Source organism: Ictidomys tridecemlineatus, chromosome 14 (genome assembly GCF_052094955.1).
Source record: "Ictidomys tridecemlineatus isolate mIctTri1 chromosome 14, mIctTri1.hap1, whole genome shotgun sequence".
Classification (NCBI taxonomy): Eukaryota; Metazoa; Chordata; class Mammalia; order Rodentia; family Sciuridae; genus Ictidomys; species Ictidomys tridecemlineatus.
The window spans coordinates 17,131-89,219 of NC_135490.1; the positions used below are offsets into that span (position 1 = coordinate 17,131).

At 36.2% G+C, this 72,089-nt stretch overlaps 2 long non-coding RNA genes across 2 annotated transcripts; both read right to left on the reverse strand.

Moving 5' to 3' along the window:
• Nucleotides 1-6,936: 6,936 nt before the first annotated feature.
• Nucleotides 6,937-37,187, reverse strand: LOC144370557 (uncharacterized). Its single transcript, XR_013430475.1, has 3 exons — nt 36,347-37,187; nt 31,202-31,325; nt 6,937-7,307 (listed from the first exon to the last, which is right to left on the reverse strand). It is a non-coding gene; the product is annotated as an uncharacterized LOC144370557 (long non-coding RNA).
• A 6,160-nt stretch (nt 37,188-43,347) lies between these two features.
• On the reverse strand, nt 43,348-55,234 carry LOC144370558 (uncharacterized). The gene is made up of 3 exons (XR_013430476.1): nt 52,769-55,234; nt 51,038-51,240; nt 43,348-44,207 (listed from the first exon to the last, which is right to left on the reverse strand). It is a non-coding gene; the product is annotated as an uncharacterized LOC144370558 (long non-coding RNA).
• Between the last annotated feature and the right edge of the window lie 16,855 nt (nt 55,235-72,089).

Below are 72,089 nucleotides of genomic sequence, written 5' to 3' on the forward strand. Positions count from 1 at the left end.
TTAAAAAATAAAGGCATGTGTGTCCATCTACACCTAAAAAAATAAATATTTAAAAAAATTTAATAAAATAAAGATGGTACATTAGTATAAAAGTCAAAAGGCATATATCAGTTTTGTATGCTACTATATGGTATCACATTATTATTAAATGTCACAAGCCACTTATTATATCCGTTTTAGAAACTATAATATGACTATTATATCAAAATGAAAGACCACAGAGCAGCTATTATATTGTATTTCAGATGCTGGAATTAAAAGCCAAGGATATTTTGTAATTTCCAATGTTAACATTAAAGACCACAGGGTAGTTAATATATTAGTATCAGAAGCTACACTATCCTAAAGGCCAAAGTGCACCAATTATTATTTAGTTTTATATACTCTAGTAGGATGTCACAGTAATAGTAAAGAAAACACAGTAGCTATTAAATTAATTTTAGATAGCATACAATGAATATCATATTTATATTACTTGCCAGAGAGCAAGTAATATTGATTGTAGGGCAAATAGTTAATTGATGATGCCACGGTATTGATATTACATGAGTACTCAAGGCCTCAGTGCAGCTATGTATTAATTTTAGATACTATATTGTGTGTATTATGCAAGCAAGAAATGAATTTATTACATTATTTCAAAAGGCAACACTATGGCTACTATATTAATGTTAAATGACATAGAATAGGAATTAAATTACTTTTTGAGGTCACAGTATAGGTACTATATTAATAAAAAAGGAAACAGGTCAGTTATTAAATTAATTAGTTCCTATAGTATCTATATCATATTAATATTAGAGGCCATGGGGCAACTATCATATGAGCATTAAATGCTATATTAAAGATGTTAGGTTAATATTAAAAGCTACAGAACATTAATATATCAGTTTCAATGCTGTTGTATTGATATCATGTTAGTACTAATGGTCACAGGTCAGTCATTATATGAATTTTAGATGCTATAGTATGGATATTAAAAGTAAAGTCAAAGAGCACCTGTTACATTAGTTTTAAAATGTATAATACCTATATTGTATAAATTATAATTGCCACTGGAAAGCTATATACTTTAGTATGGATATTATATTAATATAAAAAGCCACATTGTTGCAATTATATTAGTTTTAGATTGTACAGAATAGATATCATATTAGTACAAAGTTCCACAGGTCAGCAATTGTATTACTTTTGGAATCCATAATACATGTAATATATTTATTATAATCACTATGGGCCAGCTATTTTGTTAGTTTTGAATACTATGTTATAGATATCATATTTGTCCTAGAGGTCACAGGACAGCCATTATATTATAAAATAGGCCACAGTATATGTATTATATTAATATTAGAGACCACAGGGCAGCTAATATCTTAGTTTTAGAGGCCAAATTATGCATATTATGTTAATATTAAAGACCACAGGGCAGTTATTATTTCAGTCTTGTGACCAAAGTATGGATATTATATTAATATTAAAAGCCAAAGGATGTTTATCACATTGGCTTTAGAGGCTGTAATATGTATATTATATAAGCATTAAGGGCCACAAGGAAGATAATATATTAGCTTTAGAAGCTATAGTGTGGATATCATAATAGTCTTTAAGGCTACAGGGAAGCTATTTTATTAGCTTTAGATGCCACATGTGGATAACATGCTACTAATAAGGACAAATGAACAGCTAGTATGCTAGTGTTATATGTTACACTATGGATATCATATTAGTATAAAAGACCACAGAACAGCTCTTACATCCATTTTTGATGCTACAATATGAATATGATGTTAGTATTAAATGCCACAGGGAAGCTACTATATTGATTTTAAATGATATATATCACATTAAATTAAAAGCCAGAGGATAGTAATGATATCGGTTTTCAATGCAAGAGTATGATTATCACATTAATATGAAAGACCATAGAGCAATTATAATATCAGTTCTGATGCTATAGTATGAATAAAATATTATTAAAAGACAGGACAGCTCCTAAATTTGTTGCAGATGCACTAGTATGAATGTTATATTAATACCAAAGGCAACTGGACAACTGTTACATCAGTTTTAGATGCTACACAGGGCAGTTTTAGATGCAATAGTATGGATATTATACTAATACTGAAGTTTCAGGGTAGCTATTTTTCAAGTTTTGATGTAGGAAATATGTTACATTAATACTAAAGGACATAGGGCTGCTATTACATCAGTTTTAGAAGCCAGATTATGGATATAGTAGTAAAGGCAACAGGATGGCTCTCATAGTAGTTTAAGATACTATAGTATACATATTATGTTAGTATTGAAGGCCAAAAGTCAACTTTTTTTTAAACTTTTGATGCTGTAGCATGGATATCATATTAATATTAATGGCCATAGTGCAACTAATATATCAGATGTCAGATGCTACACTGTGGATATTAGTAATAAGGACTCAGAGAATATATTACATTTGTTTCAGAGACTGAAAAAAAAAATATATATATATATATATATTTCACATTAAAAGGTTAATGTTATATTAACCTTTAATTAATATATAAAATATATTAACATATTAATAAATACATCAATATATTACTATATTATTATATGTTAATATATACATATATATTTCACAAAAAGTTCATCTATCTTATTAGCCTTAGATTCTGTAATATGGATATTACATTAATATTAAAGGCCACAGAGCAGCTGTTTGAACACTTTGACATGCTAAAGTGTACATGTTTTTACAAGTATTAAAGGCCAGAGACTCTCCATTATATTAGTTTAAGAGACTTTAGTATGGACAGCATGGCTATTGCATAATTATTCAACATCACAGGGCATATATTATATCAGCTTTAGTTGCTACAGTATGAATATATAACTATTAAAATCACAGTACACTTAATGTATAATATTAGATTCTATAATATGGGATACCATATTGGTGTTAAAGTACACAGGACAGCAAGTAGTTTTAGGTGCTACAGTTTGCACGTTGTTTTAATCTTAAATTCTTCAGAGCAGCAATTATATTAATTTTAGATACTATAGTATGGATATCATATTAGTTATAAAGGCCACAAAGCAGCTATTATTTCTTATATCAATTTTAGGTACTACAGTATGGATTCTGTGTTTGTATTAAAAGAACAAAGGACAGCTATTATTTTAGTTTCATAAGCCAAGTATGGATGTTATATCAATATTAAAGGCCATGGTGCAGCTGTTATCAATTTTAGATGCTAATATCCTCACATCATATTATTATGAAAGGCTGAAGGGTAGCCATTATTTTATTGGGTATAGCATGAATATTGTATTAGTATTCAAGGCACAAGGCAGTGGTTATGTCGGTTTTGGATGATATGATGTGAATATCATGTTAGTATTGGAAAACACTAAGCAGCTATTACATTACCTTTAAATGATATAGTGTGAATATCATATTAATACTAAAGGCACAGGGTAGTCATTATATCAGTTTCAGATACTCTGATATGTACATTATATTAGTATTAAAGGCCATAGGGAAACTATTATGTATGTTTCCAAAGCTATATTTTGGATTTTATGTAAGTATTAGAGGTCATAAATATTAGTATATACACACCCACCCAGTCACATTTAATACCAATAGAATAGCTGAACTGTGGCCTTCAATATTAATATAACATACATAATGTGATCTTTAATACCAATGGAAATACAGTATTAGTATTAAAGGTATATTAGTTCTAGATGTTCTTTTATGGATATACTATTAATATTAAATGCCAAAGGGCAACAATTATGTAAGCTTCAAATGATATAATTTGGATATCATCTTAAAGACCACAAAGCAGCTATGATATTAGTTTTATATGCTATAGTACAGTTTATATATTAATATTGAAGATCACAGGGCAGCTAGTATATTTTTTTTTGAGTTCATAATATGGATATTATATTAATATTCAAGGCTACCTATCATATTAGTACTAGAAGCCACAGGATACTTCTTTTATAAATATTAATGGCCACAACAAGCTATTAGTTTAAGGAGTTATAGAATGGAGTTTGAGTTAATAATAAAAGCCACTTTGCAGCTATTACATTGCAGTTATACACTATTTTATAGATATTATATTAGTAGTAATTAGATATTATTATATATTATATTAGTAATAAAGGCCACAAGACAATTATTATATCAGATTTAGATGCTAAAAGACGAGTATTATATTAGTAATAAAGGAGGCAGTGCAGCTATTCATTTCACATACTATAATATGAATATCTTATTATTAAAAGCTTCATGGCATCCATTATCTTAGGTTTTGATCCAATAATATGCATATCATATTAGAATTAAAAAACACAGGCAGTTACTATATTCAATTTTGATGCTATAATATGAATATCATATCAGTATTTAAGGCCACAGGACACCTATAATGTTAATTTTAGGTTCTATTGTATAGATATCTTATTAGTATTAAAGATCACAAGGCAGATATTGCATTAGATTTAGATTCTATATAATTAATATTATATTAGTACTAAAATCCACAGGAAACCTATTAAATTAGTTTTAGATGCCATAGTAAGGATAAAATATTAACACTAAATCCACAGGCAGGTGATATATCAATTTTCAAAGCTATCATATGGATAAAGTTAGTAGTAAAGGTCACAGGACAGCTGTTGTATCAGTTTTACATGCCATTATGTGGCTAACATGTTTGTGTTAAAGATTCACAGTGCAGCTATTTTGTCAGTATTCTCTAATAATATAAATCAGATAGTATGTAAGGCCATAAGATAGTAGCTATTCTATTTGTTTTAGATGCTGTAGTACTATATTACATTATTATTAAAGACTCCAGGGAAGCTATTTTGTTATATTTAGATGGTAGAGTATGGATATCATGTTGGTATACTATTAAAAGCTGCAAGAAAACTATTATGCCACTTTTAATAGCTATAGTATGGATGTTTTATTAGTATTAAAGGCCATAGAAGAGCTATTCAGTTTTAGATACTATAGGAAGGATGTTATATTGATATAATAAATAATAATAATATAATGATAATATAATGATTATATTAATATAATACACAGGGAATTTACAATATTATTTTTATGGGTTATATTATTATTAAAAGTTATGGATGTTATATTATTATTAAAAGTCACAGGGTAGTTGGTCTGGGGTTGTGGCTCATTTGTAGAGAGCCTGCCTAGCACATGTGAGGCACTGAGTTCAATCCTCAGCACCACATTAAGAAACATAAATAAAGTAAACGTATTGTGTCCATCAACAACTAAAACAATATTTTTAAAAATTCACAGGATAGCTATTATATTAGTTTTTTATGTCACAGTATGAATATTATATTAATATTTAAGGCCATAGGCAAGTTCATGTATTGCTTTTGATGGTATATGTGAATATCATATTAGTATTAAAGGTCACAGGCAAATATTTTATTAGTTTTAGATGCTAGTTTATCAATATCATATTAATATTAACGGTCCTTGGCAAATGTTATAATTTGGATATCATATTAGTTCTAAAAGCTACAGGGCAGCTATTATATTAGTTTTAGACGCTATAATATGGATATTGTATTAATATGAAAGACCACAGAAAAGGTATGTGATTAGTTTTAGGTCCACAGTATGGATATAATATTAACACTAAATTACACATTTCAGCTACTATGTCAATTTTTGATGCCTTAATATGGATACCATATTAGTTATAAAGTTCACAGGGGAGCTATTATATCCATTACAATTTCATAGTATGGATGACATGTTTGTATTAAAAGGTCACAGGCAGCTCTTCAGTTTTAAAACTAATATTATATCCACATTATAGCATGTAAAACTGATATAACAGCTTTCCTTTGGCCTTAATGCTTCCCTTTGGCCCACAAGGGTTCTGTGTTTGGGACTGGGGTCTCTGATGGCTTCATAAATGTGGCATGCTTGGTGGCTAGGAAGTTTCTGTGCCAAGTCGAGAAATGCCTGGATGCTAGGAAAACTTCTGTGCAAAGACACGGGATGCCTACCTGCTATAGCAATGTCCTGCATTAGAAGGGTTTGTGCTGGAGTCTTATCAGCTTTGGCCTTGATCTCAGGCACACAGCTCCTGGGAATAAAGAAACACTCTTGTTATACAATAAAAATGTTTCACCAAGCTTCCATGCTCCTGGACCTGTCCACCTAACAGTAATTGTAAACAACAAACTTTATTGATAGCTACACAAAGCTTCTAACATTGCATATTGTAACTGTAGAAGGTAACTGAGGAATAAGCTGCATAACGATGCTAACTCCATAACCTTCCAAATGACACAATAAACAATAGTATATTACTGATGCCAATGACCTAATGCAACCTATTGATATAAATAAAGCTGGCAGCTTGACCATTCTGCCATTCTGTCATTCTGACTCTACATCTTCTATGTCTCTTTTTTTTCCTTACATTTAATATTAATATCCATACAGTGATCTATAAAAGTAATATAATAACTACCCTGTGACCACATTATTCATATTACATTAATGTCAGAGGACACAGAGAAGCTATAATATTAGTTTTACTTGCAATATTATGGATATCATAGTAGTATTAAAGGTCACTGCAGGTATTATCTTAGTTTTGGATGCTATATGATTAAATGCCACAGGGTAACTATTAATTTTAGATGCTATATTACTGACAGAAGAGGACAAAGGGCCACTATTATATTATTTATAGATAGTACAGTATTGTTTTAGTAAGATTTTTTGCCATTGTGTCTAAAATTCCTGACAAGAACAATTTTTAGAGATTAAAATTTTATTTGACACTTATATTTTCCAGGTCTCAGTCCATAGAAGACCAACTCCACAGCTCTTGCCCAAATGGTATAGAGGTAGGAAGAAAATCAGAACATGGCAAAGAGGAAGCAGATAGAGAGTTCTGCTCAACAGAGACAAATATATACTCCAAAGAAATGCCCCCAGTGGCCCACCTTCTCCAGCTACACACTACCTTCCTACAGTTACCAACCAGTTAAACACTATCAGTGGATTAATGCACTCACTAGGTTAAGGCTCTCATAACTAAATAATTTCACCTTTAAATCTTTCTTACCTTTTCTCACACATGAGTTTTAGAGTAATACTTCATATCTAAACCATAATATTCTGCCCTTGGCACCCAAAAGTTCATGTCCATCTCAGGATGCAAAATACATTGAGTTCATATCCAGGAGTCCACATGTTCTTAACAGTTCCAGTATTCCCCAAAAGTCTAAGTCCAAAACCTCTTCTGAAACTTAAGGAAAAATGAGCATGAGACCCCATAACAATCAAAGCAAGCTATATAATCCAATATATAATGTCATGGATTAGACATTTCCATTCTACAAGTGATAAATAGGGGCATAGAAAGAAGAGATGGGACCAAAAAAAGACCAAAATCCAGCTGGGCAAACAAGATCTGTAGTTCCACATCAAGCATATTTTGGGCAAATAGCATTGTAATGTTCTCTCCAAAAAACTTGTGCATCTCCATTCCTATGGCTTTGTTACTAGCAGTCCACATGGCCTAGCTTGACTTGTGTTTGTTCAATTCCTATGGAATTCAATTCCTTGGAAAATGATCCATATTACTAGCATCTCTTAATCTCAGGAGTAGCCACTATAGTTTTCTTCATCCTCTCAGGGGCTGCCTGCTGGTATTGCAACTCTAATACATTTTTCCTGACCTTTCAGGTTTGCCTTTGAAATCCCAGTGGGAGCCTCCATGAACCCCTACTGCCAATATCTTGCAAACCTAAAAAAACAGCACCATGTAGTTGATACCAAGATCTGCCACCATCTCGAGCAGTAGACATACCTCCTAAGACCATGGCTACAGCAACTGCTGAGTGCCTGGGCAGCTAAGCATGGTGAAATAACCTCTTAGGCCCCTCTCTTCATTCATGGTGCCTCACTGGTCTCTTCTCAAAGGAATTTTTATTTTTAAAACTTTGAGCAGGGCAAGATGGTGCCTGAATGTAATCCCAGCAGCTTAGGAGGCTGAGGCAAGAGGATTGCAAGTTCAAAGTCAGCCTCAGCAATTTAGCAAGGCCCTGAGCAACTCAGTGAGATCCTGTCTCTAAAGAAAATATTTTAAAAGGCTGAGGATGTGACTCAGTGGTTAAGTACCTCTGGGTTCAATTTCTGGTACAAAAAAGAAAGAAAAATTAAATCTATAAGCCTGAAACTGGGGTGGTTTTGCCAATTCCTGAGATGCACTCAAGTCTTCTTTCCTATTGTCTCTGGGCAAAGTATTTAGCAACTCTTTAGTGGTCATGATGTTTTAACAATCACACCTTCCTAAGCTCCAGTTTGACTCACACATTTAATTTGACTCTGAACAAATTAAAAGATGTTCTTTTTTTAAGATGGACACAATATCTTTTTTTTATTTTATTATCTTATGTGGTGCTGAGAATCAAACCCAGTGCCTCACATGTGCAAGGCAAATGCTCTACCACTGAGGTATAAATCCAGCTCCTACAGATATCATATTACTATTAAAGGCCATGTGGCAGCTACTACATTTGTAATAGATGCAAAATATGGTTATCACATTAGTATTAAAGGCTATAGGACATATATTATATTAATATGGTATAGTATGAGTAGTTCATTTATATTAAAGACCACAGGGCATCTATCATATGAGTTTTAGAATCTATAATATAGACAGTATATAAAGGACAAAATAGCTATTAAATTTGTTTTACATGCTATAGTATGGATATCACATTATTATTAATTTTAATATTTTAAGGTTTTGATGCACAGTAATATTAAAGGCCATAGTATAGCTATTATATTAGCTGTAGATGCTATAGTGTGGGTATTATAATAGTATTAAAGACCACAGGGCAGCAATTGCTTTAGCTTTAGATTATATAATGTGAATAATATATTAATTTTAATCAACAATGGACTGCCAGTGTATTAGTTTTGAATGCCACAGTATGATATCATATTAGCATCAAAGGCCACAGAATAGATATTACTTTCAGATCAATAGTATGAATATCATAGAAGTATTAAAAGTGACAGTGCAGCTATTAAATCAATTTCAGAAGGCATACTATGAATATAATAATAGTATTAGAGGCTATAAGGCACGTATTGTTTTAGTAAGGATTCTACACTAGGGATATCATATTAGCATAAAACACCACTGTGTAGTTTTTAAATTATTTTTAAATATTCAGATGCTACAATATGGGTATTATATTAGTATTAAAGGCAATAAGACAGCTCTTGTATCAGTTTTAGATGCCACATGTATATCACGATAGAATTAAAAGACACAGGGCTGCTATTATATCAGTTTTCAATACAATGCTATGGTTACATTAATACAAAAGGCCACAGAGAAACTGTAATATTCATTTTCAATACTATAGTACAGATATAATAATAGTATTAAATACCATTATGCAGCTATTATATTTAATTAATTAATTAATTAATTAATTTACTTATTTATTTATTTGTCAGGCATTGAAGTCAGGGGCACTTGACCTCTGAGCAACATCATCAGCCCTATTTTTCAGTTTCTTTAGAAACAGGGTCTCACTGAGTTGCTTAAAGACTCACAGTGGCTGAGGCTGGCTTTGAACTCACAATTCTCCTGTCTCAGCCTCCCAAACCACTGGGATTACAGGCATATGCCACTGCGCCTGGCTTATAATGTTTATAAATGCTTTAGTAAGAATGTCATATTAGCTATGAAATGCGCATTGCAGATATTATATCAGCTTTGGGCACTATATTATGGATATCATATTAATATTAAAGGCAGCTATCAATTTTAGATGCTGTAATAAGAATGTCGTATTACTAATAAAGCCACAGGGAAGCTACTCTATCAGTTTTTAATGATCTAACATGAATATAATATCAGTATTAAAGACCACATGATAGCTATTATATCACTTTTAGATGTAATTGTAAGAATATTACATTAGTATTAAAAGCTACAGAGTATTATACTACATTTAGATGCTATGGTAAAAATATAGGAATTAAAGGTCATAAGAGAACAATTGTATTAGTTTAGATGCTATAATATGAATATCATAACAGTACAAAGGTAAGAGGACTTCTTTTAGATCATTAACAGATGCTATGATATGGATATCATATTAGTACTAAAGGCCATAGGGTAGGAATTATATTCATATAATTGCTATAAATGAATATTATGTAATATTAAAAGGCCACAGGAGAATTATTATTTTAGTATTAGGGGTCACAGTATTGATACTGAATTAGTATTAAAGGCCATAGGGAATCTCTTATATTACCATTAGATGCTATTGAATGTATATTAATATGAACAGCCACAAAGAGCTATAATATTCCATTAACAGGCCACAGTATGGATAAAATATAAATAGCAAATGCACAGGATGCACAGGGATGTTCTTTCAGTACTTTGAGATGTTGGAGTTTACATATGACATTAATATTAAAGCTCCAAAGTTCAGTTATTATATTAGTTTTATATGCTATGCAATGACTATCCTATTAGTAAAAGGAATTATATTAGTTTAGGTACTATACTTTGGATAACAGATTACTATTTTTTTAAAGAGAGAGAGAAAGAGAGAGAGGAGAGAGAGAGAGAGAGAGAGAGAGAGGAGAGAGAATTTTTTAATATTTATTTTTCAGTTTTCAGTGGACACAACATCATTATTTTATGTGGTGCTGAGAATCAAGCCCAGCACCCTGTGAATGCCAAGTCAGCGCATTACTGCTTGAGCCACATTCCCAGCCCAACATATTACTATTAAATGCCAGAGGTCAGCTATTATGTTAACTTTATATGCTATCATATGGATATGCTATATCATAAGGTTTATTCCTATCATATGGATATTTTACTTAAAATGTCAAGAGGGCTATTTATTAGTTTTAGAGGGCATAATATGGGTAAAATATTAATGTTAAATGCCACAATCTGGCTATTATATTGGTTTTAGGAGACATAGTTTGGATATCATATTACCTATAAGGGCCACAGGGCTAATATTTTAACAGTTTTGCATGCTATTATGGGTATCATATAAATATTAAGGCCAAAGAGCAACTATTTTATCAAGTTAAGATGCTATAATAAGGATGTCTATTGATATTAAAGGATACAGAGCCGCTATTATATCAATTTTAGATGCAATAGTATGTATTACATTAGCTGTAAGGGCCACAGGGAAGATATTATATTAGCTTGAAATGCTATAATATGGATATTACTTTATTCTAAAAGTCTATAGGGAGGCTATAATGTTAGTTTTGAATGTTATGGAATGAATATTATATTAACATTAAATGTCACAGGGAAACTATTATATATCAGTTTTAGATGTTACACTCTTAATATCATATTAGTATTAAAGGCATCAAGGCAACTATTGTATTTATTTTAGATCTATGACATGTATGTTATTATTTCAGTCATCTTTTTCGCTGCTTTGACCAAAGGACCTGACAAGAACAATTATAAAGGAGGAAAAGTTCATTTAGGGGCTCACAGTTTCAGAGATCTCAGCCAATAAATGGCCAACTCTATTCCTTGGGGCTTAAGGCGGGGCAGAAGAGTGTGATGAAGGAAAGTGGTGATCAGGAAACAATGAACATAAGCTCAGCTCACCAAATATGTACCCCAAAGGCACAGCCTCAATGACCCACCTCCTCCAGCTACACACTATCCATCTGCAGTTTCCACTCAGTTAATTCCTGTCAGAGGATTATTAAATTGGGTTAAGGCTCTCATAACCCATCATTTCACCTTTAAACTTCCTTACATTGTCTCAAACATGAGCATATCCAAACCGACTATATGGTATTAAGGCCACAGTGCATCTATTATTTTAAATGCTGCAGTATGGATATTATATTAATATTAAAGGCCACAGGTAGCTAATATATTTTATTAACTTTGGATACTATAGGATGGATATCATAGAAATATCAAAGGCCACAGGACAACTATTGCATCAGTTTCAGATGTTCCAATATGAATATCATTTTAGAATTAAACACTCCAGGTCAATAATTATGTACTATTAGATACTCAAGTATGGATATCATGTTAGCATTAAAGTCAACATGACAGTATATTGATTTTAATACTATCCTATAAATATCATATTAGTTTAATGGCCACAAAGCTGATATTATATTAGTTTAAGGTGATACAATATCATATTAATACTATAGGACCTATTCACCAGTTTTATATGAAGCACATATTTATCACATATTTATATTTATCAGTTTTAGATTTATAATAAGGATATTAAATGAATATTAAATTTCATAAGAAACTTATTAAATTGGCTTCACAGGTTATAGGAATGATGTAACATTAATATTAAAGGCCACAGGACATCTATTACATCAGTTTTAGAGGTTATACTATTAGTATGAAAAGCTACAGGAGAGCTATTAGTTTAACATGCTTTAGCATGGATGTCACTTAGTATTAAATTCTATTGCACAGCTACTTACATGTTATAGATATTATAGTTTGCATCTATGAGTAATAAAGACCTCCGATATCATTTCTTGCTATAATATGGAAATCATATTAATATTAAAGATCACAGAACAGTTATTTAATCAGTTTTCTATGTTATAGTATGAATAACAAACCAGCAATAAAGGCCACAAGACAGCTATTGTATTAAATTTATAGGTCACAGTATGAATATTATGATATTAAAGTCTAGAGGGCACCTATCATATTAGTTTTAAATGCTATACTATCAATATTAAAGGACACAAGGAAGTTATTACATTAGTTTTTTATAGTATATTATATTAGCACTAAAGGCCATAGAGCAGTTATTACTTTAGGTTTAAAGAGCAAAATATGTTTATCATATTACATATCATATTAAAGGGCCCAAGCAGCTACTATATTAAGTTTAGGAGCTACAGTATGGATAGCATAGTATTAAAGTCCACAAGGTATCTATTATACTAGTTTTAAATCCAACAGTATGGATATAATATTTGTCATAAGGACACAGGACATATGTAATATTAATTTAAGATGCTATATTATAGATATAATATTAATATTTAGAGCCAGAAATCATCTATTATGTAATATATGCTATTATGTGGATATTATAGTAAGATTAAAAGACATAAATCTTCTATTATGTTAGCTTGAGTTGCAGTAGCATGGATATCATATTAGTATTTAAAGCCACAGTGCCACTATTTTATTACTATTGGATATTCTGTAGCACAGATATCATATTAATATAAAAGCCACTGGAAAGCTATTATATTAATTTTGATGCTATACTATAAAAATTGTAATAGTTTTGAAATTACAGGGCAGCTACTATATTACTTTTAGATGATAAATTAGCTATTATATCAGTTTCAGACGCTACAGTACAAATATCATATTAGTATTAAAGTGAACAGGTTAGATAATATATTGGCATATAAATGTCATAGGGAAGCTACTAAATTAGTTCAATATGCTATAATATTGACATTGTATTGATATGGAAGACCACAATTCAGCTATTGTATCAGCTTTAAATACTGTAGTATGAATACCTATTAGCATTAAAGGCCACAGGGCACTATTATTCTAGTTTTAGAAGCTTTGGTGTGGATATTATATAGCTATTATAGATTACAGGCAGCCATTTCATCAGATTTAGATCAACAGTATATTTTATTAATATTAAAGTTTTATATTCTGTTATAATTATTGTATTACTATGAAATTCTACAGGGCTGCTATATTATCAGTTTTGGTGCTATAGTATGTATGCACTATCAGTATTAACACATCACTTGACAGCTATTACATTAATTTCAGAGGCCACAGTTTTTATCTCAATATTAAAGGCTACCAGGTAGCTATTATGTTAGTTTTAGATGCTACACTATGGATATTATGTTTATATTACAGGTCACAGAGCAGCTATTATATTAGTTTTTGGAAGGTATAATAAGGACATCTTTAATATTAAACACAACAGGCACCTATTAGTTTTAGGTACTATACCATGGATATCATTAGTATTAAAGACCACAGGGAAGGTATTATAATATTTTCTAGACACCATAGTGCATATCATATTACTCTTGAAGGCCAAAAGGAAGCTATTTTATTCATTTTACAGTCTCACCTATGCCCACTGGGCCCAGCTGGCCCTTTGAGAAAGTGACCATAGAACAAGCTTGGAGTAATCCAAGAGAAAGTCAGATAGGTGGAAGGAAAGGGGAGGCTGGCAATCAGTATGCTGAGAGTAGACACCTTTCCCCATAGGGCTGAGCACAGAAAATAAGGAGGGGCTTCCTGCCTCCATCCAGATGACCTCTGGACACTGCGCATGTAACCCTTCCCAGGAGGTCCTGTCCTAGTCAAGAGTCAACTGCAGGGTGGTGCCTGATTCTAATACCAGCAGCTTAGGAGGCTGAGATTGCAAGTTCAAAGTAAGCCTCCGCAATTTAGCAAGGCCCTGAACAACTCAGTGAGATCCTGTCTCTAAAGAAAATATTTTAAAAGGCTGAGGATATGACTCAGTGGTTAAGTACCTCTGGGTTCAATTTCTGGCACAAAAAAGAAAGAAAATTTAAATCTTTCAGCCTGAAACTGGGGTGGTTTTGCCAATTCCTGAGATGCATTCAAGTCTTCTTTGCTATTGTCTCTGGGCAAAGTATTTAGCATCTCTTTAGTGGTCATGATGTTTTAACAATCACACCTTCCTAAGCTCCAGTTTGACTCACACATTTAATTTGACTCTGAACAAATTAAAAGGTGTTGTTTTTTTAAGATGAACACAATATCTTTTTTTTATTTTATTATCCTCTGTGGTGCTGAGAATCAAACCCAGTGCCTCACATGTGCAAGGCAAATGCTCTACCACTGAGGTATAAATCCAGCTCCTACAGATATCATATTACTATTAAAGGCCATGTGGCAGCTACTACATTTGTAATAGATGCAAAATGTGGTGATCACATTAGTATTAAAGGCCATAGGACATATATTATATATACTAATATGGTATAGTATGAATAGTTCATTTATTTTAAAGACCACAGGGCATCCATCGTATTAGTTTTAGAATCTATAATACAGACAGTATATTAAGGACAAGACAGCTATTACATTTGTTTTACATGCTATAGTATGGATAGCACATTATTATTTTTTTAATATTTTTTAGGTTTTGGTGCACTTTATTTATTTATTTATTTATTTATTTATTTATTTATTTATATGTGGTGTTGAGGAATGAATCCAGCACCTCACACATGCTAGGCAAACACTCTACTACTGAGCTACAACCCCAGCTTCTGAATATCACATTATTATTAAAGACCATAGGGAAGCTATTATGTCATTCTTACATGGTATAATATCAACATCATATTAATATAAAGGGCACTAGGACACGTATTTGATTAATTTTATTATTTTTAGATGCAATAGTACATATATTAGTACTAAAGGCCTCGGGGAAGCTATTAATTTTTTATGTTAAATATGAATATTACATTAATGTAAAAAAACATGATGCTACAATATTAATGTTAAAACAATTAAAGGCAAAAAGGTAGTTGTATTTAGTTTTAGATGCTATACTAGGATATCACAGTAATATTAAAGGCCACAGTAGAGCTATTATATTAGCTTTAGATGCTATAGTATGGGTATTATAATAGTATTAAAAACCACAAGGCAACAATATGATATGAATACCATAACAGTACAAAGGTAAGTACAATTGCTTTAGCTTTAGATTATATAATGTGAATAATATATTAATTTTAATCAACAATGGACTCCAGTATATTAGTTTTGAATGCCATAGAATGATATCATATTAGCATCAAAGGCCACAGAATAGATATTACTTTCAGATAAATAGTATGAATATCATACAAATATTAAAAGTGACAGTGCAGCTATTAAATCAATTTCAGAAGGCATACTATGAATATAATAACAGTATTAGAGGCTATAAGGCACCTATTGTTTTAGTAAGGATTCTACACTAGGGATATCATATTAGCATAAAACACCACTGTGTAGTTTTTTAAATTATTTTTAGATGCTACAATATGGATATTATATTAGTATTAAAGGCAATAAGACAGCTCTTATATGAGTTTTAGATGCCACATGTATATCACAATAGAATTAAAACCACAGGCTGCTATTATATCAGTTTTCAATGCAATGCTACGGTTACATTAATACAAAAGGCCACAGAGAAGCTATAATATTCATTTTCAATACTATAGTATAGATATAATAATAGTATTAAATACCATTATGCAGCTATTATATTTTATTTATTTATTTATTTATCTATCTATCAATCAATCAGGGATTGAACTCAGGGGCACTTGACCACTGAGCCACATCATCAGCCCTATTTTGTAGTTTGTTTAGAGACAGGGTCTCACTGAGTTGCTTAAAGACTCACAGTGGCTGAGGCTGGCTTTGAACTCACAATTCTCCTGTCTCAGCCTCCCAAACCACTGGGATTACAGGCATGTGCCACTGCGCCTGGCTTATAATGTTTTTAAATGCTTTAGTAAGGATGTCACATGTTTTTAAATGCTTTAATAAGGATATCATATTAGCTATGAAATGCACATTGCAGATATTATATCAGCTTTGGACACTATATTATGGATATCATATTAATATTAAAGGCAGCTATCAATTTTAGATGCTGTAATAAGAATGTCTTATTACTAATAAAGCCATAGGGAAGCTACTCTATCAGTTTTTAATGATCTAACATGAATATAATATCAGTATTAAAGACCACATGGTAGCTATTATATCACTTTTAGATGTAATTGTAAGAATATTACATTAGTATTAAAAGCTACAGAGATGTTATACTACATTTAGATGCTATGGTAAAAATATAATAATTAAAGGTCATAAGAGAACAATTGTATTAGTTTAGATGCTATAATATGAATATCATAACAGTACAAAGGTAAGAGGACTTCTTTTTGATCATTAACAGATGCTATAATATGGATATCATATTAGTACTAAAGGCCACAGGGTAGGAATTATATCCATATAATTGCTATAACTGAATATTATGTAATATTAAAAGGCCACAGGAGAATTATTATTTTAGTATTAGGGGTCACAGTATTGATACTGAATTAGTATTAAAGGCCATAGGGCATCTCTTATATTAGCATTAGATGCTATTGAATGGATATTAATATGAACAGCCACAAAGAGCTATAATATTCCATTAACAGGCCACAGTATGGATACAATATTAATGGAAAATACACAGGATGCACAGGGATGCTCTTTCAGTACTTTGAGAAGTTTAGAATACATATTACATTAATATTAAAGCTCCAAAGTTCAGTTATTATATTAGTTTTATATGCTATGCAATGACTAGCCTATTAGTAAAAGGAATTATATTAGTTTAGGTGCTATACTTTGGATAACAGATTACTATTTTTTTAAAAAAGAGAGAGAGAGAGAGAGAGAGAGAGAGAGAGAGAGAGAGAGAGGGGAGAGAGAGAATTTTTTAATATTTATTTTTCAGTTTTCAGTGGACACAACATCATTATTTTATTTTATGTGGTGCTGAGAATCAAGCCCAGGACCCTGTGCATGCCAGGTTAGCACATTACTGCTTGAGCCACATCCCCAGCCCAACAGATTACTATTAAATGCCAGAGGTCAGCTATTATGTTAACTTTATATGCTATCATATGCATATGCTATATCATAAGGTTTACAGCTATCATATGGATATTTTACTTAAAATGACAAGAGGGCTATTTATTACTTTTAGAGGGCATAATATGGGTAAAATATTAATGTTAAATGCCACAATCTGGCTATTATATTGGTTTTAGGAAATATAGTTTGGGTATCATATTACCTATAAGGGCCACAGGGCTAATATTTTAACAGTTTTGGATGCTATTATGGGTATCATATAAATATTAAGGCCAAAGAGCAACTATTATATCAAGTTAAGATGCTATAATACAGATGTCTATTGATATTAAAGGATATAGAGCAGCTATTATATCAATTTTAGATGCAATAGTATGTATTACATTAGCTGTAAGGGCCACAGGGAAGATATTATATTAGCTTGAAATGCTATAATATGGATATTACTTTATTCTAAAAGTCTATAGGGAGGCGCTAATGTTAGTTTTGGATGTTATGGAATGAATATTATATTAACAATAAATGTCACAGGGAAACTATTATATATCAGTTTTAGATGTTACACTCTTAATATCATATTAGTATTAAAGGCATCAAGGCAACTTTTGTATTTATTTTAGATCTATGACATGTATGTTATTATTTCAGTCATCTTTTTCGCTGCTTTGACCAAAGGACCTGACAAGAACAATTTTAAAGGAGGAAAAGTTCATTTAGGGGCTCACAGTTTCAGAGATCTCAGCCAATAGATGGCCAACTCTATTTCTTGGGGCTTAAGGCGGGGCAGAAGAGTGTGATGAAGGAAAGTGGTGATCAGGAAGCAATGAACATAAGCTCAGCTCACCAAATATGTACCCCAAAGGCCCAATGACCCACCTCCTCCAGCTACACAGTATCCATCTGCAGTTTCCACTCAGTTAATTCCTGTCAGAGGATTACTAATTTGGGTTAAGGCTCTCATAACCCATCATTTCACCTTTAAACTTCCTTACATTGTCTCAAACATGAGCATATCCAAACCGACTATATGGTATTAAGGCCACAGTGCATCTATTATTTTAAATGCTGCAGTATGGATATTATATTAATATTAAAGGCCACAGGTAGCTAATATATTTTATTAACTTTGGATACTATAGGATGGATAGCATAGAAATATCAAAGGCCACAGGACAACTATTGCATCAGTTTCAGATGTTCCAATATGAATATCATTTTAGAATTAAACACTCCAGGTCAATAATTATGTACTATTAGATACTCAAGTATGGATATCATGTTAGCATTAAAGTCAACATGACAGTATATTGATTTTAATACTATCCTATAAATATCATATTAGTTTAATGGCCACAAAGCTGATATTATATTAGTTTAAGGTGATACAATATCATATTAATACTATAGGACCTATTCACCAGTTTTATATGAAGCACATATTTATCACATATTTATATTTATCAGTTTTAGATTTATAATAAGGATATTAAATGAATATTAAATTTCATAAGAAACTTATTAAATTGGCTTCACAGGTTACAGGAATGATGTAACATTAATATTAAAGGCCACAGGACATCTATTACATCAGTTTTAGAGGTTATAATATTAGTATGAAAAGCTACAGGAGAGCTATTAGTTTAACATGCTTTAGCATGGATGTCACTTAGTATTAAATTCTATTGCACAGCTACTTACATGTTATAGATATTATAGTTTGCATCTATGAGTAATAAAGACCTCCGATATCATTTCTTGCTATAATATGGAAATCATATTAATATTAAAGATCACAGAACAGTTATTTAATCAGTTTTCTATGTTATAGTATGAATAACAAACCAGCAATAAAGGCCACAAGACAGCTATTGTATTAAATTTATAGGTCACAGTATGAATATTATGATATTAAAGTCTAGAGGGCACCTATCATATTAGTTTTAAATGCTATACTATCAATATTAAAGGACACAAGGAAGTTATTACATTAGTTTTTCATAGTATATTATATTAGCACTAAGGGCCATAGAGCAGTTATTACTTTAGGTTTAAAGAGCAAAATATGTTTATCATATTACATATCATATTAAAGGGCCCAGGCAGCTACTATATTAAGTTTAGGAGCTACAGTATGGATAGCATAGTATTAAACTCCACAAGGTATCTATTATACTAGTTTTAATCCAACAGTATGGATATAATATTTGTCATAAGGACACAGGACATATGTAATATTAATTTAAGATGCTATATTATAGATATAATATTAATATTTAAAGCCTGAAATCATCTATTATGTAATATATGCTATTATATGGACATTATAGTAAGATTAAAAGACATAAATCATCTATTATGTTAGCTTGAGTTGCAGTAGCATGGATATCATATTGGTATTTAAAGCCACAGTGCCACTATTTTATTACTATTGGATATACTGTAGCACAGATATCATATTAATATAAAAGCCACTGGAAAACTATTATATTAATTTTGATGCTATACTATAAAAATCATAATAGTTTTAAAATTACATGGCAGCTACTATATTACTTTTAGATGATAAATTAGCTATTATATCAGTTTCAGACGCTACAGTACAAATATCATGTTAGTATTAAAGTGAACAGGTTAGATATTATATTGGCATATAAATGTCATAGGGAAGCTACTAAATTAGTTCAATATGCTATAATATTGACATTGTATTGATATGGAAGACCACAATTCAGCTATTGTATCAGCTTTAAATACTGTAGTATGAATACCTATTAGCATTAAAGGCCACAGGGCACTATTATTCTAGTTTTAGAAGCTTTGATGTGGATATTATATGGCTATTATAGATTACAGGCAGCCATTTCATCAGATTTAGATCAACAGTATATTTTATTAATATTAAAGTTTTATATTCTGTTATAATTATTGTATTACTATGAAATTCTACAGGGCTGCTATATTATCAGTTTTGGTGCTATGGTGTGTATGTACTATCAGTATTAAAACATCACTTGACAGCTATTACATTAATTTCAGAGGCCACAGTTTTTATCTCAATATTAAAGGCTACCAGGTAGCTATTATGTTAGTTTTAGATGCTACACTATGGATATTATGTTTATATTACAGGTCACAGAGCAGCTATTATATTAGTTTTTGGAAGGTATAATAAGGACATCTTTAATATTAAACACAACAGGCACCTATTAGTTTTAGGTACTATACCATGGATATCATTAGTATTAAAGACCACAGGGAAGGTATTATAATATTTTCTAGACACCATAGTGCATATCATATTACTCTTGAAGGCCAAAAGGAAGCTATTTTATTCATTTTACAGTCTCACCTATGCCCACTGGGCCCAGCTGGCCCTTTGAGAAAGTGACCATAGAACAAGCTTGGAGTAATCCAAGAGAAAGTCAGATAGGTGGAAGGGAAGGGGGGCTGGCGGTCAGTATACTGAGAGTAGACACCTTTCCCCATAGGGCTGAGCACAGAAAATAAGGAGGGGCTTCCTGCCTCCATCCAGATGACCTCTGGACACTGCGCATGTAACCCTTCCCGGGAGGTCCTGTCCTAGTCAAGGGTCAGCTGCAGGGTGGTGCCTGATTCTAATCCCAGCAGCTTAGGAGGCTGAGATTGCAAGTTCAAAGTCAGCCTCTGCAATTTAGCAAGGCCCTGAGCAACTCAGTGAGATCCTGTCTCTAAAGAAAATATTTTAAAAGGCTGAGGATATGACTCAGTGGTTAAGTACCTCTGGGTTCAATTTCTGGCACCAAAAAGAAAGAAAATTTAAATCTTTCAGCCTGAAACTGGGGTGGTTTTGCCAATTCCTGAGATGCATTCAAGTCTTCTTTGTTATTGTCTCTGGGCAAAGTATTTAGCATCTCTTTAGTGGTTATGATGTTTTAACATTCACACCTTCCTAAGCTCCAGTTTGACTCACACATTTAATTTGACTCTGAACAAATTAAAAGGTGTTCTTTTTTTAATATGGACACAATATCTTTTTTTTATTTTATTATCTTATGAGGTGCTGAGAATCAAACCCAGTGCCTCACATGTGCAAGGCAAATGCTCTACCACTGAGGTATAAATCCAGCTCCTACAGATATCATATTACTATTAAAGGCCATGTGGCAGCTACTACATTTGTAATAGATGCAAAATATGGTTATCACATTAGTATTAAAGGCCATAGGACATATATTATATATATTAATATGGTATAGTATGAATAGTTAATTTATATTAAAGACCACAGGTCATCTATCATATTAGTTTTAGAATCTATAAAACAGACAGTATATTAAGGACAAGACAGCTATTACATTTGTTTTAAATGCTATAGTATGGATATCACATTATTATTTTTTTAATATTTTTTAAGTTTCGGTGCACTTTACTTATTTATTTATTTATTTATTTATTTATTTATTTATTTATATGTGGTGTTGAGGAATGAATCCAGCACATCACACATGCTAGGCAAACACTCTACTACTGAGCTACAACCCCAGTCCCTGAATATCACATTATTATTAAAGACCATAGGGAAGCTATTATGTCATTCTTACATGGTATAACATCAACATCATATTAATATAAAGGGCACTAGGATACGTATTTGATTAATTTTATTATTTTTAGATGCAATAGTACATATATTAGTATTAAAGGCCTCGGGGAAGCTATTAATTTTTTATGTTAAATATGAATATTACATTAATATAAAAAACATGATGCTACAATATTAATGTTAAAACAATTAAAGGCAAAAAGGTAGTTGTATTTAGTTTTAGATGCTATACTAGGATATCACAGTAATATTAAAGGCCACAGTAGAGCTATTATATTAGCTTTAGATGCTATAGTATGGGTATTATAATAGTATTAAAAACCACAGGGCAGCAATATGATATGAGTATCATAACAGTACAAAGGTAAGTACAATTGCTTTAGCTTTAGATTATATAATGTGAATAATATATTAATTTTAATCAACAATGGACTGCCAGTATATTAATTTTGAATGCCATAGTATGATATCATATTAGTATCAAAGGCCACAGAATAGATATTACTTTCAGATAAATAGTATGAATATCATAGAAATATTAAAAGTGACAGTGCAGCTATTAAATCAATTTCAGAAGGCATACTATGAATATAATAATAGTATTAGAGGCTATAAGGCACCTATTGTTTTAGTAAGGATTCTACACTAGGGATATCATATCAGCATAAAACACCACTGTGTAGTTTTTTAAATTATTTTTAGATGCTACAATATGGATATTATATTAGTATTAAAGGCAATAAGACAGCTCTTATATCAGTTTTAGATGCCACATGTATATCACAATAGAATTAAAAGCCACAGGGCTGCTATTATATCAGTTTTCAATGCAATGCTATGATTACATTAATACAAAAGGCCACAGAGAAGCTATAATATTCATTTTCAATACTATAGTATAGATATAATAATAGTATTAAATACCATTATGCAGCTATTATATTTTATGTATTTATTTATCTATCAATCAATCAGGGATTGAACTCAGGGACACTTGATCACTGAGCAACATCATCAGCCCTATTTTATAGTTTGTTTAGAGACAGGGTCTCAGTGAGTTGCTTAATGCCTCACAGTGGCTGAGGCTGGCTTTGAACTCACAATTCTCCTGTCTCAGCCTCCCAAACCACTGGGATTACAGGCATGTGCCAGTGTGCCTGGCTTATAATGTTTTTAAATGCTTTAGTAAGGATGTCATATGTTTTTAAATGCTTTAATAAGGATGTCATATTAGCTATGAAATGCACATTGCAGATATTATATCAGCTTTGGACACTATTATGGATATCATATTAATATTAAAGGCAGCTATTATATCAATTTTAGATGCTGTAATAAGAATGTTGTATTACTAATAAAGCCACAGGGAAGCTACTCTATCAGTTTTTAATGATCTAACATGAATATAACATCAGTATTAAAGACCACATGGTAGCTATTATATCACTTTTAGATGTAATTGTAAGAATATTACATTAGCATGAGAAGCTACAGAGATGTTATACTAGATTGAGATGCTATGGTAAAAAAATATAGGAATTAAAAGTCTTAAGAGAACAATTATATTAGTTCAGATTCTATAATATGAATATCATAACAGTACAAAGGTAAAAGGACTGCTTTTACATCATTAACAGATGCTCTGATATGGATATCATATTAGTACTAAAGGCCATAGGGCAGGAATTATATCCATATAATTGCTATAACTGAATATTATGTAATATTAAAAGGCCACAGGAGAATTATTATTTTAATATTAGGGGTCACAGTATTGATACTGAATTAGTATTAAAGGCCATAGGGCATCTATTATATTAGCATTAGATGCTATTGAATGGATATTAATATGAACAGCCACAAAGAGCTATAATATTCCATTAACAGGCCACAGTATGGATAAAATATTAATGGAAAATACACAGGATTCACAGGAATGCTCTTTCAGTACTTTGAGATGTTTAGAATACATATTACATTAATATTAAAGCTCCAAAGTTCAGTTATTATATTAGTTTTATATGCTATGCGATGACTATCCCATTAGTATAAGGAATTATATTAGTTTAGGTACTATACTTTGGATCACAGATTACTATTTTTTTTAAAGAGAGAGAGAGAGAGAGAGAGAGAGAGAGAGAGAGAGAGAGAGAGAGAGAGAGGGAGGAGAGAGTGAGAGGGGAGAGAGAGAATTTTTTAATATTTATTTTTCAGTTTTCAGTGGACACAACATCATTATTTTATTTTATGTGGTGCTGAGAATCAAGCCCAGCACCCTGTGCATGCCAGGTCAGCGCATTACTGCTTGAGCCACATCCCCAGCCCAACAGATTACTATTAAATGCCAGAGGTCAGCTATTATGTTAACTTTGTATGCTATCAGATGAATATGCTATATCATGAGGTTTATTGCTATCATATGGATATTTTACTTAAAATGACAAGAGGGCTATTTATTACTTTTAGAGGGCATAATATGGGTAAAATATTAATGTTAAATGCCACAATCTAGCTATTATATTGGTTTTAGGAGATATAGTTTGGGTATCATATTACCTATAAGGGCCACAGGGCTAATATTTTATCAGTTTTGGATGGTATTATAGGTATCATATAAATATTAAGGCCAAAGAGCAACTATTATATCAAGTTAAGATGCTACAATAAGGATCTCTATTGATATTAAAGGATACAGAGCAGCTATTATATCAATTTTAGATGCAATAGTATATATTACATTAGTTGTAAGGGCCACAGGGAAGATATTGTATTAGCTTAAAATGCTCTAATATGGATATTAACTTAGTATAAAAGGCTATAGGGAGGCTATAATGTTAGTTTTGGGTGTAACGGAATGAATATTATATTAACATTAAATGTCACAGGGAAACTATTATATATCAGTTTTAGATGTTACACTCTTAATATCATATTAACATTAAAGGCATCAAGGCAACTATTGTATTTATTTTAGATCTATGAGATGTATGTTATTATTTCAGTCATCTTTTTCGCTGCTTTGACCAAAGGACCTGACAAGAACAATTTTAAAGGAGGAAAAGTTCATTTAGGGGCTCACAGTTTCAGAGATCTCAGCCAATAGATGGCCAACTCTAATCCTTGGGGCTTAAGGTGGGGCAGAAGAGTGTGATGAAGGAAAGTGGTGATCAGGAAGCAGAGAACATAAGCTCAGCTCACCAAATATGTACCCCAAAGGCACAGCCTCAATGACCCACCTCCTCCAGCTACACAGTATCCATCTGCAGTTTCCACTCAGTTAATTCCTGTCAAGAGGATTACTAATTTGGGTTAAGGCTCTCATAACCCATCGTTTCACCTTTAAACTTCCTTACATTGTTTCACACATGAGCATATCCAACCCGATTATTTGGTATTAAGGCCACAGTGCATCTATTATTTTAAATGCTGCAGTATGGATATTATATTAAAATTGAAGGCCCACAGGGTAGCTAATATATTTCATTAGCTTTGGATACTATAGGATGGATATCATAGAAATATCAAAGGCCACAGGACAACTATTGCATCAGTTTCAGATGTTCCAATATGAATATCATATTAGAATTAAACACTCCAGGTCAATAATTATGTATTATTAGATACTCAAGTATGGATATCATGTTAGCATTAAAGTCAACATGGCAGTATATTGATTTTAATACTATCCTGTACATATCATATTAGTTTAATGGCCTCAAAGCTGATATTATATTAGTTTAAGGTGATACAATATCATATTAATACTATAGGACCTATTTACCAGTTTTATATGAAGCACATATTTATCACATATTTATATTTATCAGTTTTAGATTTATAATATGGATATTAAATGAATATTAAATTTCATAAGAAACTTATTAAATTGACTTCACAGGTTATAGGAATGATGTAACATTAATATTAAAGGCCATAGGACATCTATTACATCAGTTTTAGAGGTTATACTATTAGTATGAAAAGCTACAGGGGAGCTATTAGTTTAACATGCTTTAGCATGGATGTCACTTAGTATTAAATTCTATTGCACAGCTACTTACATGTTTTAGAAATTATAGTTTGCATCTATTAGTAATAAAGACCTCCGATATCATTTTTTGCTATAATATGGAAATCATATTAATATGAAAGGCCACAGAACAATTATTTAATCAGTTTTCCATGTTATAGTATGAATAACAAACCAGTAATAAAGGCCACAAGACAGCTATTGTATTAAATTTATAGGTCACAGTATGAATATTTTGATATTAAAGTCTTTAGGTCAGCTATCATATTAGTTTTTGATATTATACTATCAATATTAAAGGACACAAGGAAGTTATTACATTAGTTTTTCATAGTATATTATATTAGCACTAAAGGCCATAGAGCAGTTAAAAGAGCAAAAAAAAAAAAAAGGTTTAAAGAGCAAAATATGTTTATCATATTACATATCATATTAAAGGGCCCAGACAGCTACTATATTAAGTTTAGGAGCTAAAGTATGGATAGCATAGTATTAAAGTCCACAAGGTACCTATTATACTAGTTTTAAATCCAACACTATGGATATAACATTTGTCATAAGGACACAGGACATATGTAATATTAATTTAAGATGCTATATTATAGATATAATATTAATATTTAAAGCCAGAAATCATCTATTATGTAATATATGCCATTATATGGATATTATAGTAAGATTAAAGGACACAAATCATCTATTATGTTAGCTTCAGTTGCAGTACCATGGATATCATATTAGTATTTAAAGCCACAGTGCCACTATTTTATTAGTATTGGATATACTGTAGCACAGATATCATATTAATATAAAAGCCACTGGGAAGCTATTATATTAATTTTGATGCTATACTATAAAAATTGTAATATTTTTAAAATTACAGGTCAGCTACTATATTACTTTTAGATGATAAATTAGCTATTTATCAGTTTCAGAGGCTACAGTACAAATATCATGTTAGTATTAAAGTGAACAGGTTAGATATTATATTGGCATATAAATGTCATAGGGAAGCTACTAAATTAGTTCAATATGCTATAATATTGACATTGCATTGATATGGAAGACCACAATTCAGCTATTGTATCAGCTTTAAATACTGTAGTATGAATACCTATTAGCATTAAAGGCCACAGGGCACTATTATTCTAGTTTTAGAAGCTTTGGTGTGGATATTATATGGCTATTATAGATTACAGGCAGCCATTTCATCAGATTTAGATCAACTGTATATTTTTTATTAATATTAAAGTTTTATATTCTGTTATAATTATTGTATTACTATGAAATTCTACAGGGCTGCTATATTATCAGTTTTGGTGCTATAGTATGTATGCACTATCAGTATTAAAACATCACTTGACAGTTATTACATTAATTTCAGAAGCCACAGTTTTTATCTCAATATTAAAGGCTACCGGGTAGCTATTATGTTAGTTTTAGATGCTACAGTATGGATATTATGTTTATATTACAGGTCACAGAGCAGCTATTATATTAGTTTTTGGAAGGTATAATATGGACATCTTTAATATTAAACACAACAGGCACCTTTTAGTCTTAGGTACTATAGCATGGATATCATTAGTATTAAAGACCACATGGAAGCTATTATAATATTTTCTAGACACCATAGTGCATATCGTATTACTCTTGAAGGCAAAAAGGAAGCTATTTTATTCATTTTACAGTCTACAGTATGAATATAATAGTAGAATAAAAGGCTACATGGATACTATAATGATGCTACATATGGATAAAATTAGTATTAAAAGGCTACAGGACAGCTATTCTGTTAGTTTCAGAGGACAAAATATTGATATTATACTAAAGTCAAAGGTTACAGGGCAGCTATTATATTAGTATTAGATGCCATAGTATGGTTAATATATGACATGTATAGGCCACAGAGCACCTATTTTATTACTTTTAGATGCCATAATATGGATATTAGTAGTAAAGACCAAAATTCAGACATTATATTTAATTTATGTGCTATAGTATGAATATTATAAAGGTATTAAAGACCACAGGGCAGCTGCTATAGTACTTTAGGATGCTATACTATGCATATTACATTAATATTAAAAACCAAAGTCAGATACTGTTACTTTTAGATTGCATATTATACATATCATATGATCATGAAAAGACACAAAACAGCTCTTATATTAAGTTTATGTGCTTCTCTGTGGAGAGTTTATTATTACTGGAATTCACTGGGCAGATAGTAATATTAGTCTTAGATTCTATAATCTGGATATTACACTATAATATCAATAGTATGGGTAAATATTAAAGGTCACAGGGAAGATATTATTATATTAGCATTAGATGCTACAATATGGATATCATGTTGGTATGAAGTCCACGGGACAGGTAATATATTACTATAAAATACTATAGAATGGATATGACATCAGTATTAAAGGCTACAGTAAATCTATCATATTTATTTTACATGGTATACTAGGATATTATATTAGTATTAAATTCCACAGGGAATCAATTATATTAGTTTGTCATGCTATACTATTGATACCACATTGATGTTACATGTAACTTTCCTGCTACAATATTAGCTTTAGATTCCAGAATAAGGATATTACATTAGTATTAATTGCCACAGGGAAGCTATTTTATCAATTTTATAATGGATGGTATCATGTAAGTATTTAAAGTCACAAGATACCATTTATATCACTTACATTTTATAGTATTGATTTTATACTAGTATTAAAGTCCACAGGGCAGTTATTATATCACTTTTTGATGCAATAGTATGAGTAAATATTAATATTAAAGGCCAAAGGATTAGGGTTAGCGCCCATGGATTTAATCCCAAGTACTCTCCCCCGAAAAAGATTAAACTATTCTAAAGTAAAACCTTAGGACATGGTTATATTTTCTCAAACTTGTTTAATCATTCATACAGTTAATTACTAGTAACTGACACTCTTAGCTGTATTTTATTATGAACATTTATAACACAAAAATCAAATAGTTCAAACTAATATAAAATTCAAAGTATGTGGGCTGGGGTTGTAACTCAGTGGTAGAGCACTTACCTAGCATGTGTGAGGTGGTAGGTTTGAGCCTGAGCACCACATAAAAATAAATAAATAAAAATGAAGGCATTGTGTCCAACTACAACTAAAAAACTTTAAAAAAATTGAAAGTATGTGCCTCTTTTACATATTTCATGTTGAAGTAATAACATATGTTAACTTATTATATTTTTATGCTGTCACTATGTTCTAGGTATTCCTTCTTAAAACATGATCACTACAGGGGAAAAAATGACATTTTAGAGGTTCTATTTCAACTCATGGTTTAACTTTCCCTAAAGAATGACTTTATTTAAAAAAAAAAAAGTCCTAATACAAATTGACTCACCTGGACTGAATCACTTATCCCAAAGAATCCTTGTCTCTATTTTATTTCTATGCATACCTTTTAGCAACAATATAATCAAATATTTGTCACTGGGACAAATAGTCAAAGAAATAGTCATCTCCTCCAACACCTCTGCAGGAAGTGGTGAGCCAAGAGAAGCAAAGGTGTCAGCTCAGTCCAGGAGTGATAATAGATGCTGCTGTGTTGTGGGAAAACACGCTACCTTTTAGAAATCACAAGGAGCTATGGATGCTCAAATTCTTCATGAGTCTAAATCTAGTTGAAATTCTAAGTAATTTTATTGTCACTAGCTCATCATGAAGCTAATGACAACTAAAGGATCTATGGGGCTAGGGATGTAGCTAAGTGGTAGAAAGATTTCCTAGCATGCAGGAGGCCCTAGGACCAACCCCCAGAACCACAAAAGGAAAAAAAAAGAATTTGTATCTTATTTGTGTAATCAAATAGAAAATGAACAATCATTCCTCTTAAGGAAACATGTTGGACCTAAAACACTTGAGACTCTCAGAATCAAAATACTCTCCTTATAGTGTATTGCATACCTAGACCATCATGAACAGTGGTGTCACATCATAAAGCATGTTCGCATTAAGAATACCATCAAAACAACAAAAAAGGCTTTATTGACTGTTGATAAGAAAAATGAACATAATCTAGCTTAGAAAATTATTAACAAAACATTAGGATAACATTAGGATAAAATGTAATCATGGCATTTCCAACATGAAATAACCCTAAATACTAATAAATATATAATTTCTAAAGAAAGTCAAATTTCTGAAATCAAAAGCAAATTGATACATTTTTAAATAATATTTTGAACAGAGGCAAAACACTTAAAGAGTTCTCCCACAAGAATTCCTTACAACATAAAGTATCATGCTTTGTATGTAAGGAAAAAGAGAACTTTCTGATGAATATAGAACTTTAATAGGACATATGGACATGCTTTCGACATTTTAAAAAAGAAAAAATATCTTTTTTTAAAAAAAACCTTATTTTTAGTAAATGTATCTGAATTACAAAAAAAGCAGCTACTAACTTGTCTCTTACATTTTGTAATGATTTGCATCTCTGGAAATTTCATCTATAGTCGTTTTAAATATCATGAAATATCAATAGTTGACATTAAAAATATCATCATCCCTCTTCTCTTTTAAAACTGATTTGAAATTTTCTTAGAATAATTTCATATGAATTTGGAAGAGGCACTGTGATATATATATATATAACCTTTTTTAAAAAATTTTTATTTTTAGTTGTAGTTGGACACAATACCTTTATTTTATTTACTGATTTTTATGTGGTGCCAAGGATCGAACCCAGGTCCTTGCATGTGGTAGGTGACTGCTCTACTACTGAGCCACAACCCCCGCCCCAATATATGCTCTTTTTAAAGCATACCTTTCATGCTTGAGTCCTGTCAAAGATATCTTCTGTGTATATGGTGCTGGGATGGACTCCATGGCCTCTCACATGCCAGGCAAGTGATTTGCCACTGAGCTGCACATCCAGTCTCCAAAGATACCTTAAAAAGTGCAAATTAATTAAAATCATTTGATTATGAGCATTTTCAAACAATATAATTCTCTCAAACAAAACAATTCTCTCAATCAAAAACAAAGTAAGCTAAAAGTAATTTTTAAAATATTCCTTATTAAAAAATAGAAGTTCACAGAATTAAAAATTCTATAAAAGGCTAGATTTGTGATGCAAAGGCAGATCGTTTGTCTGGCATGTGTTAGGCCCTGGGTTCAATCCTCAGCACCACATATAAATAAACAAAAAAATAAAATAAAAAGATCCACTGACAACTAAAAAAAATTTTAAAAATTCTGTAGAAAACTGAAAGAATATTAATCAAAAACTGAATTGGAAAAACCTACTTCCCAGAACTGCATACCTGAAGGATATAGGGAATTTCTTTACAAAATAACTCTAAAATAAGAAAATGAATCAATTAGCATACAAAACCTTGGACTGGTACTTAGAGTCCTCCCACTGGATGGAATCCTGGGATCATCAGAACTCAAGGCTGACTGTCATCTGCCCTTTAACAAATTCTGATTTTATTTCAAATGTTCACAATCTATAGAGAAAGGTGACTTTTCTAAAGTTATTTTATGGTATATCGAATTCTGATACAGTCAAGATAATTCATCCAATGCAGGATGTTAATGTTTATACAATGGTCGCTATTTGTGCACCATTACAAATATACTGCCAATTAGCATATCAGCCAGGAAGTTGCTCATCCTAGACTAGCAGGAACAGAGTCTGGAAGCGGTGGAGGGAAGGTCAGGAGGAGGAGGGGGCCTGGAAGATGGATGGGGTTTGGAGAAGAGGCAGGGTCTTAAAAACGAGGAGGATTGGGCTGGAGTTATGGCTCCGTGGTAGAGTACTTGCCTAGCATGTGTGAGGCACTGGGTTCAAGCTTTAGCACCACATAAAAATAAACAAACAAAACAAAGGCATTGTGTAAAATGTCTGTAAAACAAAAATGAAAAAATGAGAGAGAGAAAGGTGAGGTCTGCAAGAGGAGCAGGACAGGAAGAAGGGAAAGATCTGGAGGAGAAAAAGGGTCTGAAGGAGAGGGAGAATGAGTCACAAGAGGGCAGGGCTTGGCAGATGGATGGGACCTGAGGGAGGAACAGGCCATAGAACATGAGTAGGACCTAGAGGAGAGGCAGGGTAGGAAGGAGGAGGAAGGTGGTTCAGGAGGACAGGCAGGGCTGAAGAATATATGTGGAGTCTGGAGAAGAGGCAGGGTCTGGAGGGGGAGGCCTGAGCAAGAGGGTCCTGGAGGGGTGGCTTCTTGCTAATTAAACTTTGCACCAAAAGAAAAATGTGTGGCAGTGGTAGCTCAGTGGTAGAGTGCTTGCCTAGCATGTGTGAGGCACTGGGTTTGATCCTCAGCACCACATGAAAATAAATAAAATAAATGTATTGTGCCCTTCTACAACTAAAAAAATTTTTTAAACTACACTAAGCAAAGATTAAAGAAAAAAATGTGGTTCATTATTAAAAATACAGGGGATGTATTTTTAATAAATTCTGGCTTTGTTAGAAGTAATATATTTAAACTTAAGCGACTCAGAAGGCTGAGGCAGAAGGATCTTAAGTTCAAAACCACTCTCAGCAAAAGCAAGGCACAAAGCAATTAAGTGAAACCTTGTTTCTATAGTACAAAATAGGGCCGCCCAACACCAGGCATCTCCTTCAGCTTGCTCTGAGGAGAACGGAACCCCGGAAGTCCCCAGAGACACGACCCATGAGGCTCCCCAGACCAGAAGTCTTCCTCAGACCACTCTGAAGAGAAGAGAACCCCGGGCATCCCTAGAGACGTGACCCAAGAGAGTCCCCACACTGGCGTCTCCTCCAGACTGCTCTGAGAAGGGAACCCTGCGCCTACTTAGAGACATGACCTGTGAGGGTCCCCAACCCTGGCATCTCCCTCAGGAAACCCTGGAAACCCTAGAAACATGCCACATGAAGGTCCCCAAGATATGCGTCCCCCTCAGGCTGTTCTGAGGACAAAGGAACCCTAGGCATTCCTAGAGCCTTGACTCACGAAGTCTCTAAGCCAAGAGTCCGCTGAGGCTGCTCTGAGAAGGGAGCTCCAGGAGTCCATGGAGGCAGGACCCACCTGGGTGTCTCTCTCAATCTGCTCTGAGAAGGGAGCTCTGCCCCTCTCTGTGGAGTGACCCAACACTCCAGTGAGCTGGGGCTCTCCCGGGTTGGTCCTGAGTGGGAAGCCAGCTCTCCTCACTCTCAGGGAAGCAGCATTAAAGATGGCGGTGAGGCCCCACCCCTTCTTGACCACACCCCTTACAGTTCCCTGGTGAATGTCAACACATTCTTCCACCCTCAGCAGTTACTAAATAAAATCTGTTCCCACTGCTGTAACTAGATCTGGATGTGGCACCATTTAGACTAGAATCTCAGGAGAGGAGAAATGGAGTCCAGGAGACCCCCTCCCTGCACTCCACCAGGCCAAGGGCTGCAGCAGCCTGAGTCAGGTGGGCAGAGGAAGGCTTCCACAGGGATTCTAGACCCTCACTCAGGCACCCAAGGGCAGATGCCAGAAATAGACCACCACAAAGGCTTCTGGGACATGTAGTCTTTGAGAAAAAGTGACTTAGCCAGGGTCTGCCCCATTTTAGAATCAGAGATTTTTAAAAACTCTGTTAATTCCCAGCCCAGGGTGAACACTGTAGGAGGGCAGCAGAACCTGAGCTCAGACCAAATTCCCAGTAGCCTCTGAGAGCATTCTAGATCATTCAGTCTGTCCTGCCTGTCCAGCTCTCACCATGGATGCCTCTGGGAGCTGCAGGCTACACAGATTCAGGGTTCTCAGGGATTCTAGACAGTGTAGTCTGGTGCTCTGCTCACACAGTCTTTGCCCTTCAGGACGATGGAAGCTGTATGCCATGTGCTGGCCCAGGCACCCTGGAGAACCCTCAAAGTGGATTCTGGTGTTCTACCCATGCAGCCCTCACCCCAAAAGCCTAGACGATACAAGTAGCACATTTACCCTCATACCCCCAGAATTCTGGGTAGTGCAGTCTTGTATTCTACAATGCAGCCAAGCTGCAGAGGTCTCTGTGAGCTGCAGGCTACTCAGGCATCCCTAGTGATTCTGAACAGTGTAGTCTGGCATTCTGGCCATTCAGCCCTCACTCCAGAAGCCTATGGGGGCTTCAAGTAGCAAATTCACCCTCATACACCCACACAGAATTCTGGGCAGTGTAATCCAGTCTTTATAATGCAGCCCCCACTCCCTACAGAGGTCTCTAGAAATCGCAGGCCACACAGTCACTCAGGCATCCCTAGGTATTTTGGACAGTGTAGTCTGGTGGTCTGCCAATGCAGCCATCACTACAGTGGATTCTGGGAGCTGCAAGCCCCCAAGGATCATGGATATTATAGCCTGGTACTATGTTCAACTGAACAGTGACTATTTAGAGCTCAGAGCCCCCAGGAATTCTGAGTATTGTAGTCATTTCTACTAAGTCAGCCCTGACCACAGAGGTCTCTAAGAGCTGTGGGCCATTGATTATTCTGGGTTGTGCAGTCCATCCTACCTAAGTGGACTTCACCATCAAAGCTCTGGAATCTGTGTAGCACAAGACTGCCTAGACACCCCTGGGAGTCTGTGTAGTGCAATACAAAGCTTTCCCCAGCAGTATTCAAAAGGTAGGTGTCTGGGAGCTGCAGGCCTACAGAGATTCTGGGTAGCATAGTCCTGTCTTCTGCCTCCATAGCCCTCACTGTGGAAGCCTCTGAGAGTTCCAAGCCACATGGACACGGGCACCTCCAAGAATTCTAGGTAGTGTAGTCCAGCTCCCTACCCTGTAGCCCTCACTATTGCAGATACTGAAACTGTGATTCCCCCCTGAGGATTCTGAATAAGGGGGGAATTTTTTGCCTACATGCCCCTACTGCAAGGGCGATGAGAACTGAAGGCCACATGCTTGCCTTGGTACTAAAGACCTCACTGTGGAAGACTCCTAGAATTGCAGGAAACACATTCACTAGTCTGTCCCCAGGAATTGTAGGTATTGTAGTCTGACCTGCGTAATGCACAGGTCTCACTTGGGAGGCCTCTGGGAGTTACAGGCTGCATACTCACCTGGGCAACACACCCCAACAAGGATTCTGGATACTGTAGTTAAGCTCTCAGTCCAACAGTCCTCACAACAGAGGATCCTGACAGCTGCTGGCACTGAGATTTGTGGGTAATATAGTCCTGTGTTTTTCCTACTCACTGCAGAAAATTCTGAAACTAAAATTCCCCCTTAGGATTGTGGGTAATGCAGTTCCATGGTTTGCACACTCACCACAGAGGATGCTGGGAGCTGCAGTCCCTCATGGTTCTAGATAATGCAGTCTAGGTTTTGCCTGCACAGTCCTGCTGAAGATCACAGAAGGTGAAGACCCCATGATTTCCCTGGTACCCTAGATATTCTAGGTAGTGTGCTCTAACAATACAACTGTCACCACAGAAACCTCTGGGACTTATAGGGTTACAGGGTATGTAGGCATCCCCAGAGACTCTGAGCATTGAAGTCTGGCATTCTGAACTTACAATTCTCACCCCAGAAGCTGCTGGGCAGAGCAGCCACCCAAAAGTAACTGGTAGTATAGTTTAATTTTTGTCAGTACAGCCCTCTATGCAGAGGTCTCTGCAAGTTGCAGGTCCCCAAGAATTACGGGTAGCAGAGTCTGTCATTTGACCTCACTGCAGAAGGCTCTGGTAACTGCAATGAAGATTCTGCAGTTACCCAGGATTCAGGTAGTACAATCCATCATAATCTTTGCATCTCTCACCCTAGAGACTCCTGAGAGCTTCTTACTGCATTTTCATGAGCCCTTACCCTCAGGCCCCAATGATACTCCAGGCACTGGGCCCTCCCTGCACCATCTTGAGGGGGCATTTGTGTCTTCAGACACTCAAGCCACACAAAATACATTGACATACCATGATAATCAGCAGCCAAAGCCTCAGTAAGAAATACTGTTGTAAAATAAGTTCTGCTAAAATATTACCTGAGAAAGTAAAGAACATGGCAGAACCTCCTTCTCAGCATATCAGGCAGTACACAAGAAGCTTCTTCCTCATGTTTTCCTCACATGGACTTCAGTCATCCTGAATCCACAGTGGAGTCTCCATGGGTAGGTGTCAGGGAGAAGGAAGCTTTGGTCCTCACCATAGACATATCCACCAGGCATCCCCAGTCCATGGTATCTTTCTAGGTATGTTCCCAGGATAAAAAAAAAAATTCTGTTCTACACCTTAGATAAAGCCCCTAGGAGTCCCTAGATGTGGCGTCTCTTATATGGGTCCCCAGGAAAAGAAAGTTTGATTAGGGCACAGAACACAGCCCCCAAAAGCAGTTGTACAGAGAAGGTTGTTCTGAGTGTCCCCGCTGGCCACTGTGGGCAGTGCAGGATGCTGGGTGCTGGGTGTTCACTGTTCAGAGCTACACCCCCTTGTGCTAGGCAAAGTGAAGCTTTGAAATTCATAGTTCTGACTATTCCATGTAATGATTTTTCAAATCAAAAAGAAATAGAGCCCAGCATCCTATGTCTTGATCAGAATGGATGGAGATAGCAAGCAGCAAAGTACATGACCCATAGACAAAATTTCAATGATTTCCTATATTTCAGCCATCATGTAGGGGAAACAGTGAAATTTATAAACTGGAATAAGAAACATTTTAAAGCATTAATATTTAAAATAGAGACCCCAAATTTGAAGTACTTACATGTAAGTCTTAAAGTACAACCCTACTTTCAGAAAATCTTCTAATGTTTATAAAGATATCAAATGAAATATAAATAAATGCAGAGATAGTCTTTGCTCAGGTCTCAATAATATAATTAAGATGAAATTATCTCAAACCTGATCTGAAGATTCAGTGCATTCCAGAAATTCCCAAGAAGCTGTTTATAAACCTAGACTAGACAGCACTGATCACAAAAGAACACACTTCAAGAAGCCACACATAAGGATGCGAGAACCTAACAAAATACTCCCTAGACTTGAATTTAAAATGGGAAACTGTAAAACTCCAGAAAATGTGCATGACCACATGTTTCATGATAAGGTTTTATATGCAGCCCCTGCAAAAAAATCCATAAAAGCTGGGGATGTGGCTAAGTATTTAAGCTCCTCTGGGTTCAATACCAGCTACCAAGCAAACAAACAATAACAACAAGAAATCCATGAAAGGAAACCTAATATGGACTATAGTAAATTTCTCTGTAAAAAAAATCATATAAAGAAAATGAAAAAACAAGTCAAACACTGGGGGAATATTTGGAAGATATATGTCTAAAACAAACTTGTGTAAAAAAATATAGTGAGATATTCAACAATGAGACAACATAATTGGTAAAGACATGAACAGACAACTCACAAGAAATATATGACATGGCAAAGAAGCATAGAAATGATTCTTAGTATCACCTGTCATGAGGAAAGCACAAACTAAGACCCCAAGGTGCACTGCACACCTACAGAGCTGCTAAGGTCTTTATAAGTGTAATATCAACCATGAGGATGATGAGCAGCCACAGGCACTCTTATGCATTGCTGTAAGAGCACACAACAGTTCAACACTATCAAAAAAACTAGGCATTTTCCCTAAAGTTAGACATGGTGTCACCACACAATCCTAAAAATAGAGAAAACTTCCTCAAAAATGTATATCTAGGGCTGGGGATGTGGCTCAAGCGGTAGCGTGCTCATCTGGCATGCCTGCAGCCTGGGTTCGATACTCAGCACCACATACAAACAAAGATGTTGTGTCTATGGTTTGAATATTTTCCACCCATATTTTATGTCCCCAAAGCCCTGGATCCCAGAAAGTCCAGGGCTGAACAAACCACCCCTCATATTCTCTTTCAGCTCCCCTCTTGCCATCCACACCTTGGAACAGCCAAAATATCTCTTTTAATCTCAGCAGGGAGAGTCCCTCAGGAATGTACAGAAGATGATACTCCACTTGGTCATGGTGTCTCACCTATACCCACTGGGCCTGGCTAGCCCTTTGAGAGAGTGAGCATAGAACAAGCGTGGGGTAATCCAAGACAAAGTCAGATAGGTGGAAAGGAAGGGGGCTGGTGGTCAGTATACTGAGAGTAGACACCTTTCCCCCATAGGGGCTGAGCACAGAAAATAAGGAGGGGCATCCTGCCTCCATCCAGATGACCTCTGGACACTGCACAGGTACCCCTTCCCAGGAGGTCCTGTCCTAGTCAAGGGTCAGCTGCAGGGTGGTGCCTGATTCTAATCCCAGCAGTTTAGGAGGCTGAGATTGCAAGTTCAAAGTCAGCCTCCGCAATTTAGCAAGGCCCTGAGAAACTCAGTGAGATCCTGTCTCTAAATAAAATATTTTAAAAGGCTGAGGATGTGACTCAGTAGTTAAGTACCTCTGGGTTCAATTTCTGGCACAAAAAAAGAAAGAAAAATTAAATCTTTGAGCCTGAAACTGGGGTGGTTTTGCCAATTCCTGAGATGCACTCAAGTCTTCTTTCCTATTGTCTCTGGGCAAAGTATTTAGCATCTCTTTAGTGGTCATGATGTTTTAACAATCACACCTTCCTAAGCTCCAGTTTGACTCACACATTTAATTTGACTCTGAACAAATTAAAAGGTGTTCTTTTTTTAAGATAGACACAATATCTTTATTTTATTTTATTATCTTATGTGGTGCTGAGAATCAAACCCAGTGCCTCACATGTGCAAGGCAAATGCTCTACCACTGAGGTATAAATCCAGCTTCTACAGATATCATATTATATTAAAGGCTATGTGGCAGCTACTACATTTGTAATAGATGCAAAATATGGTTATCACATTAGTATTAAAGGCCATAGGACATATATTATATATATTAATATGGTATAGTATGAATAGTTCATTTATATTAAAGACCACAGGGCATCTATCATATGAGTTTTAGAATCTATAATACAGACAGTATATTAAGGACAAGACTGCTATTACATTTGTTTTACATGCTATAGTATGGATAGCACATTATTATTTTTTTAATATTTTTTAGGTTTTGGTGCACTGTATTTATTTATTTATTTATTTATATGTGGTGTTGAGGAATGAATCCAGCACCTCACACATGCTAGGCAAACACTCTACTACTGAGCTACAACCCCAGTCCCTGAATATCACATTATTATTAAAGACCATAGGGAAGCTATTATGTCATTATTTTATTAATTTTATTATTTTTAGATGCAATAGTACATGTATTAGTATTAAAGGCCTCGGGGAAGCTATTAATTTTTTATGTTAAATATGAATATTACATTAATGTAAAAAAACATGATGCTACAATATTAATGTTAAAACAATTAAAGGCAAAAAGGTAGTTGTATTTAGTTTTAGATGCTATACTAGGATATCACAGTAATCTTAAAGGCCACAGTAGAGCTATTATATTAGCTTTAGATGCTATAATATGGGTATTATAATAGTTTTAAAAACCACAGGGCAGCAATATGATATGAATATCATAACAGTACAAAGGTAAGTACAATTGCTTTAGCTTTAGATTATATAATGTGAATAATATATTAATTTTAATCAACAATGGACTGCCAGTATATTAGTTTTGAATGCCATAGTATGATATCATATTAGCATCAAAGGCCACAGAATAGATATTACTTTCAGATAAATAGTATGAATATCATACAAATATTAAAAGTGACAGTGCAGCTATTAAATCAATTTCAGAAGGCATACTATGAATATAATAATAGTATTAGAGGCTATAAGGCACCTATTGTTTTAGTAAGGATTCTACACTAGGGATATCATATTAGCATAAAACACCACTGTGTAGTTTTTTAAATTATTTTTAGATGCTACAATATGGATATTATATTAGTATTAAAGGCAAAAAGACAGCTCTTGTATCAGTTTTAGATGCCACATGTATATCACAATAGAATTAAAAGCCACAGGGCTGCTATTATATCAGTTTTCAATGCAATGCTATGATTAATACATTAATACACAAGGCCACAGAGAAGCTATAATATTCATTTTCAATACTATAGTATAGATATAATAATAGTATTAAATACCATTATGCAGCTATTATATTTTATTTATTTATTTATCTATCAATCAATCAGGGATTGAACTCAGGGGCACTTGACCACTGAGCAACATCATTAGCCCTATTTTGTAGTTTGTTTAGAGACAGGGTCTCACTGAGTTGCTTAATGCCTCACAGTGGCTGAGGCTGGCTTTGAATTCACAATTCTCCTGTCTCAGCCTCCCAAACCACTGGGATTACAGGCATGTGCCACTGTGCCTGGCTTATAATGTTTTTAAATGCTTTAGTAAGGATGTCATATGTTTTTAAATGCTTTAATAAGGATGTCATATTAGCTATGAAATGCACATTGCAGATATTATATCAGCTTTGGACACTATTATGAATATCATATTAATATTAAAGGCAGCTATTATATCAATTTTAGATGCTGTAATAAGAATGTCATATTACTAATAAAGCCACAGGGAAGCTACTCTATCAGTTTTTAATGATCTAACATGAATATAACATCAGTATTAAAGACCACATGGTAGCTATTATATCATTTTTAGATGTAATTGTAAGAATATTACATTAGCATGAAAAGCTACAGAGATGTTATACTAGATTGAGATGCTATGGTAAAAAAATATAGGAATTAAAAGTCTTAAGAGAACAATTATATTAGTTCAGATTCTATAATATGAATATCATAACAGTACAAAGGTAAGAGGACTTCTTTTTGATCATTAACAGATGCTATAATATGGATATCATATTAGTACTAAAGGCCACAGGGTAGGAATTATATCCATATAATTGCTATAACTGAATATTATGTAATATTAAAAGGCCACAGGAGAATTATTATTTTAGTATTAGGGGTCACAGTATTGATACTGAATTAGTATTAAAGGCCATAGGGCATCTCTTATATTAGCATTAGATGCTATTGAATGGATATTAATATGAACAGCCACAAAGAGCTATAATATTCCATTAACAGGCCACAGTATGGATACAATATTAATGGAAAATACACAGGATGCACAGGGATGCTCTTTCAGTACTTTGAGAAGTTTAGAATACATATTACATTAATATTAAAGCTCCAAAGTTCAGTTATTATATTAGTTTTATATGCTATGCAATGACTAGCCTATTAGTAAAAGGAATTATATTAGTTTAGGTGCTATACTTTGGATAACAGATTACTATTTTTTTAAAAGAGAGAGAGAGAGAGAGAGAGAGAGAGAGAGAGAGAGAGAGAGAGAAGAGAGAGAGAATTTTTTAATATTTATTTTTCAGTTTTCAGTGGACACAACATCATTATTTTATTTTATGTGGTGCTGAGAATCAAGCCCAGGACCCTGTGCATGCCAGGTCAGCGCATTACTGCTTGAGCCACATCCCCAGCCAAACAGATTACTATTAAATGCCAGAGGTCAGCTATTATGTTAACTTTATATGCTATCATATGGATATGCTATATTATAGGGTTTATTGCTATCATATGGATATTTTACTTAAAAAATGACAAGAGGGCTATTTCATTAGTTTTAGAGGACATAATATGGATAAAATATTAATGTTAAATGCCACAGTCTAGCAATTATATTAGTTTTAGGACATATAGTTTGGGTATATTACCTATATGGGCCACAGGGCTAATATTTTATCAGTTTTAGATTCTATAATGGGTATCATATAAATATTAAGGCCAAAGAGCGAGTATTATATCAAGTTAAGATGCTATAATAAGGATTTCTATTGATATTAAAGAATACAGAGCAGCTATTATATCAATTTTAGATGCAATGGTATGTATTACATTAGCTTTAAGGGCAACAGGGAATATATTATATTATCTTGAAATGCTATAATATGGATATTGCTTTAGTATAAAGGGCTATAAGGAGGCTATAATGTTACTTTTGGATATTATGGCATGAATATTATATTAACATTAAATGTCACAGGGAAACTATTATATATCAGTTTTAGATGTTACACTCTTAATATCATATTAGCATTAAAGGCATCAGGGCAACTATTGTATTTATTTTAGATCTATGACATGTATATTATTATTTCTGTCATCTTTTTTGCTGCTTTGACCAAAGGACCTGACAAGAACAATTTTAAAGGAGGAAAAGTTCATTTAGGGGCTCACAGTTTCAGAGATCTCAGCCAATAGATGGCCAACTCTATTCCTTGGGGCTTAAGGTGGGGCGGAAGAGTGTGGTAAAGGAAAGTGGTGATCAGGAAGCAGAGAACCTAAGCTCAGTTCACCAAATATGTACCCCAAAGGCACAGCCTCAATGACCCACCTCCTCCAGCTACACACTATCAGCCTGCAGTTACCACTCAGTTAATTCCTGTCAAGAGGATTACTAATTTGGGTTAAGGCTCTCATAACCCATCATTTCACCTTTAAACTTCCTTACATTGTCTCACACATGAGCATATTCAAACAAATTATTTGGTATTAAGGCCACAGTGCATCTATTATTTTAAATGCTGCAGTATGGATATTATATTAATATTAAAGACCACAGGTAGCTAATATATTTTATTAGCTTTGGATACTATAGGATGGATATCATAGAAATATCAAAGGCCACAGGACAACTATTGCATCAGTTTCAGATGTTCCAAAATGAATATCATATTAGAATTAAAAACTCCAGGTCAATAATTATGTACTATTAGATACTCAAGTATGAATATCATGTTAGCATTAAAGTCAACATGGCAGTATATTGATTTTAATACTATCCTATAAATATGTAAATATCAATAGTTATTAATATTATATCTATAATATAGCATCTTAAATTAATATTACATATTACATATCAATAGTTGACATTAAAAATATCATCCCTCTTCTCTTTTAAAAGTGATTTGAAATTTTCTTACAATAATTTCATATGAATTTGGAAGAGGCACTGTGGCATATGTATGTATGTGGAAATACATGACCTTTTTTAAAAATCTTTATTTTTAGTTGTAGTTGAACACAATACCTTTGTTTTATTTACTTATTTTTATGTGGTGCCCAGGACCAAACCCAGGGACTCACACATGCTAGTCGAGGACTCTACTGCTAAGCCACAACCCCAGCCCCAATACAAGATCTTTTTAAACCATACCTCTCATACTTGAGTCCTGTCAAAGACATCTGTGTGTGTGGTGCAGGGATGGACTCTATGGCCTCTCATATGCCAGGCAAGTGCTCTGCTACTGAGCTACACATCCTGTCTCCAAAGATAACTTAATAAGTGAAAAATAATTAAAATCATTTGATTATGAGCATTTTCAAACAATAAAATTCTCTCAAAAAAGCCAATTCTCTCGATCAAAAACAAAGTAAGCTAAAAGTAATTTTTTAAATATTCCTTATAAAAGAAATAGAAGTCCACAGAATTAAAAATTCTATAAAGGTCTACAATGTGGCACAAAGGCAGAGCATTTGCCTGGCATGTGTCAGGCCCTGGGTTCAATCATCAGCACCACATATAAATATACAAAATAAGTAAATAAAATAAAAAGATCCACTGACAACTAAAAAAAAATAGTTAAAAATTCTGAAGAAAACTGAAAGAATATTAATCAAAAATTGAATTGGAAAAACCTACTGCACAGAACTGGAGACCTGGAGGCCATGGGGAATTATATTACAAAATAACTCTAAAATAAGAAAATGAATCAATTAGCATACAAAACCTTAGACTGGTACTTAGAGTTCCTCCACTGGATGGGATCCTGGGATCATCAGGGCTCAAGGCTGACTGTCATCTGCCCTTTAACAAATTCTGATTTTATTTCATGATCTATAGAGAAAATAAAATGAGAGAAGGTGACTTTTCTAAAGTTATTTTATGGTATATCGAATTCTGATACAGTCACGATAATTCATCCAATGCAGGATGACAGTGTTTACACAACAGACATTATTTGTGCACCATGACAAATATACTGCCAATTAGCACAGCAGCCAGGAAGCTGCTCATCCTAGACTAGCAGAGACAGAGTCTGGAGGAGGTGGAGGGAATATCAGGAGGAGGAGGGAGCCTGGAAGATGGGTGGGGTCTGGAGAAGAGGCAGGGTCTTAAAGAGGAGGATTGGGCTGGATTTATGGCTCCATGGTACAGGGCTTGCCTAGAATGTGTGGGGCAATGAGTTCAAACCTTAGCACCACATAAAAATACATAAACAAAATAAAGGCATTGTGTCCACGTGCAATAAAAAAAAATTAAAAAGAGGAGGGTGAGGTCTGGAGGAGGAGCAGGACAGGAGGAAGGGAAAGATCTGGAGGAGAAACAGGGTCTGAAGGAGAGGTATAATGAGCCACAAGGGTGCAGGGCCTGGCAGATGGGTGAGACCTGAGGGAGGGACAGGCCCTAGAACAGGAGTAGGATGTAGAGAGACAGGGTAGGAAGGAGGGGGAAGGTGGTTGAGGAGGACAGGCAGGGCCAAAGAATATGGGTGGGGTCTGGAGAAGAGGCGAGGTCTGGAGGGGGAGGCCTTAGCAAGAGGGTCCTGGAGGGATGGTTTCTTACTAATTAAACTCTCCACCAAAACAAAAATGTGTGGCAGTGGTAGCTCAGTGGTAGGGTGCTTGCCTAGCATGTGTGAGGCACTGGGTTTGATCCTCAGCAACACATAAAAATAAATAAAATAAATGCATTGTGCCCTTCTACAATTAAAAAAAAATTGAACAAAACTAAGCAAAGATTAAAGAAAAAATGTGGTTCATTATTAAAAATACAGGGGATGTATTTTTAATAAATTCTGGCTTTGTTAGAAGTAATATATTTAAACATAAGCGGCTCAGAAGGCTGAGGCAGAAGGATCTTGAGTTCAAAACCAGTCTAAACAAAAGCAAGGTAGGAAGCAACTCAGTGAAACCCTATCTATAATACAAAATAGGGTTGCCCCACACCAGGCATCTCCCTCAGGCTGCTCTGAGGAGAATGGAACCCCGGGTGTCCCTAGAGACACAACCCAAAAGGCTCCCCACACCAGGAGTCTTCCTCAGACAACTCTGAAGAGAGGGGAACCCCGGGTGTCACTAGAGACGCGACCCAAGAAAGTCCCACACTGGCGTCTCCTCCAGACCGCTCTGAGGGGCTCTGAGGAGAAGGGAACCCCAGGCCTACTTAGAGAGATGACCTGTGAGGGTCCCCAACCCTGGCAGGATTGGGGAAATCCTGGAAACCCTAGAAACATGCCACACGAGGGTCCCCAAGACGGGCGTCCCCATCAGGCTGCACTGAGGACAAAGAAACCCTAGGCATTCCTAGAGCCATGACTCACGAAGCCTCTAAGCCAAGAGTATGCTGAGGCTGCTCTGAGGAGAAGATAGCTCCGGGAGTCCCTGGAGGCATGACACACGAGGGTCCCCAACCTGGGTGTCTCTCTCAATCTTCTCTGAGAAGGGAGCTCTGCCCCTCTCTGTGGAGTGACCCAACACTCCAGTGAACTGGGGCTATCCCTGGTTGGTCCTGAGTGGGAAGCAAGCTCTCCTTACTCTCAGGGAGGAAGCATTAAAGATGGCGGCGAGGCCCTGCCCCTTCTTGACCACGCCCCTTTGGCCATGTGCACATGCTCGAGGAGGGAGCTGCTCAGGGCTCAGAGGCGGGGCCTCTCCCAACTCCCTGGTGAATGTCAGTGCCTTCTTCCACTGAATAAAATCTATTCCCCCTGCAGTAACTAGGTCTGGCCGTGGCACCATGAGTAGCGGAATCTCAGGAGAGGAGAAATGGAGTCCAGGAAACCCCCTCTCTGCACTCCACCAGGCCAAGGGCTGCAGCAGCCTGAGACAGGTGGGCAGAGGCACAGAGGGAGGCTTCCACAGGGAGTCACTCAGGCGCCCAAGGGCAGAGACCACCTCAAAGGCTTCTGGGACATGTAGTCTTTAGAAGTTATAGTATTTATATTATATTTGGATTAGAGACCACAGGGTAGCTATTATATTAGTTTTTGATGTCATGTTATGAATATTATTTTAGTATTAGAGGCCATGATGTGGACATTATATGTTTGCTCCTCATGCTTCCCACCATCCCCTCACCGGCTGCCAGAGCTGCCAGAAGCTTCTGAGCCGTCTCTCTGAGGCTGCTCTGAGGAAAAGGGAATCACAAGTGTCCCTCCAGACATGACCCATGAGGGTCCCCATGCTACGCATCTCCTCAGGCTGCTCTGAGCAGAAAACCCCAGGCTTCTCTAAAAATATAACCCATGAGGGTCCCCAAGCCAGGCATCTCCCCCAGGCTACTCAGAGGAGAAGGAAACCCCAGGCATCCAAAGAGACATAAACCATGAGGGTCCACACACCAGGCATCTCCCTCAAGCCACTCTGAGGGGAAGAAAACCCAGGGCCTACATAGAGTTGCGACCCACAAGGCTCCCCACATCTGGCGTCTTCCTCAGGCCAATGTGAGGAGAAGGGAGCCCCAGGCATCCCTAAAACAAGACTCACAAAAGTCCCTAAGCCAAGACCCCAACCTGGGTCTCTCTCAATCTGCTCTGAGAAGGGAGCTCTGCCCCTCCATGTGGAGTGACCCAACAATCCCAGGAATGGGGCTCTCCCGGGTTGGTCCTGAGGGAGAAGCAGGCTCCTCACTTTCAAAAAGGCGGCATTAAAGATGGCGGCGAGGCCCCACCCTGATTGACCATGCACAGCAACCCTTTGGCCAAGCACAGCAACCCTGGCAACCGCCCCAGGCAGCTCTGAGGAGAAGGGAACCCAGGGCTACTTAGAGACGTGACACAAGAGGCTCCCCAGGCCTGGCATATCCCTCAGGCTGCAGTAAGGATGAGGCTGCCCCACAGTGTCACTAGAATGTGACCCACGAGGGTCTCCAAACCAGGCTTCTCCCTCAGGCTGCTCTGAGGAGAATGGAACCCCAGGCATCCCTAGAGACACGACTCACGAAAGTCCCTCAGTCAAGAGTCCACTGAGACTGCTCTGAGGAGAAGGGAGTTCCGAGGGTCCCTGGAGGCATGACCCATGAGAGTCCCCAACCTGGGTGTCTCTCTCAATCTGCTCTGAGAAGGGAGCTCTGCCCCTTCCTGTGGAGTGACCCAACACTCCCAGGACTGGGGCTCTCCTGGATTGGTCCTGAGGGGGAAGCCAGCTCCTCACTCTCCAGGAGGTGGCCTTAAAGATGGTGCTGAGGCCCCGCCCCTGGTTGGCCACGCCCCCTTCAGCCATGCACAGGAACTCTGGCGCCCAGCAACCCTGGCATTTGCCCCAGGCCGCTCTGAGGAGAAGGGAACCCCCAGCCTAATTAGAGACATGACCCACGAGGCTCCCCAGGCCTGGCATCTCCCTCAGGCTGCTGTAAGGATGAGGGAGCCCCCCAGTGTCCCTAGAATGTGACCCAAAATGGTCCCCACACCAGGCATCTACCTCAGGCTTCTCTGAGGAGAACAGAATCCTGGGCATCCCTAAAGACATGACCCAAGAGGGTGCCCGCACAAGGCATCTCCCTCAGGCCACTCTGAGGTGAAGGGAGCACCAGGCACCCCTAGAGATGTGGCCCACGAGGGTCCCCACACCAAGTGTCTCTCTCAAGCTGCTGAGGAGAAGGAAACCCCAGGCATCCCTAGAGACACAACTCACGAAAGTCCCTAAGCCAAGAATCAACACTGAGGCTGCTCTGAGGAGAAGGGAGCTCCGTGAGTCCCTGGAGGCATGACCCACGAGCGTCCACAACCTGGGTCTCTCTCAATCTGCTCTGAGAAGGGAGCTCTGCCACTCGCTGTGGAGTGACCCAACACTCCGAGGACTGGGGCTCTCCCGGGTTGGTCCTGAGGGGGAAGTCAGCTCCTCACTCTCAAGAGGCAGCATTAAAGATGGCGGCAAGGCCCTGTCCCTTCTTGACCACGCCCCTTTGGCCATGTGCTGTGCAGGGGCTCCTCCCAGCTCAAAGGCGGGGCCTCTCCTGGCTCCCTGGTGAATGTCAGCACCTTCTTCCACCCTCAGCAGTTAATGAATAAAATATGTTCCCACTGCTCTATCTAGCTGTGGACCTGAGGAGTGGAATCTCAGAAGAGGAAAAATGGAGTCCAGGAGAACCCCTCACTGCACTCCACCAGGCCAAGGGCTGCAGCAGCCTGAGACAGGCAGGCAGAGGCACAGAGGGAGGCAGCTACAGGGAGTCTAGACCCTCAGCCCAAGGGCAGAAGCCAGAAACAGACCACCTCAGAGGCTTCGAGGACATGTAGTCTTTGAGACAGAGTGACTTAGCCAGGGACTGCTCCAATTCAGAATCAGGGGTTTTAAGAAAATCTGTTAATTCCCAGCCCAAGGTGATCACTGTGGGAGGGTATAAGAACCTGAGCTCAGACCAAATTCCCAGTAGCCTATGAGAGCATTCTAGATCATTGAGTCTGTCCTGCCTATCCAGCTATCACCATGGATGCCTCTGGGAGCTGCAGGATACACAGATTCAGGGTTCTCAGGGTTTCTGGACAGTGTAGTCTGGTGCTCTGCTCACACAGTCTTTGCCCTTCAGGACCATGGAAGCTGTGTGCCATGTGTTGGCCCAGACACCCTGGAGAACCCTGGCAGTGGACTCTGGTGTTCTACCCATGCAGCCCTCACCCCAAAAGCCTAGACGTTACAAGTAGCACATTTACCCTCATACCCTCAGGATTCTGGGTAGTGCAATCTTGTATTCTACAATGCAGCCAAGCTGCAGAGGTCTCTGTGGGCTGCAGGCTACTCAGGCATCCCTAGTGATTCTGAACAGTGTAGTCGCATTCTGGCCATTCAGCCCTCACTCCAGAAGCCTATGGGGGCTTCAAGTAGCACATTCACCCTCATACACTCACACAGAATTCTGGGCAGTGTAATCCAGTCTCTATAATGCAGCCCCCACTCCATACAGAGGTCTCTAGAAATCGCTGGCCACACAGTCACTCAGGCATCCCTAGGTATTTTGGACAGTGTAGTCTGGTGTTCTGCCAATGCAGCCATCACTACAGTGGATTCTGGGAGCTGCAAGCCCCCAAGGATCATGGATATTATAGCCTGGTACTATGTTCAACTCTACAGTGACTACTTAGAGCTCAGAGCCCCCAGGAATTCTGAGTATTGTAGTCAGTTCTACTCAGTCAGCCCTGACCACAGAGGTCTCTGAGAGCTGTGGGCCATTGATTATTCTGGGTTGTGCAGTCCATCCTACCTAAGTGGACTTCACCATCAAAGCTCTGAGATCTGTGTAGCACAAGCCTGCCTAGACACCCCTGGGAGTCTGTGTAGTGCAATACAAAGCTTTCCCCAGCAGTATTCAAAAGGTAGGTGTCTGGGAGCTGCAGGCCTACAGAGATTCTGGGTAGCATAGTCCTGTCTTCTGCCTCCATAGCCCTCACTGTGGAAGCCTCTGAGAATTCCAGGCCACATGGACACGGGCACCTCCAAGAATTCTAGGTAGTGTAGTCCAACTCCCTACCCTGTAGCCCTCACTATTGCAGATACTGAAACTGTGATTCCCCCCTGATGATTCTGGATAAGGTACTCCATTGTTTTGCCTAATGTCCCTACTGCAAGGGCGATGAGAACTGAAGGCCACATGCTTGCCTTGGTACTAAAGACCTCACTGTGGAAGCCTTCTGGAATTGCAGGAAACACATTCACTAGTCTGTCCCCAGGAATCATAGTTATTGTAGTCTGACCTGCATAATTCACAGATCTCACTTGGGAGGCCTCTGGGAGTTACAGACTGCATACTCACCTGGGCAACACACCCCAACAAAGATTCTGGATACTGTAGTTAAGCTCTCAATCCAACAGTCCTCACAACAGAGGATCCTGACAGCTGCTGGCACTGAGATTTGTGGGTAATATAGTCCTGTGTTTTTCCTACTCACTGCAGAAAATTCTGAAACTAAAATTCCCCCTTAGGATTGTCGGTAATGCAGTTCCATGGTTTGCACACTCACCACAGAGGATGCTGGGAGCTGCAGTCCCTCATGGTTCTAGATAATGAAGTCTAGGGTTTGCCTGCACAGTCCTGCTGAGTATCACAGAAGGTGAAGACCCCATGATTTCCCTGATACCCTAGATATTCTAGGTAGTGTGCTCTAACAATACAACTGTCACCACAGAAACCTCTGGGACTTACAGTGTTACAGGGTATGTAGGCATCCCCAGAGACTCTGAGCATTGAAGTCTGGCATTCTGCCCTTATAATTCTCACCCCAGAAGCTGCTGGGCAGAGCAGCCACCCAAAAGTAACTGGTAGTATAGTTTAATTTTTGTCAGTACAGCCCTCTATGCAGAGGTCTCTGCAAGTTGCAGGTCCCCAAGAATTACGGGTAGCACGGTCTGTCATTTGACCTCACTGCAGAAGGCTCTGGTAACTGCAATGAGGATTCTGCAGGTAACCAGGATTCAGGTAGTACAATCCATCATAATCTTTGCATCTCTCACCCTAGAGACTCCTGAGAGCTTCTTACTGCATTTTCATGAGCCCTTACCCTCAGGCCCCAATGATACTCCAGGCACTGGGCCCTCCCTGCACCATCTTGAGTGGGCATTTGTGTCCTCAGACACTCAAGCCACACAAAATACATTGACATACCATGATAATCAGCAGCCAAAGCCTCAGTAAGAAATACTGTTGTAAAATAAGTTCTGCTAAAATATTACCTGAGAAAGTAAAGAACATGGCAGAACCTCCTTCTCAGCATATCAGGCAGTACACAAGAAGCTTCTTCCTCATGTTTTCCTCACATGGACTTCAGTCATCCTGAATCCACAGTGGAGTCTCCATGGGTAGGTGTCAGGGAGAAGGAAGCTTTGGTCCTCACCATAGATGTATCCACCAGGCATCCCCAGTCCATGGTATCTTTCTAGGTATGTTCCCAGGATAAAAAAAAATTTAAAAAAAAATTTTAAAAAAGCATTCTGTTCTACACCTTAGATAAAGCCCCTAGGAGTCCCTAGATGTGGCGTCTCTTATATGGGTCCCCAGGAGAAGGAAGTTTGATTAGGGCACAGAACACAGCCCCCAAAAGCAGTTGTACAGAGAAGGTTGTTCTGAGTGTCCCCGCTGGCCACTGTGGGCAGTGCAGGATGCTGGGTGCTAGGTGTTCACTGTTCAGAGCTACACCCCCTTGTGCTAGGCACAGTGAAGCTTTGAAATTCATAGTTCTGACTATTCCAGGTCATGATTTTTGAAATCAAAAAGAAATAGAGCCCAGCATCCTATGTCTTGATCAGAATGGATGGAGATAGCAAGCAGCAAAGTAGATGACCCATAGACAAAATTTCATTGATTTCCTATATTTCAGCCATCATGTAGGGGAAACAGTGAAATTTATAAACTGGAATAAGAAACATTTTAAAGCATTAATATTTAAAATAGAGACCCCAAATTTGAAGTACTTACATGTAAGTCTTAAAGTACAACCCTACTTTCAGAAAATCTTCTAATGTTTATAAAGATATCAAATGAAATATAAATAAATGGAGACATAGTCTTTGCTCAGGTCTCAATAATATAATTAAGATGAAATTATCTCAAACCTGATCTGAAGATTCAGTGCATTCCAGAAATTCCCAAGAAGCTGTTTATGAACCTAGACTAGACAGCACTGACCGCAAAAGAACACAATTCAAGAAGCCACACATAAGGATGCGAGAACCTAACAAAATACTCCCTAGACTTGAATTTAAAATGGGAAACTGTAAAACTCCAGAAAATGTGCATGACCACATGTTTCATGATAAGGTTTTATATGTAGCCCCCGCAAAAAAATCCATAAAAGCTGGGGATGTGGCTCAGTATTTAAGCTCCTCTGGGTTCAATACCAGCTACCAAGCAAACAAACAATAACAACAAGAAATCCATGAAAGAAAACCTGATGTGGACTGTAGTAAATTTCTCTGTAAAAAAAAAAATCATATAAAGAAAATGAAAAAACAAGTCAAACACTGGGGGAATATTTGGAAGATATATGTCTAAAACAAACTTGTGTAAAAAAATATAGTGAGATATTCAACAATAAGACAACATAATTGGTAAAGACATGAACAGACAACTCACAAGAAATATATGACATGGCAAAGAAGCATAGAAATGATTCTTAGTATCACCTGTCATGAGGAAAGCACAAACTAAGACCCCAAGGTGCACTGCACACCTACCGAGCTGCTACGGTCTTTACTAAGTGTACTATCAACCATGAGGATGATGAGCAGCCACAGGCACTCTTATGCATTGCTGTAAGAGCACACAACAGTTCAACACTATCAAAAAAACTAGGCATTTCCCTAAAGTTAGACATGGTGTCACCACACAATCCTAAAAATAGAGAAAACTTCCTCAAAAATGTACATCTAGGGCTGGGGACGTGGCTCAAGCGGTAGCGCGCTCACCTGGCATACGTGCAGCCTGGGTTCGATCCTCAGCACCACATACAAAGATGTTGTGTTCGCCAAAAAGAAAAAAATAAATATTAAAAAATTATCTAGCTCTCTCTCTCTCTCTCTCTCTCTCTCTCTCTCTCTCTCTTTAAAAAAATGTATATCTAGATAACAGCATGCAATTACATATCGTAGTTCTATACACAATGCCCCAATAGCTTAAGCAATCAGGATGTGCTTCAATGGGTAAACAAACAGCATAACTGCTATGAATCTATGCCATGGAGACCCTTGTATCTCTGAGCTCCCCCAGGTGTCTACTCTGGTCTGGAACCTGGACTGCCCTGACCTTTGCATACCTCACAGAGGGAAAAGTGAATTCTGAATAGAAAAACCTGTATATGCAGCTGATTAACTCAGGCTCAGTATGCAGTTGCTGCCTATGGAAAGAGATTTCAAAGTGGTAAACTCAGAAAAATGCAAGCACAACAACCCAGGCCTGCATCTTTGTCCATCCATAGGAGCTTCCAGGGATACAACGGACAAACATGAAGGCAACTCCAGGATCCCCAAAGAACCACATCTAGGGGAGAACCTGGAGGTGACTGCCATTAGGGTCCCTATGACCCACCTCTGATTAGCTTAGAGGACATTATGATACAGCTTCATACCCCCATCCCAACTTTTAATTTTATCTCTTTTCCACAGGTAGCAAATGCATCCTGAGCTTGGATTCTGTTGATTGATTAGCTTGTTTAGTGTTGTAGACAGAGCTGTGCCACTACCTAGTCCTGATGCACAACCTCTGAAATTCACTGTTCTGGTTATTCAACATATGTTTGCATATTTTAGCTAAAAGAGAGCCCATCATCCCATGTTTTGATCTAAAAGGATGGTGCTATGGTTTGAATATTTTCCACCCATATTTTATGTCCCCAAAGCCCTGGATCCCAGAAAGTCCAGGGCTGAACAAACCACCCCTCATATTCTCTTTCAGCTCCCCTCTTGCCATCCACACCTTGGAACAGCCAAAATATCTCTTTTAATCTCAGCAGGGAGAGTCCCTCAGGAATGTACAAAAGATGATACTCCACTTGGTCATGGTGTCTCACCTATGCCCACTGGGCCCAGCTGGCCCTTTGAGGGAGTGAGCATAGAACAAGCTTGGAGTAATCCAAGACAAAGTCAGATAAGTGGAAGGGAAGGGGGGCTGGTGGTCAGTATACTGAGAGTAGACACCTTTCCCCGTAGGGGCTGAGCACAGAAAATAAGGAGGGGCTTCCTGCCTCCATCCAGATGACCTCTGGATACTGCGCAGGTACCCCTTCCCAGGAGGTCCTGTCCTAGTCAAGGGTCAGCTGCAGGGTGGTGCCTGATTCTAATCCCAGCAGCTTAGGAGGCTGAGATTGCAAGTTCAAAGTCAGCCTCAGCAATTTAGCAAGGCCCTGAGCAACTCAGTGAGATCCTGTCTCTAAAGAAAATATTTTAAAAGGCTGAGGATGTGAATCAGTGGTTAAGTACCTCTGGGTTCAATTTCTGGCACAAAAAAGAAAGAAAAATTAAATCGTTGAGCCTGAAACTGGGGTGGTTTTGCCAATTCCTGAGATGCACTCAAGTCTTCTTTCCTATTGTCTCTGGGCAAAGTATTTAGCAACTCTTTAGTGGTCATGATGTTTTAACAATCACACCTTCCTAAGCTCCAGTTTGACTCACACATTTGACTCTGAACAAATTAAAAGGTGTTCTTTTTTTAAGATGGATACAATATCTTTTTTTATTTTATTATCCTCTGTGGTGCTGAGAATCAAACCCAGTGCCTCACATGTGCAAGGCAAATGCTCTACCACTGAGGTATAAATCCAGCTCCTACAGATATCATATTACTACTATTAAAGGCCATGTGGCAGCTACTACATTTGTAATAGATGCAAAATATGGTTGTCACATTAGTAGTAAAGGCCATAGAACATATATTATATATATTAATATGGTATAGTATGAATAGTTAATTTATATTAAAGACCACAGGGCATCTATCATATGAGTTTTAGAATCTATAATACAGACAGTATATTAAGGACAAGACTGCTATTACATTTGTTTTACATGCTATAGTATGGATATCACATTATTATTTTTTTAATATTTTTTAGGTTTTGGTGCAATTTATTTATTTATTTATTTATTTATTTATTTATTTATTTATTTGTGGTGTTGAGGAATGAATCCAGCACCTCACACATGCTAGGCAAACACTCTACTACTGAGCTACAACCCCAGCCCCTGAATATCACATTATTATTAAAGACCATAGGGAAGCTATTATGTCACTCTTACATGGTATAATATCAACATCATATTAATATAAAGGGCACTAGGACACGTATTTGATTAATTTTATTATTTTTAGATGCAATAGTACATATATTAGTATTAAAGGCCTCGGGGAAGCTATTAATTTTTAATGTTAAATATGAATATTACATTAATATAAAAAAACATGATGCTACAATATTAATGTTAAAACAATTAAAGGCAAAAAGGTAGTTGTATTTAGTTTTAGATGCTATACTAGGATATCACAGTAATCTTAAAGGCCACAGTAGAGCTATTATATTAGCTTTAGATGCTATAATATGGGTATTATAATAGTATTAAAAACCACAGGGCAGCAATATGATATGAATATCATAACAGTACAAGGTAAGTACAATTGCTTTAGCTTTAGATTATATAATGTGAATAATATATTAATTTTAATCAACAATGGACTGCCAGTATATTAGTTTTGAATGCCATAGTATGATATCATATTAGCATCAAAGGCCACAGAATAGATATTACTTTCAGATAAATAGTATGAATATCATACAAATATTAAAAGTGACAGTGCAGCTATTAAATCAATTTCAGAAGGCATACTATGAATATAATAATAGTATTAGAGGCTATAAGGCACCTATTGTTTTAGTAAGGATTCTACACTAGGGATACCATATTAGCATAAAACACCACTGTGTAGTTTTCTAAATTATTTTCAGATGCTACAATATGGATATTATATTAGTATTAAAGGCAATAAGACAGCTCTTATATCAATTTTAGATGCCACATGTATATCACATTAGGGCTGCTATTATATCAGTTTTCAATGCAATGCTATGATTACATTAATACACAAGGCCATAGAGAAGCTATAATATTCATTTTCAATACTATAGTATAGATATAATAGTATTAAATATCATTATGCAGCTATTATATTTTATTTATTTATTTATCTATCAATCAATCAGGGATTGAACTCAGGGGCACTTGACCACTGAGCAACATCATTAGCCCTATTTTGTAGTTTGTTTAGAGACAGGGTCTCAGTGAGTTGCTTAAAGACTCACAGTGGGTGAGGCTGGCTTTGAACTCACAATTCTCCTGTCTCAGCCTCCCAAACCACTGGGATTACAGGCATGTGCTACTGTGCCTGGCTTATAATGTTTTTAAATGCTTTAGTAAGGATGTCATATGTTTTTAAATGCTTTAATAAGGATGTCATATTAGCTAGGAAATGCACATTGCAGATATTATATCAGGTTTGGACACTATTATGGATATCATATTAATATTAAAGGCAGCTATTATATCAATTTTAGATGCTGTAATAAGAATGTCATTTCATATTACTAATAAAGCCACAGGGAAGCTACTCTATCAGTTTTTAATGATCTAACATGAATATAACATCAGTATTAAAGACCACATGGTAGCTATTATATCATTTTTAGATGTAATTGTAAGAATATTACATTAGCATGAAAAGCTACAGAGATGTTATACTAGATTGAGATGCTATGGTAAAAAAATATAGAAATTAAAAGTCTTAAGAGAACAATTATATTAGTTCAGATTCAATAATATGAATATCATAACAGTACAAAGGTAAGAGGACTGCTTTTAGATCATTAACAGATGCTATGATATGGATATCATATTAGTACTAAAGGCCATAGGGTAGGAATTATATCCATATAATTGCTATAAATGAATATTATGTAATATTAAAAGGCCACAGGAGAATTATTATTTTAGTATTAGGGGTCACAGTATTGATACTGAATTAGTATTAAAGGCCATAGGGCATCTATTATATTAGCATTACATGCTATTGAATGAATATTAATATGAACAGCCACAAAGAGCTATAATATTCCATTAACAGGCCACAGTATGGATAAAATATTAATGGAAAATACACAGGATGCACAGAGATGCTCTTTCAGTACTTTGAGATGTTGTAGAATACATATGACATTAATATTAAAGCTCCAAAGTTCAGTTATTTTATTAGTTTTATATGCTATGCGATGACTATCCTATTAGTATAAGGAATTATATTAGTTTAGGTACCATACTTTGGATAAAAGATTACTATTTTTTTTTTTTGAGAGAGAGAGAGAGAGAGAGAGAGAGAGAGAGAGAGAGTAAGAGAGAGAGAGAGAGAGAAGAGAAAAAAGAGAGAATTTTTTTTAATATTTAGTTTTCAGTTTTCAGTGGACACAACATCTTTATTTTATTTTATGTGGTGCTGAGGATCGAACCCAGTGCATGCCAGGTCAGCGCATTACCGCTTGAGCCACATCCCCAGCCAAACAGATTACTATTAAATGCCAGAGGTCAGCTATTATGTTAACTTTATATGCTATCATATGGATATGCTATATTATAGGGTTTATTGCTATCATATGGATATTTTACTTAAAAATGACAAGAGGGCTATTTCTTTTGTTTTAGAGGACATAATATGGATTAAAATATTAATGTTAAATGCCACAGTCTAGCAATTATATTAGTTTTAGGAGATATAGTTTGGGTATATTACCTATAAGGGACACAGGGTTAATATTTTATCAGTTTTAGATTCTATTATGGGTATCATATAAATATTAAGGCCAAAGAGCGAGTATTATATCAAGTTAAGATGCTACAATAAGGATGTCTATTGATATTAAAGGATATAGAGCAGCTATTATATCAATTTTAGATGCAATAGTATGTATTACATTAGTTTTAAGGGCAACAGGGAATATATTATATTAGCTTGAAATGCTATAATATGGGTATTACTTTAATATAAAGGGCTATAGGGAGGCTATAATGTTACTTTTGGATATTATGGCATGAATATTATATTAACATTAAATGTTACAGGGAAACTATTATATATCAGTTTTAGATGTTACACTCTTAATATCATATTAGCATTAAAGGCATCAGGGCAACTATTGTATTTATTTTAGATCTATGACATGTATATTATTATTTCCGTCATCTTTTTTGCTGCTTTCACCAAAGGACCTGACAAGAACAATTTTAAAGGAGGAAAAGTTCATTTAGGGGCTCACAGTTTCAGAGATCTCAGCCAATAGATGGCCAACTCTATTCCTTGGGGCTTAAGGTGGGGCAGAAGAGTGTGGTGAAGGAAAGTGGTGATCAGGAAGCAGAGAACCTAAGCTCAGCTCACCAAATATGTACCCCAAAGGCACAGCCTCAATGACCCACCTCCTCCAGCTACACACTATCAGCCTGCAGTTACCACTCAGTTAATTCCTGTCAGAGGATTACTAATTTGGGTTAAGGCTCTCATAACCCATCATTTCACCTTTAAACTTCCTTACATTGTCTCACACATGAGCATATCCAAACAAATTATTTGGTATTAAGGCCACAGTGCATCTATTATTTTAAATGCTGCAGTATGAATATTATATTAATATTAAAGGCCACAGGTAGCTAATATATTTTATTAGCTTTGGATCCTATAGGATGGATATCATAGAAATATCAAAGGCCACAGGACAACTATTGCATCAGTTTCAGATGTTCCAATATGAATATCATATTGGAATTAAACACTCCAGGTCAATAATTATGTACTATTAGATACTCAAGTATGAATATCATGTTAGCATTAAAGTCAACATGGCAGTATATTGATTTTAATACTATCCTGTACATATCATATTAGTTTAATGGCCACAAAGCTGATATTATATTAGTTTAAGGTGATACAATATCATATTAATACTATAGGACGTATTTACCAGTTTTATATGAAGCACATATTTATCAGTTTTAGATTTATAATATGGATATTAAATGAATATTAAATTTCATAAGAAACTTATTAAATTAGCTTCACAGGTTATAGGAATGATATAACATTAATATTAAAGGCCACAGGACATGTATTACACCAGTTTTGGAGGCTATTATATTAGTATCAAAAGCTACAGGGGAGCTATTAGTTTAACATGCTTTAGCATGGATGTCACTTAGTATTAAATTCTATTGCACAGCTACTTACTTGTTTTATATATTATAGTTTCCATCTATTAGTAATAAAGACCTCTGATATCATTTTTTGCTATAATTTGAAATCCTATTAATATTAAAGGCCACAGAACAGTTATTTAATCAGGTTTCCATGCTATAGTTTGAATAACAAACCAGTAATAAAGGCCACAAGACAGCTAATATATTACATTTAGAGGTCACAGTATGAATATTATGATATTAAAGTCTAGAGGACAGCTATCATATTAGTTTTGGATGCTATACTATCAATATTTAAGGACACAAGGAAGTTATTACATTAGTTTTTCATGGTATATTATATCAGCACTAAAGGCCACAGAACAGTTATTACTTTAGTTTTAAAGAGCACAATATGTTTGTCATATTACATATCATATTAAAGGGCCCAGGCAGCTACTATATTAAGTTTAGGAGCTACAGTATGGATAGCATATTAGTATTAAAGTCCACAAGGTATCTATTATACTAGTTTTAAATCCAACACTATGGATATAATATGTGTCCTAAGGACACAGGACATATGTAATATTAATTGAAGATGCTATATTATGGATATAATATTAATATTTATAGCCAGAAATCATCTGTTACGTAATATATGCTATTATAAGGATATTTTAGTAACATTAAAATACATAAATCATCTATTATGTTAGCTTGAGTTGCAGTAGCATGGATGTCATATTGGTATTTAAAGCCACAGTGCCACTATTTTATTAGTATTGGATATACTGTAGCACAGATATCATATTAATATAAAAGCCAGTGGGAAGCTATTATATCAATTTTGATGCTATGCTATAAGAATTGTAATAGTTTTAAAGTTACAGGGCAGCTACTATATTACTTTTAGATGATAAATTAGCTATTATATCAGTTTCAGAGGCTACAATACAAATATGTTAGTATTAAAGTGAACAGGTTAGATATTATATTGGCATATAAATGTCATAGGGAAGCTACTAAATTAGTTCAATATGCTATAATATTGACATTGCATTGATATGGAAGACCACAATTCAGCTATGTATCAGCTTTAAATACTGTAGTATGAATACCTATTAGCATTAAAGGCCACAGGGCATTATTATTCTAGTTTTAGAAGCTTTGGTATGGATATTGTATGGCTATTGTAGATTACAGGCAGCCATTTCATCAGAATTAGATCAACAGTATAGAAATTTTCTTAATATTAAAGTTTTATATTCTGTTATAATTATTATATTACTATGAAATTCTACAACACTGCTATATTATCAGTTTTTGGTGCTATAGTATGTATGCACTATCAGTATTAAAACATCACTTGAAGCTATTACTTTAATTTCAGAGGGCACAGATTTTATCTCAATATTAAAGGCTACCAGGCAGCTATTATGTCAGTTTTAGATGTTAGGGTATCGATATTATGTTAATATTACAGGTCACAGTGCAGCTATTATATTAGTTTTTGGAAGGTATACTATAGACATCTTTAATATCAAACACAACAGGCACCTATTAGTCTTAGGTACTATAGCATGGATATTATTAGTATTCAAGACCACAGGAAAGCTGTTATAATATTTTCTAGGTACCATAGTGCATATCATATTACTCTTGAAGGCAAAAAGTAAGCTATTTTATTCATTTTAGAGTCTACATTATGAATATAATATTAGAATAAAAGGCTACATGGAGATTATAATGATGCTACATATGGATAAAATTAGTATTAAAAGGCTACAGGACAGCTATTTTGTTAGTTTCAGAGGACAAAGTTTTGATATTATACTAAAGTCAAAGGCTACAGGGCAGCCATTATATTAGTATTAGATGCTTTGGTATGGCTATCATATGACATTTATAGCCCATAGGGCACATATTTTATTGCTTTTAGATGCTATAATATGGATATTAGTAGTAAGGACCAAAATTCAGATATTATATTGTATTTATGTGCTATAATATGGACATTATAAAACTATTAAAGACCACAAGGCAGCTGCTATAGTACTTTAGGATGCTATAGTATGCATATTACGTTAATATTAAAAACCAAAGTTAGATATTGTTACTTTTAGATTGCATATTATAGATATCATATGACCATGAAAAGACACAAAACAGCTCTTATATTAAGTTTATGTGCTTCTCTGTGGAGATTTTACTATTACTGGAATTCACTGGGCTGATAGTATATTAGTCTTAGATGCTATAATCTGGATATTACATTATAATATCAATAGTATGAGTAAATATTAAAGGTCACAGGGAAGATATTATTATATTAGCATTAGATGCTACAATATGGATATCATGTTGGCATGAAGTTCACGGGACAGGTAATATATTACTATAAAATACTATAGAATGGATATAACATCAGTATTAAAAGCTACAGTAGAGCTATCATATTTATTTTACATAGTGTATTAGGATATTATATTAGTATTAAATTCCACAGGGAATCTATTACACTAGTTTGTCATGTTATAGTACTGATGTTAAATGTCACTTTCCTGCTTTTTTTTAGCTTTAGATTCTAGAATAAGGATATTACATTAGTATGAATTGCCACAGGGAGGCTATTTTATCAATTTTATAATAGTTGGATATCATTTAAGTATTTAAAGTCACAAGGTAGCATTTATATCACTTAAATTTTATAGTATTGATTTTATACTAGTATTAAAATCCACAGGGCAGTTATTATATCGCTTTTTGATGCAATAGTATGGATAAATATTAATATTAAAGGCCAAAGGATTAGGGTTAGCACCCATGGATTCAATACCCAGTACCCTCCACCAAAAAAGATTAAACTACTCTAAAGTAAAACCTTAGGACATGGTTATATTTTCTCAAACACCTACTTGTTTAATTATTCATACAGTTATTACTAGTAACTGACATTCTGAGCTAGTTCTGTATTTTATTATGAACATTTATAACACAAAAATCAAATAGTTCAAAGTAATATAAAATTCAAAGTATGTGGGCTGGGGTTGTAGCTCAGTCATAGAGAACTCACCTAGCATGTGTGAGGTGCTAGGTTTGAGCCTCAGCACCACATAAAAATAAATAAATGAAAATGAAGGCATTTTGTCCAACTACAACTAAAAACTTTTTTTAATTCAAAGTATATGCCTCTTTTACATATTTCATGTTGAAGTAATAACATATGTTAACTTATTATATTTTTATGCTATCACTAGGTTCTAGGTTTTCCTTCTTAAAATGTGATCACTACAGAGAAAAAAAATGACATTTTGGAGATTTTATTTCAACTCATGGTTTAACTTTCCTGAAACAGTGACTTTATAAAAAAAAAATGTTCTAATTGCAAACTGACTCACTGTGACTGAATCACTTATCCCAAAGAATCCTTGTCTCTATTTTATTTCTATGCATACCTTTTAGCAGCAATATAATCAAATATTTGTCACTGGGACAAATAGTCAAAGAACATCCATTTTCTCCAAGACCTCTACAGGAAGTGGTGAGCCAAGAGAAGCAGAGGTGTCAGATCAGTCCAGGAGTGATATTAGATGCTGCTGTGTTGTGGGAAACTCTACCTTTTAGAAATCACAAGGATCTATGGATGCCCAAACTTTTGTATGAGTCTAAATCTAGTTGAAATTCTAAGTAATTTTATTGTAACTAGCTCATCATGAATCTAATGACAACTAAAGGATCTATGTGGCTGGGGATGTAGCTAAGTGGTAGAAAGATTTCCTAGCATGCAGGAGGCCCTAGGACCAACCCCCAGAACCACAAAAGGAAAAAAAAAGAATTTGTATCTTATTTGTGTAATCAAATAGAAAATGAATAATCATTCCTCTTAAGGAAATATGTTGGACTTAAAACACTTGAGACTCTCAGAATCAAAATACTATCCTTATAGTGTATTGCATACCTAGACCATCATGAACAGTGGTGTCACATCATAAAGCATGTTCACATTAAGCATACCATCAAAACAACAAAAAAGGCTTTATTGACTGTTGATAAGAAAAATGAACATAACCTAGCTTGGGAAATTATTAACACAACATTAGGATAACATTAGGATAAAATGTAATCATGGCATTTCCCACATGTAATAACTCTAAATACTAATAAATACATAATTTCAAAAGAAAGTCAAATTTCTGAAATCAAAAGCAAACTGATACATTTTTAAATAAGATTTTGAACAGAGGCAAAACAAAGAGTTCTCTCACAAGAATTCCTGACAACATAAAGTATCATGTTCATTAGAAGGCCCATCCCTTTGTATGCAAGGAATAAGAGAACTTTCTGATGAATGTAGAACTTTAATAGGACATATGGAAATGCTTTCTAAATTTTAAAGAAGAAAAAATATCTTTTTTTAAAAAAAGCTTATTTTTAGTAAATGTATCTGAATTGCAAAAAAAAGCAGCTACTGACTTGTCTCTTACATTTTGTAATGATTTGCATCTCAGGAAATTTCATCTATAGTGGATTTAAATATCATGAAATATCAATAGTTGACATTAAAAATATTGTCCCTTTTCTCTTTTAAAACTGATTTGAAATTTTCTTAGAATAATTTCATATCAATTTGGAAGAGGCACTGTGGCATATGTATGTATGTGGAAATACATGACCTTTTTAAAAAATCTTTATTTTTAGTTGTAGTTGGACACAATACCTTTATTTTATTTACTTATTTTTATGTGGTGCCCAGGATCAAACCCAGGGCCTCACATATGCTAGTCGAGTACTCTACTGCTAAGCCACAACCCCAGCCCCAATACAAGATCTTTTTAAACCATACCTCTCATACTTGAGTCCTGTCAAAGACATCTGTGTGTGTGGTGCTGGGATGGACTCTATGGCCTCTCACATGCCAGGCAAGTGCTCTGCTACTGAACTACACATCCTGTCTCCAAAGATAACTTAATAAGTGAAAAATAATTAAAATCATTTGATCATGAGCATTTTCAAACAATAAAATTCTCTCAAAAAAGCCAATTCTCTCAATCAAAAACAAAGTAAGCTAAAAGTAATTTTAAAAATATTCCTTATAAAAAAATAGAAGTCCACAGAATTAAAAATTCTATAAAGGTCTAGAATGTGGCACAAAGGCAGAGCATTTGCCTGGCATGTGTCAGGCCCTGGGTTCAATCCTCAGCAACACATATAAATAAACAAAATAAATAAATAAAATAAAAAGATCCACTGACAACTAAAAAAAATATTTTAAAAATTCTGAAGAAAACTGAAAGAATATTAATCAAAAATTGAATTGGAAAAACCTACTGCACAGAAAATAAGAAAATGAATCAATTAGCATACAAAACCTTGGACTGGTACTTAGAGTTCCCCCACTGGATGGGATCCTGGGATCATCAGGGCTCAAGGCTGACTGTCATCTGCCCTTTAACAAATTCTGATTTTATTTCATGATCTATAGAGAAAATAAAAAGAGAGAAAGGTGACTTTTCTAAAGTTATTTTATGGTATATCGAATTCTGATACAGTCACGATAATTCATCCAATGCAGGATGTCAGTATTTACACAACGGACATTATTTGTGCACCATGACAAATATACTGCCAATTAGCACAGCAGCCAGGGAGCTGCTCATCCTAGACTAGCAGAGACAGAGTCTAGAGGAGGTGGAGGGAATGTCAGGAGGAAGAGGGAGCCTGGAAGATGGGTGGGGTCTGGAGAAGAGGCAGGGTCTTAAAGAGGAGGATTGGGCTGGATTTATGGCTCCATGGTACAGGGCTTGCCTAGAATATGTGGGGCAATGGGTTCAAACCTTAGCACCACATAAAAATACATAAACAAAATAAAGGCATTGTGTCCACGTGCAATAAAAAAAAATTAAAAAGAGGAGGGTGAGGTCTGGAGGAGGGGCAGGACAGGAAGAAAGGAAAGATTTGGAGGAGAAACAGGGTCTGAAGGAGAGGTATAATGAGCCACAAGGGTGCAGGGCCTGGCAGATGGGTGAGACCTGAGGGAGGGACAGGCCCTAGAACATGAGTAGGATGTAGAGAGACAGGGTAGGAAGGAGGGGGAAGGTGGTTCAGGAGGACAGGTAGGGCCAAAGAATATGGGTGGGGTCTGGAGAAGAGGAGGGGTGTGCAGGTGGAGGCCTTAGCAAGAGGGTCCTGGAGGGATGGTTTCTTACTAATTAAGCTCTCCACCAAAAGAAAAATGTGTGGCAGTGGTAGCTCAGTGGTAGGGTGCTTGCCTAGCATGTGTGAGGCACTGGGTTTGATCCTCAGCAACACATAAAAATAAATAAAATAAATATATTGTGCCCTTCTACAATTAAAAAAAATTAAACAAAACTAAGCAAAGATTAAAGAAAATGTGGTTCATTATTAAAAATACAGGGGATATATTTTTAATAAATTCTGGCTTTGTTAGAAGTAATATATTTAAACATAAGTGGCTCAGAAGGCTGAGGCAGAAGGATCTTGAATTCAAAACCAGTCTCGACAAAAGCAAGGCAGGAAGCAACTCAGTGAAACCCTATCTATAACACAAAATAAGGTTGCCCCACACGAGGCATCTCCCTCAGGCTGCTCTGAGGAGAATGGAACCCCGGGTGTCCCTAGAGACACAACCCACAAGGCTCCCCACACCAGGAGTCTTCCTCAGACAACTCTGAAGAGAGGGGAACCCCGGGCATCACTAGAGACGTGACCCAAGAGAGTCCCCACACTGGCGTCTCCTCCACACCGCTCTGAGAAGAAGAGAATCCCAGGCCTACTTAGAGACATGACCTGTGAAGGTCCCCAACCCTGGCATCTCTCTCAGGAAATCCTGGAAACCCCAGAAACATGCCACACGAGGGCCCCCAAGACGGGCGTCCCCCTCAGGCTGCGCTGAGGACAAAGAAACCCCAGGCATTCCTAGAGCCATGACTCACGAAGCCTCTAAGCCAAGAGTCCGCTGAGACTGCTCTGAGGAGAAGATAGCTTCGGGAGTCCCTGAAGGCATGACACACGAGGGTCCCCAACCTGGGTGTCTCTCTCAATCTTCTCTGAGAAGGGAGCTCTGCCCCTCTCTGTGGAGTGACCCAACACTCCAGTGAACTGGGGCTATCCCTGGTTGGTCCTGAGTGGGAAGCAAGCTCTCCTCACTCTCAGGGAGGAAGCATTAAAGATGGCGGCGAGGACCTGCCCCTACTTGACCACGCCCCTTTGGCCATGTGCACATGCTCGAGGAGGGAGCTGCTCAGGGCTCAGAGGCGTGGCCTCTCCCAACTTCCCTGTTAATGTCAGTGCCTTCTTCCACTGAATAAAATCTATTCCCCCTCCTATAACTAGGTCTGGCTGTGGCACCATGAGTAGCGGAATCTCAAGAGAGGAGAAATGGAGTCCAGGAGACCCCCTCCCTGCACTCCACCAGGCCAAGGGCTGCAGCAGTCTGAGACAGGTGGGCAGAGGCACAGAGGGAGGCTTTCACAGGGAGTCTAGACACTCACTCAGGTGCCCAAGGGCAGAGACCACCTCAAAGGCTTCTGGGACATGTAGTCTTTGAGACAGAATGACTTAGCCAGGGTCTGCCCCATTTTAGAATCAGGAATTTTAAGAAAAACCTGTTAATTCCCAGCCCAGGGTGACCACTGTAGGAGGGTAGAAGCACCTGAGCTCAGCCAAATTCCCAGTAGCCTTGGAGAGCATTCTAGGTCATTCAGTCTGTCCTGTCTGTCCAGCTCTCACCATAGATGCCTCAGAGAGCTGCAGGCTACACAGATTCAGGGTTCTCAGGGATTCTAGACAGTGTAGTCTGGTGCTCTGCCCACACCGTCTTTGCCCTTCAGGACCATGGAACCTGTGTGCCATGTGCTGGCCCAGGCACCCTGGAGGACCCTGGCAGTGTGGACTCTGGTGTTCTACCCATGCAGCCCTCACCACAGAAGCCAGAGGCTACAAGTAGCACATTCACCCTCATACCACCAGTATTCTGGGTAGTGCAGTCTTGTATTCTACAATGCAGCCCAGCTGCAGAGGTCTCTGTGAGCTGTAGGCTACTCAGGCACCCCTAGTGATTCTGAACAGTGTAGTCTAGCATTCTGACCATTCAACCCTCACTCCAGAAGTCTATGGGGGCTTCAAGTAGCACATTCACCCTCATACACCCACCCAGAATTCTGGGCAGTGTAATCTAGTCTTCTACAATGCAGCCCCCATCCCCTGCAGCAGTCTATAGAAATTGTAGGCTCTCACCCTAGAGGCTCCTGAGAGCTTCTTACTGCATTTTCATGAGTTCTTACCCTCAGGCCCCAGTGAGACTCCAGGCACTGGGCCCTCCCTGCACCACCTTGAGGGAGCATTTGTGTCCTTAGACACTCAAGCCACACAAAATACATTGACATACCATGATAATGAGCAGCCAAAGCCTCAGTAAGAAATACTGTTGTTGTTGTGGGGCTGGGGATGTGGCTCAAGCAGTAGCGCACTCGCCTGGCATGGACTGGGGTGCTGAGTTTCATCCTCAGCACCACATAAAAATAAATAAACATGTTGTGCCCACCAAGAACTAAAAAATAAATTTAAAAAAAAAAGAAATACTGTTGTAAAATAAGTTCTGCTAAAATATTACCTGAGAAAGTTAAGAGATAGCAAGCAGCAAAATACATAGCCCATAGACAAAATTTCATTGATTTCAGCAAACATGAAGAGGAAACAGTGAAATTTATAAACTGGAATAAGAAAAAATTTTAAAACATTAATATTTCAAATAGAGACCCCAAATTTGAAGTACTTTCATGTAAGTCTTAAAGTACAATCATTCTTTCAGAAATTCTTGAAATGTTTAGAAAGAAATCAAATGAAATATAAATAAATACAAATATACTTTGTTCAGGTCTCAATATAATTAAGATGAAATTATCTCAAACCTGACCTGAAGATTCAGTGCATTCCAGAAATTCCCAAAAAGCTGTTTTTAAACCTAGACTAGACAGCACTGACTGCAAAAGGACACACTTTAAAAAGCCACACATATGGACGCCAGAACCTATCAAAATACTCTCTAGACTTGCATTTAAAATGGGAAACTGTAAAACTATAGAAGATGTGCATGACCACATGTTTCATGATGAGGTTCTAAATACAGCCCCCCCCAAAAAAAATCCATGAAATCTGGGAATGTGGCTCAGTGGTTAAGCACCCCTGGGTTCAATCCTTGATACCAAACAAACAAATAATAACAACAACAAATCCATGAAAGAAAAACCTGATAATGTGGAATGTATTAAACTGCTCTGTTAAAAAAAATCATATTAATTAAATAAAAAGACAAGTCAAATACTGGGGGAAACGTTGGAAAGTATATGTCTAAAACAAACTTGTGTACAAAATATAGTAACACACTCAACATTAACACAACATAATGGGTAAAGATCTGAACAGACAATGCACAAGAAAGATACAAGATGACAAAGAAGCATAGAAATGACTCTTAGTATCACCTGTCATGAGTAAAGCACAAACTAAGACCCCAAGGTGCACTGCACAACTACTAAGCTGCTAAGGTCTTTACTAAGTGCAGTATCAACCATGAGGATGATGAGCAGCCACAGGAACTCTTATGCATTGCTGGTACAACACACAACAGCTCACCACTATAAAAAAAAAATGGCCATTTTCCCCAAAGTTAGACATGGTGTCACCACATGGTCCAAAAAAGATAGGCAACTGCCTCAAAAATATATATCTAGATAACAGCAGGAAATTACATATAGTAGTTCTATTCACAATGTCCCAATACCTTAAGCAATCAGGATATGCTTCAGTGGGTGAACAAATAGCATAAGTGCTATGAATTCACACCATGGAGGCCCTGGTATCTCTGAGCTCCCCCAGGTCTCTACTCTGGTCTGGAACCTGGACTGCCCTTACCTTGGCATACCTCACAGAGGGAAAAGTGAATTCTGAATAGAAACACCTGTATATGCAACTGATAAACTCAGGCTCAGTATGCAGTTGCTGCCTATGGAAAGAGATTTCAAAGTTATGGATGTGGGTGGTAAACTCAGAAAAATGCAAGCACAACAACCCAGGCCTGCATCTTTGTCCATCCATAGGAGCTACCAGGGATACACAGACAAACATGGAGGAAACTCCAGGATCCCCAAAGAACCACATCTAGGGGAGAACCTGGAGGTGACTGCCATTAGGGTCCCTATGACCCACCTCTGATTAGCTTAGAGGACATTATGCTATAGCTTAATACCCCCATCCCAATTTTTAATTTTATCTCTTTTCCACTGGTAGCAAATGCATCCTGAGCTTGGATTCTGTTGATTGATTAGCTTGTTTAGTGTTGTAGACAGAGCTGTGCCACTACCTAGTCCTGATGCACAACCTCTGAAATTCACTGTTCTGGTTATTCAACATATGTTTGCATATTTTAGCTAAAAGAGAGCCCATCATCCCATGTTTTGATCTAAAAGGATGGTGCTATGGTTTGAATATTTTCCACCCATATTTTATGTCCCCAAAGCCCTGGATCCCAGAAAGTCCAGGGCTGAACAAACCACCCCTCATATTCTCTTTCAGCTCCCCTCTTGCCATCCACACCTTGGAACAGCCAAAATATCTCTTTTAATCTCAACAGGGAGACTCCCTCAGGAATGTACAGAAGATGATACTCCACTTGGTCATGGTGTCTCACCTATGGGCCTGGCTAGCCCTTTGAGAGAGTGAGCACAGAACAAGCTTGGGGTAATCCAAGACAAAGTCAGATAGGTGGAAAGGAAGGGGGCTGGTGGTCAGTATACTGAGAGTAGACACCTTTCCCCATAGGGGATGAGCACAGAAAATATGGAGGGGCTTCTTGCCTCCATCCAGATGACCTCTGGACACTGCACAGGTACCCCTTCCCAGGAGGTCCTGTCCTAGTCAAGGGTCAACTGCAGGGTGGTGCCTGACTCTAATCCCAGCAGCTTAGGAGGCTGAGGCAAGAAGATTGCAAGGACCTGACAAGAACAATTTTAAAGGAGGAAAAGTTCATTTAGGGGCTCACAGTTTCAGAGATATGGACATTATATTTGTATTATTATGGACATTATGGGCATTATATTTGTATTAAAGGCCACAGTATGGGCTGGGGTTGTAGCTTCGTGGTAGAGCACTTGGCTAGCACATGAGAGGCACTAGGTTCAAATCTCAGCATTGCATATAAATAAATGAAATTTTAAAAGGTCCATCAAAACTAAAAAAAAAAAGATGTAAAAAATGCCATAGTACAGTCATTTTGTCAGTGTTAAATATATTAATATGGATAAGTTATCAAGATTAAAGAAAATAGGAAAGATGATATCAGCTTTAAAATACTATCATCATTAAACACCACATAGGACAGCTCTTATATCAGTTTTAAAAGCTTTTATAGATATCATATTAATATTATAGGCCACAAAGCAAATATTATGTCACTTTTAAGTGTTATAGAATGTATATTAGTATTAAAGGACACAGGGCAGCTGTGCTATCAGTTTCAGTTGCTATAGTAAGGATATTATATTAATATTAAAAGTCACAGGGAGGTAATTTATCAATTTTTGATGCTACATTAAAAGTATTAAAGCCACAGGACAGGGCTGCGGTTGTAGCTCAGTGGTACAGTGCTTGCATAGCACATGTGAGGCACTAGGTTCGATCCTCAACACCACATAAAAATAAACAGATAAATTAAAGGTATTGTGTCCATCTACAAAAGCAAATAAAAACAACTAACAAAAATTTTTTTAAAGTCACAGGGCAGCTATTATATTGGGTTTATAGGTCACTATATGAATATTATACTAATATTAAAGACCAAGGGCAGCTACTATGTTAGTTATAAGTATCATAGCATGAATAGTATATTAATATTTAAGGCCACATGAAAGATAGTATATTGCTTTTAGATGCTATATATGGATATCATATTATTATTAAAAGCCTCAAGAGGGGCTGTTGTTGTGACTTGGTAGTAGAACACTTGCTTATGTAAGGCACTGGGTTTGAACCTCAGCATCACAAAAAAAAACAAACAAATAAAATGAAGGCATTGGGTCCATCTATAACTAAAAAAATATTTTTAAAGCCACAAGATATATTACATCAGTATTTTAGATGTTATTTAATGAATATCATATTAGCACTAAGAGCACTGGGCACATATATTAGTTTTAGATGTTATAATATAGATATACTATTAATACTAAGAGCCACAGGGTAGCTATTATATTAGTTTTAGATGCTATAATATGAATATTGTATTAATATTAAAGGCTACAGGGCTGTTATTATATTACTTTTAGGTTTACAGGATGGATATAATATTAACATTAAATTCCACATTTCAGCTAATATATCAGTTTTAGATGCCATAATATGGATATCATATTAGTTATAAAGTTCTCAGAGGAGCTATTTTATCAGTTACAATTCCATAGTATAGATGACATATTAGTATTAAAAGGGCACAAGGCAGCTCTTATTTCAGTTTTAACACTAATATTACATGCACACTATGGCATACCAAACTGATATGATCACTGCCTTTTGGCCTTTAATATTAATATCCATGCAGTGGCCTATAAAACTAATATAAAAGCTGCCCTGTGACCACATTATGATATTACATTAATATTAAAGGCAACATGACAGCTACTATATTAGTTTTAGTTGCTGTACTATGGATATTATAGTAGTATTATTACAGTGGTCCACTTTATACTTTGAATATAGCCCTTTCTGCTCTGCCACTATAAGGTCCTTGCTTAGCATCTGGATGGCTATCTTAAATGACAGCTGCCATTTTAAGGAAAAAGTTTTACTTTCCCACCCAAGGTCCTTTCTGAGAAAGGCTCATTACTCCCCCATACCAACCCAAACCTTAACCTTTAGTATTAGAATACTCCAGGCTCTGAATCCTGTACCTGCCCTATAAAAATCCCAGAATTCAAGCCTGTTTTGCCTCTCTTTTCTACAGACATATGGC